Source organism: Camelus bactrianus, chromosome 35 (genome assembly GCF_048773025.1).
Source record: "Camelus bactrianus isolate YW-2024 breed Bactrian camel chromosome 35, ASM4877302v1, whole genome shotgun sequence".
NCBI lineage: Eukaryota > Metazoa > Chordata > Mammalia > Artiodactyla > Camelidae > Camelus > Camelus bactrianus.
The window spans coordinates 2,145,290-2,217,378 of NC_133573.1; the positions used below are offsets into that span (position 1 = coordinate 2,145,290).

The 72,089-nt window shown below is 47.9% G+C and overlaps 1 long non-coding RNA gene across 3 annotated transcripts; it reads right to left on the reverse strand.

Annotated features, from left to right (window-relative positions):
* Positions 1 to 21,371: 21,371 nt before the first annotated feature.
* LOC123616064 (uncharacterized) lies at positions 21,372 to 48,201 on the reverse strand. 3 transcript variants are annotated; one of them, XR_012504212.1, is made up of 4 exons: positions 46,350 to 48,201; positions 32,443 to 32,554; positions 25,206 to 25,382; positions 21,372 to 22,949 (listed from the first exon to the last, which is right to left on the reverse strand). It is a non-coding gene; the product is annotated as an uncharacterized LOC123616064 (long non-coding RNA). The 3 variants fall into 3 exon arrangements; XR_006723916.2 differs by having other exon boundaries at positions 25,202 to 25,382; XR_012504211.1 differs by lacking the exon at positions 32,443 to 32,554 and having other exon boundaries at positions 25,202 to 25,382.
* Between the last annotated feature and the right edge of the window lie 23,888 nt (positions 48,202 to 72,089).

Below are 72,089 nucleotides of genomic sequence, written 5' to 3' on the forward strand. Positions count from 1 at the left end.
TAAATAATTATAAATCATTAATTCCTGGGATTACAAGGTTTGCGCAGTGAAATGGAGAAACCGAAACAACCTGAGCGGGCCGAGTCGGGGCTCAGGCCACCCGGCCCCACACCCGGCCCTGTCGCTACAGCTGTGGCTCTGGGCAAGTCACTCCCCGCCCTTCCTCCGCTTCCTCCCTCGCTGTCCTCATCTGTGAGGGGTGTGGGGCGGTGTCAGGGACCTCAGCGACCTCACGGGGTCGCCTTGAGGATGCACACCGCAGGAAGAGCCACGTGGCCCCGGGTCCGGCCCTCGTCGGAGTGCGCTGCGTGTGCTCACTCCGTTCCCACTCAAGCCCTGGGGGGCCCCACTGTCCTCCCACTGAACAGATGACAGACTGAAGCCTTGGGGAAGTCGGCGCTGAGAGGACCAGCCAACCTCGGTTGCCGGCGCCGTCCCGGCCGTGAGTCACTGCGACTTTCTTGCAGGCTGGGCTTCAGAGGGGTCTGAGCACTTTGTGGCCCCTACAGTCCAGCCAGGGCAGCGGCCAAGCCAGGAAATGGAAGCCACTTTTTCTTTTAATCTCACCTGAAAAAAAGTCTGCAGCCCAAAGAAAACCACAAACAGCAATGCAAAGCCGAATGAAAGTAACACTGGCATTACCGGCTCCTTGGGATGGTCTCCACGCTGCTCCCTTTGCTGGTGGGAATAACAGAAAGTACAGGAGAAAACTTCTCCCCGCTCACCCGTGAGGATCACGAAGATTTCAGTATGTTCTTATAGGGCGATCATTCACGAAACACGTGACAGTCGCATACATTCCTTTTTTCCTGAAATGCTCTCGGGACTCTTGACAGCTCGTTAAGGACCCGCACAAGCCCCAGCTCCGCTCACACATGCCGGGCCGGCGCCCTCACCCCTGAGAATGTCGCTGCTGGGCGAGGACTGGCCAGTCCGGAGGGAGGGCGGGTCAGAGAGAGGCGCTGTTCAGCAGGGCTGCCTGCCCTCCCCGCCGCTTTTTATTTTGACATCTGGGGCTGTAACCCAGAGCACACACGGATTGGAGGTGCCATCTCGTGCCAGCTGTGAGACGGGGTACAACAGAACCTGAGTGCAGACACACCGTCATTTGTCTGTCGTGACACTTCCAGAGGGAAGATGCCGCGGCCAAATCAAACAGCCGCCTTTGCACAGAGGGCTTTCCTTTGCCCACTCAGGCTGTCAGCACCTCTGACTGGGGGGTTTCACAAGCTGCAAAACTTCACTTCTTGCAAGAGAACTAACCTGCTTTCCCACAAGTGGGTAAATGTGGCTCTGAGTGCAGGCTGTGACTTAGAAACTGTTGGAACCCCAGAAAAAGAAAGACACCAACTCCAAAGCAAAACCTGAGGCCGTCGGTTGCCAAATGGTGCCACCAGCCTCGGTTTAATTTAGTGGCTGTCACAATTTAATGTATTAAGTTGGAACATAGCAGTTATTTTAACTTTTCAAAGAATGACCAATTTCCAATAATTTACTCATATACCGATCACTTAAATGTATTGAGCACCTACTGTATGCCAGGGAGATGGCTCCCTACTTCACACGGTGTCTTGTTTAATCTCTAAAAAATAAGCCCACGAGGCTCGGAGGGCCGAAGTGCGCTGCCTGCGTCGCACAACAAGGACGCAGCAGAGCAGCATCCGGACGAGCGGCCACACCGTCCCGCCTGCCCACGCTCCCGGCACGGGGCACGCAGCTCCCGAGGGCTCTGCTCACAGCCCGGGGTGCCCGTCGTCGGGCGCGATGCGACTCAGTCTCACCGTGGCTGCCGAGAAGCAGCATTTTAAGTGTTTGAAATTTCAAAACACTGTATCAAATGCATTTCTGCAAAATTCCCACTTTTTAGTTCCAGCCAGTGTGAAATGCTTGTTCATCTGAAAGTTGGAAAAGTAAAAAGATTCTCTATGGAGAGAGTGGTCTGAAAAGCTGGCGGCTGATTGCACAGCTAAAGCTGGAGCAGACACACTGACACTTCTGAGTTCTTAGAAACTGGGTGGAGAACCACAAGTGTGAATTTAAAATAAGTGTTCTTCATTTTAATGCCTTTTATGACATGTCAGAAAATCACCCTGGGTCCCACACACCAACTTCTTAATTGAACAACAAAGTACATACTCACTGAGTGTAGTTCACATCTCACCGCAAGATGACCTTTGGTGACTCAAACCTTCTGAAAACCCTCAGGTTTGTGATTGCTGTGTCATCCCGCGCTTGGCATCTTTAAAGTGAAATAATTTTTAAAGTTTAGTTTCAAGTGAGAATAGGATTGGCAGGTAAAGATGACAAGTTTCAAGGGCAGGACAGTGTCTGGATCGGCCCCCTGGGAAGGGGCCACAGCGCACCTGAGAGCGTCCGCCCAGCGTGCGAGGAGCTTCCAAGCTGGTGCGGGACACAAGCCGTGTTACCGTGAAGGTGCAGCAGCGCCACAGCTCTATGAAACTGTCATTTTTGCAAAAATCATGGACATTTTGAAAGAAAATCAACAGGTTCTTTACAGCTAAACAAGAGAGGGTCTTGACTCTGTCAAAAAGCGTGCAAATCAAACAAAAATGTTTTCAGTGCTTGAGGCTTGTTTGATGACCAGGTTCACGATTACCCTGGAGGATGATGCTTACAAAATGAGAGAAAATTAGGGAACGTCTTATTCTTCAGATGTGAGAAAATGTCTCTTTTTGATGAAAAGGGACAGCACAACTGAAGAAGAAAAAAGTTACTCCCCTCAAATGACATTGCCAAGTAACGCAGTTTCAGGAGCCCAAACGCCATAACTGAATTGGTTGAGAGACTTTAGGTTCTTAGGTAATTAACTCACATTATATTTTAGATTTTTCACTATATTTATAGTGATTTTTCTCTGTGAAGATATGTTCATTGGAATGTTTATCATTTATCTGTTTTTAATTTTAACAAGAAGCATATTTATGGGAGTTATTTGTCAATCTAGATTTGCTTGATGGCAATATTGAAAAATATTGAAATGCTGAATACTGAAAACTGAAGCAGCACCACTGGCTGGAAGAGCCGGCAGGCGTCTGCGCGGAGAGGGAGCGGTCTGCAGGTGGCTGAGGCACGAGTCGTCGTGCACCGAGCCTGTGGAAACCCTGTCCTGCAGGAGCCACCGCGTCACCCAGCAAGAACAGCTCCGCAGAGCGCCACCCGTGACGCCGTGCAGCGCATCTGCTCAGGTGGTCAAAGCCCTGGATGTTCTAAAAGGCTAACGAGTTCTGGTCTCGCTGGATTTAAGTGGAAATGCACTCCGTAGACCTACTGTGGTGCAGTCGGGGGAGATGCCGACCAGAGGGCTGGCGCTCAGATGCCACTGATATTTTTCTTGATGAGAATGGGAAGGCAATGGGAAGGTGGTAAAAGGATGAGTCCTGGGCAAACAGCTGCGTTGACCCCGAGTTGGCTTGCTTGCTACCTGTGTTCTTAGGGCTGAATGTCCCAAGTCAAGGCAAACCTTACGGGCGCATTAACTTCCCATGAAGGCTGCTGCAGGGAACCACGGCTGGGTGAAAAATTTGACCTTGGAGACACTTAATTCGATGTGTGTTAAAGTATCTGTGGTGATTTTTTTTTTAAATCTTTCATCAAGAGAAAGAGTTTGAATGAGTATTTCCCAGTCTCTGAATTAGAATCTGATCCATGTGTCAGAGAGCCTCACACTGAAGACCCCTGGAGTCAACTGTGTGGCACGAGGGACCTGAGAGACACCTGAATGAATTTCCTCCGCAGCGGCTCCAAACACCAGGAGGCACAAACCTTACACGCCCTCAGGGTGACATAAATTAGTGAGCCTGAGGCCGGCGAGGGTGCCTGTCTGACGGCTTTTATTTTCCTTTTGTGGGGGAGGGGCTGGATTCTGTCCTCAGGTCACCGGTATGGGACCCCCTCCCGCTCCAATACGTCCCTAGCCGGGCAGGATTTGGGGCACTCCTCAGTCGTTATTCTGACGTTACTTAGAAGCTATCAGAAAATGACATTTACATGCCGATGATGTGAGTCGGGGTCCTCACAATGTGTGACGTCCAAATGGGACCAAATCTTATTACTCAAAATTATCTTTATGTGATGTGGGATAATTTTCTGAAATGACAAACAAGATTTAAGATTTACATTGAAATGCATTGTCTTTTCGGGGGGACGTTAATTAGGGTTACTTATTTATCTATTTTTCGAGGAGGTGCTGGGGATCGAACCTGGGAGCTTGTGTGTGCTGAGCATGGCTCCACCACTGAGCTGTACCCTCCCCTGCCCCGAAATGCACTGTCTTTTAAAATGGCATTTAAATAAATTTTAATTCAAATCAGCCATTGTTCACCCATTATCCAAGAAAAGAATTTGTTTTGTTTTAGTTTGAAGGTAAATAATGTGAAATGTTCTTACGGTGAAAGGGGGTCCTGTAATAAAACTCTGTGCCACTTCCTTTGAAGAATAAATCAAAGTGTATTTACTGTCAATCAACAGTAAAAGAACTCGTCACCTGGCCCCAAGAATTCTCTTCTGATGGGCTGCCACCGAGAATGACTTAAAGTCTAGAATCTGTACTGAAATCGTTCCTGATGGGTGCTTTATACAGGCTAATCTTACCTCACTGCATCATCGTGGACACAGACACATCTGGAATCAGATTTTAATCACACTCTTCTCAGTTACCCACTTTCTTTCCAACACCTTCATTCTTATGCCCTCTTGACTAAGTTAACATCAGCGTTAAAATACAATCCCAATTCCATTCAGCATAAACGTTTCAGTTGTTTTTCTTGCCTTATTTACTTACATGAAATTTTCATGACTACTTGATTGTTTTAAATTCCCACTTTGAATACCCAGTGCCTGTGTGTGTGTCACTGTCTGTCTGTGTCTGTGTGTCTGTCCGTCTGTGTCTGTGTGTCTGTATCTGTGTGTCTGTATCTGTGTCTGTGTGTCTGTCTGTGTGTGTGCACGTGATTTTCACTATCATACATCTGTCAAGTCAGTCCCAACTTTTATTTGACAAAAATGAAAGGGAGAAATCATTTAACAGTTTATATTATTTAGTTATTGGTCATTTTCATTTAAATCTTAAGTCGTAGGCAACATGATGCATGGTAAAAATGATGGTTTACTGAAATAACTGGGTCTATTTACCCAGACGCAGAGTCACTGCCTTCTGAATGCGATGTTTGATCAGGCAGATGGGTGGAAACCCTCCTGTTTGCAGAGGGGTTACTGCCTCGGGAGCTGGTCCTGCCGCCACCGCGCAGCTTTGTTCAGGAAGACCGGAAGTCTCGGTCAGACCTGCCTTCTCTTTAAAATAATAAACATATGATTTTATATTGATTACTCCCTTTTTAATTTAGGGGAATTATTGCATATATTTGCTGCCTAAAAAATACACTGTTTAGTTTCACCTAGTTTTGGGTTTCACAAAATGTCATCAAAGCGTATGTTGTTTTTGAGACTTGCTTTATTGATTCAACAGAATGACACTACTAATTATCCATGCTCTCGCTTGTCCCTGAAAGTATTCCGCTGTGAAAGGTACCACAATTTATATGCTGTCTGTCAATGACACCTGAGTGATTTCCAGTTTTGGGGTTTTTGTTTGTTTGTTTACAGTTAGTGCTGTTTTGTGCGTGTTTCGTGGCGCACATCTGGCAAAGTTTTCCTTGGGGAATTTGAGCTTCGGGGTGAAACTGATAGATTATCAAGAATGCAAAATTCAGCCCTGCATTGTTTTCCAAGTGGTTGCACCAGTTTATAAACTCCCACCACCAGTACTGAAGGAATTCTTGTCATGCATTCTGTCCCACATTTCACTTTGTCAGACAGTTCCATTTTTGTTACTCGGAAGTAAAATTGAGGCCTATAAATGACCAGTAGGCATATGAAAAAATGCTCAGTATCGCTAATTATCAGAGAAATGCAAATCAAAACTGCAATGAGTTATCACCTGACACCAGTCAGAATGGCCATCATTCAAAAATCCACAAACAGTAAATGCTGGTGAGGGTGTGGAGAAAAGGGAACCCTCCTACACTGCTGGTGGGAATGCAGTTTGGTGCAGCCATTGTGGAAAACAGTATGGAGATGTCTCAAAAAACTAAAAATAGACTTATCATATGATCTAGCAGTCCCACTCCTGGGTATCTATCCAGAGGGAACTCTAATGCAAAAAGCTACATGCACCCCAGTGTTCATAGCAGCACTATTTACAATAGCCAAGACATGGAAACAACCTAAATGTCCATCAATAGATGACTGGATAAAGAAACTGTGGTATATTTATACAATGGAATACTATTCAGCCATAAAAATGAATAAACTAATTCCACTTGCAGCAACATGGATGGATCTGGAGATCATCATTCTAGGTGAAGTAAGCCAGAAAGAGAAAGAAAAATACTATATGATATCACTCATATGTGGAATCTAAAAAAAAAGAAAAGAAAAAGAGGTCACTAATGAACTCATCTACAAATCAGATACTGACTTGCAGACACAGACAGTCTTATGGTTACTGAGAAAAGGGACTGGGAAAGGATATATTTGGGAGTTTGAGATTTGCAAATGTTAGCCACTATAAAAAAACAGATAAAAAACCAAATTTCTTCTGTACAGCACAGGGAACTATAGTTAATGTCTTGTAATAACCTTTAATGAAAAAGAACATGAAAATGAATGTATGTATATGAATGCATGACTGGGACCTGATGCCGGACACCAGGAACGGACACGTTGTAACTGACTGTACTTCAATTAAAAAACAACGCTGTCTCGTTTGCATTTCCGTCGTTGTCAGTGAGGCTGAGCAGCCCCGGGGTGTTTGGCCGCTGTGCTGCTCGTAGGGGAAATGCCTGCTTAGACCTTCCGCCTGTTTTCCTACTCACTCCGTTGTTGCTTGTTAGTCACAGTGGGCCCCTGAGCAGCACAGGTTTGAGCACGGTGGGCGCACTTACATGCGGATTTTCCCGCAATAAACACTGAAGTGCTACAGAATCCACAATTTTTTTTAATCTTTGGATGCTCTGTAGCTAAATAAATAAAAATCTCCTTTAGCTTAAGGGACGTGGACGTCATTCGTGACGGTGCTGAGAGTGTTGGGGCCAGGAGCTAGATTGGAAACGGTTCAGCTATAGTAGGTGTTGTGTGGGGGACTCGGTGATGCACCCAGACCCCCTTCAGCTATAAAGGACTTCTCACTCCAGCTGCTGGGAGGGCTGCCAGCACACGGCCCTCAGTTATCAATCCCCTTTGGAGTTTGCTTCAGCTGCAGAAAAAGCCACTTCGCCTGAGGCTATGTCCCTATTCCCATGTCAACCTGCATCCAATGACTGATCGATATAAAGTCCTGGTCCTCTGGAGCCAGCTGCTCACAGCTGTAAGGGTGTGGCGCATCCTCAGAACTCCTTCCAGGGTTGGCTGAGGTGGTCCTGAGACCGCACCGCGCTTAGCCCCCCCACTCCCGCGGCATCTGCTTCTGCCCCTTCCCTTCTGCAGGTGTGGATCCCAGGAGTGCCTGGTAATAAAGCAATGGCTTGCCAATTTCTCTGCAAGCATCTGCTTCCGACGCAGAAGTGGAAGACGGTCTCACTGCAGGTGAGCTCTGTTAATGGGAGAGAGCAAGGAAATTGAAATGATGGTCGAAGACGACTATTTCAAGATGTTTGGCCACGGAGGAAAGTAAGAGAACTTAAAGGGGTGGTGACAGAATTTCCTGCCTCTCTATTTTTATTTGAGACATGCTTACATTTCATTAAGCAGATACACAAAGAGACGCTTTCTCTAAGAAATACCTAAAAATGCTGGCGGGAAATTTGTTGAACATCTTCTGACACGACAAAGAGCAAAAAAGTGAAGAGAACTCTCGGAGGGTGAAAAACAACGGGGAAAAAACTTTAAGGACATAACGAGAAGGAGCAGCAGCAGCAGCAAGCTCCTGAACCGACAGTCACCCTGAGGGGCCTGCCAGCCCCTGGTGCTCCTAGACCTTTAGGGCTAATGGGCTTGAAGTGAAGACAGGAAAGCGTAGGACCTCCTTAAGAGGCAACATCTGATCGAGACTCCCGCACAAAGCCGGGACCACCAAAGAGGACTCTCACAGCGCAGTGGAACCCCCAGAAGGACAACAGCCACAGAGCCTGTCCCCAGAGCGGCAGAGGTGCAACCAGCTCAGCCCTGGTCTGGCTGTCGGGGGAGGAGCTGCAGCGTCTACTCACAGAGGTTTGAGGCCAGACTTTACACCAGCTCCGTAGCCCCCCCAGATTTCAGGCTAAGAACTTAATATACAAGTTCTTTGTGTAGCACTTGGCTGATACACACCCAAATTCTCTTTAACACCCTAAACCCTGGCCTTCAGATCTCACAAATACAATTGAAATGGTTAAATGCATTTTTAAAAATCACTTAATTCATTGAAAATACTATGAAAAAGAATCAGCAGAAACAACACAACGGTTCCAGAAATACTATAAATTCTTCACTGGTCAGTTATTAAATATGAAATAAGTATGTCTAACACTTTATAGAAAAATAAAGTAGTATATTGAAGGTGTGGCCAAAATTGAAAGATGGTTATCTTTATAAAGGATAAAATGGGTCTGAAAGTCTAGAAATGACACAGGAATTTCAAAAATGATGGCTATAATCACTGAAAATTTGAATTGCAATAGGTCGTTTAAAGAACAAAAGTCAGTGAAGGTTGAGTAAGTCAAAAGATTTAAGTGAAGAAACCAAAAGCCAGATAATGCGGAAACTAAGGAAGAAGAAAAATCTTCAAAGAAAAAATAACGATGACATTTTCCAAACAAACAAAAATGCTAATGTTTCTAAAACACAGATTCACAAAGGAAATTCTAAGGGATATTCTCCAGGAAGAGAGAGAAGCTAATATGTGTGGAAACCCAGTCAGACAATGGCTGTGGAGACAGCAAGCACCATGGTAAACGGCACGTTTTACAGAATCTAATAAAACAAGGCAGCGTTTAGAACGCTGCATGAAAGCGTGGGAGGGACATGATCCCACCGACGTGTCCGGCGCTGACGTCCCTAGAACACCCGTCAAATAAACGTGGCTAGCTGACAGACACCTCCTAACGAACAAACCGGAGTTCTCGGAGCCTAAGTGTCTCCTTGTCGCCCCTATGAGGCATTATTTTGTGCATTATGTATATAACGTATAAAGGTTTCTTTACCTCGCAATCAAAACATGTTTTTTTAAGTGAGTTCAACATTTTCACTAATTTTTTTAATTGATGCTTAACTTTCCCCCAGATTTGGCCAGACTTTTTCAACCTTCAAAATACAAGGCTATTCGCTTCAAATAGCCAGCGTCGGCGGCTCAAAGTGCCTGTGGAGAAGCTGACTCCTACGGAAGCTCATGGGTTTTGTCCAACTTGTTTAGGCACCTATAGATCGTAAAATCGGCTCAGGATTGATTTTGATTTGCCTAAGAAGCAGCTTGTGAACCTGGGGGGTCCTAAATCAGTGTCATTCTGTTGGAACAAAGGCAGTGAAGGTGGGAGCGGGGAGGGAGGGGCAGACCTTCTCAAACCTTTGATCAAGGTTTGCAAAGCTGATGATGAGGAATGGACCGGGACCAGCTCACTGCAGCGCGAGTCTGCAGGGCTGCCTGACGTGGGCCCCAGTCTGCTGTATTTGCGTCGGGAAGCTCTTGTTTTTCTTCCACAGGAAAACTGCTGCCAAGATGCCAGTGTCCCCACTGACTTATTTGGCAGCAAGTAGGTCTGTGGCTTCAGACGTGAATCCACGAGAGGGGCTCCCCGAGTTGGCAGGGCCCGCGTGTGCCTTCTGGGTCAGCTCCCTGACAGGCGCCACGGGTGTCTTCCCGGGGGAGTGCTGTCACACAGGACAGCACGACAGAACTTGGGGCTGGGGTGCCGTGGGACCCGAGCGCTGAGGCTAAATTCTACGTTGCTAAACGCGTAGGAGAGGCCACAGGATGGTTTCAGGAGCGGTTACGGCAACACCGCTTCTGTTTTCATCTGTGATACCGAAGCATTTATTGTCCGGCAAGCACAAAAGCTCAGGCCGGTACCGAGTACTGGGTTTCAAAGAACGGCCAGAACCATGGAGCAGACTGAAGAGCTTAGTACCAGTCGTTTAAAAACTACAAATCTGAAGCTTCCAGTGCAGATCAGGCTTTGTTTAGAGGGAGACTGGGAGGAGGGGTTCCGTGAAAGCAGAAAAGGACACTGGGCACCTTTCTTTTCCCCGCTGCCACCTCCGCCTTCTCCCCGGACCAGGGCCGGCAGCTGCCTGGAGCCCTGGGCGCAGGCCAGCTCTGCTCTCCCTGGAGAGCCCCCTCCAGGACCCCGGGGACAGGAGTGCAGGCTAAACGCGGCTCAGGTTTGTGCCTCTGAGCCAAATAATTGGTGAGTTTGGCCAAGATTCAAGTTCATTCTGAAGCATTAAATCAGTGTTGCAGGCTTGGTTCCAACATTAGAACAGCCCGAGCAGTGAACTGCGAAGCTGTCACCTTCCTCCTCCTGTCATCAATCTAACCTAGGTGACAGAAGCAGAGCAGTGCCAGGGCCTGGCCAGACGGCAGAAATCAGCCAGAGAATCAGAACAGTAAATTTCATTGTTCGCAACTCCTCTGAGCAAAGAGGAGGTGCTGAGGAAGGAACGGAATTCGCCCAACAAAGGAGACACTCGGAGGAGAAAGGAGTAGCCGTTTCAGTGCAAAATGAGAGAGCTGGGGCGAGAACAGAAACAGGAGGAATCTTAGCACACCCCAAATTAGTCTGGGCTGTCAGAGATGTTTCACAGAAGGGTCTGAATCTGAAAAAAAAAAAAAATTAACGAGGAAGAGGAAAAGGAAGAGAGACAGGAAACAATTGGGGCGAAGCGCGCTGCGGCCGGACGCCTGAAGAGACGCCCGCAGGAGGAGGAAGGGCCCCGGGGGAGGCGGGCGGCGCTGGAGGGGATGCGGGACGCGGGCTGCGCGCGGTGGCCCGAGGAGGAGCTCCGAGCCGGAGACACCGACACTTCAGGTTTTAAACACAAAAGCAATGACATTATTACTTGGAGAAAATGTCACTTGTTAAACAGGGAAATGGCTCTCACTTCACCAGAGATGACACTGGAGTGTTTCGAGGGGGGCTGACTGCGAATTACACCCTCCAGGTCCAGACGGTTGTGGGACACAGAATCTCGACCTCCAGCACGTCGCTCACAGGCCTAGGAGGACACGCAGCTGACTGAGAATGTGCATGGCTACAGGGCGCACGCGAGGAGGTGCGAGTGCTCAGGTGTTGCACCCCCTTTCTGCGAATCATAAGCCGGACTGCCTCGATCGTGGTGCCACCGGCCTCCACTTAGGCCCGCGTGTGAGAAGGTTTACTCCTGCTGACACTTGCTGCTGAATGGAAGTTGGCCTGAGGGACGGGGCGGGGGGGACGGCTGGAGACGCCTGGGGGGGCGGGAAGGAGGGGCACGAAGGCCCAGCACCCTTCCCTTCAAGCTGCCAGAAGCAAGATGAGCCGTGACACTGAAGTGAAGGCCAGCAACATGAAGCATGCGGCGTCCTCCGTGCCGTCGCTCTGTCTAACACGACACGGTTACACATTTTATCTTTATGGGATAATAAACATTAAATCAGGCCCTTCCCCTTTTCTCCATCTAAAAGTTCATATGATTTTATTATTTTTAATCGAATTATAGTCAGTTACAATGGGTCCATTTCTGGGGTCCAGCCTCATGTTTGAGTCACACATACACGTACACACACTCGTTTTCGTGTTCTTCTTCGTGACAGGTTTCTGCAAGGTACTGACCAGAGTTCCCTGCACTCGACAGAAGAAACTTGCTGTTCATCTCTTTCATAGATACTAGTTAACAAGGCTGGAACGTTTCATCCTTTTCATCTGACAGATTCTTCCAGCCTCCTTCTAGAAAAGAACCTGCCTCAGGACACTCCACAGCCTCCTCCCCAGACTCCAAGCAATCCTGACTCCGCAGAGTGTCTTCCAGCCGCCTGAGGGGCACCAAGCTCCTCCTAGAATATGGGGGTGGGGGCTTCTGACGCAGACTGAAGGCAGTTTTTCCCCAGCTCTCATGTGATTTTTAAGAGCCAGCCAGTCTGGAAAATGTTGGATTTGTTTGTAGGAAAGGTAAACACTGCCAAAATCAACAAGTTCCCTCCTTAGGGGGCTGTAGAGAAAATTGGTCTCCAGATTAAGACGGTTCAGACTTGTGCTGGGGGAGAAGGGAGCCCCCACCCCACCCCCCGTTAGCCCGGCACTGCGTCAGCGAGCTGAAAAATCTCTGGTGGAGGAGTGGCAAACTGTGTACTCAAGGGGTAAAGGAAATTAAAATTGATCTCTTCTATAAATAGCTGAGACAAAGCAGTTCTCCTAAATGAGCAAGCAGGCCACGAGGCTCAGTGAATCGGGTTAAACGGTGCAGCCACACTGGCTAGATTGCTGTACTCCGTCTCCACTGTGATCAGAGTGATATAAAACGGTTTCATAGGTGATTGGTTACAAGTCAGCAAAAACGCTTTGATTAAAATAGAGCAACTAAACATTTTCTGCGTGTCCTGTAATTAGGGCTGCCAAACAAAAAGCAGGACACCAGCTTCATTTGAATTTCAGATAAACAACAAATAATTTTCCAGTATAAGCATGTCCTAAATATTGCTTGCGACATACTTATGCTAAAAATTATTCTCTGTTTATCCAAAATTCAAATGTAGCTGTGCATTCTCTGTTTTTATTTGCTAAATCTGGCAAGTTTGCCTGTAATACAGGTAAAATAGGGTATGTGTTTTTCATGCGCCCACTCCCCAAAGCACACTGAATTCATATTTGAATGAGTATAGCCAATACCTATGTATAGAGCCGTGAAGATTAAGTGTTATTTATGAGATGAAAATCCAGGCAAGGTTTTCTAAGAAGTTAGTTAGAAGAGTTACTCCAGGGAATTGAATTTCCTGAGATTTCTTCGAGGTTGCATTTTATAACTATCTGGGGAGATTTAAAAATCCAAGCTGCAACTCAGAACAATTACACCAGAACCTCTGGGCGGGACGCTGCCACCTGCACTTTTTACTCCACAGTGAATCCTGTGCTCCAAGGTGAGAGTCACCGCTCTGGACTGATGGCAAAACCTGCCAGCCTGTGACGGCAGAAAACAAAAGACGCAAAGGGGCCAACACTTCCCGGCTGACTGTCATTCAGGCTGCCTCTGCCCCTTCCAGCTTTGGGATGCATAAGAGCGTTCACATTCAGCTACTGATGGGAGCTAAATGGAGAGCGGAGAAATAGCGAAGTTGAGAAGGATTTTTTAAAGTCTAATCTTCAAGTATGAACGGCCCGGCTGGGTTTTAGAGACGCAGCTGTTAAGGGAAGTTAAACACCCATAAATCTACGCTCTTATCAAGGGGCATACGTTTACATTCGCTGTGCAGACGGCAGTCGCAGTGTGTGTGTTTCAAGTCCCCGCTTCCCCATCGGTGTTTCTCCCCCAAACACCAACTGTCAATGTCAGCTGCAGAATTCTGAAATCTTACCAGGAGGCCCAGTCACCTCCTCTGCTTTTAATTCAGGGTGTGGTCTCCTTTCAGTTCCAGTGTGCTCTCAACCACTGAAGTGCCAAGATCTCTAAGGCTAGCTTCTCTGTCACTGTAACTGACAGCCGAGGCGCACGCGTAGCCTGAACACCGACACAGAGGCGTTCGCCGCGCGCTCGTCCTGGCGTCAGCTGGTGGGCCGGGGCAGCGCTGCCTGTCTGCAAGCCTTCCTTGTCAGAAAGGCCAGAGGACTGTTACGTTGTTAACCTCTGGTCCCGGCACTTTCCAGGAGCGGCCAAAGCGAGCCTCCACATCTCACCGTGTACCGCTGGCTGCGCAGGGCGTTCTGACACAGTGTGTTTACTTCCGACACCGAGGATTTCCCTTTGCTCGCCTCCTGTGCCCTGAGCTAGCCTGGATCTAAGAAGCCCATGCATACTTCTCAGCAAGCTGCTTTTGTCATTTCAACCCTGAAAGGGCTGAAGAGTTAACTACATCTTTCATTAAGAATGGAGGACCGATAGTCTCCATACACCCGCTGGTAGAATTTATGTATTTATTTTCAATTTTGTAAATTTAAAAAATTTTTTAATTTTTTAAAATATTTTTAATTGAAGTACAGTCAGTTACAGTGTGTCAGTTTCTGGTGTGCAGCATCATGCATATTTATACATATATTCATTTTCATACTTTTTCATTAAAGGTTATTACAAGATATTGAATATCGTTCCCTGTGCTCTATGAAAGAAGACTATTTTTGGTCTGTTTTTATTTATAGTGGTTAACGTTCACAAATGTCAAATTCTCAAATTTATTCCTTCCCACCCCCTTTCCCCAGTAACCGTAAGACTGTTTACTATGTCTGCAAGTCTGTATTTGTTTTGTAGATAAGTTCTTTAGTGTCCTCTTTATTCTTTTCCTTTTTTTAGATTCCACATATAAATGATATCATATGTATTTTTCTTTCTCTTTCTGGCTTATCTCACTTAGACTGCTCAGTATCACTAATTATCAGAGAAATGCAAATCAAAACTACAGTGAGGTGTCACCTCACACCAGTCAGAATGGCCACCATTCAAAAATCCACAAATGACAAATGCTGGAGAGGCTGCGGAGAAAGGGGAACCCTCCTACACTGCTGGTGGGAATGTGGTTTGGTGCAGCCACTGTGGAAAACAGGATGGAGATTCCTCAAAAAACTAAAAATAGACTTACCATATGATCTAGCAATCCCACTCTTGGGCATATACCTGGAGGGAATGCTAACTAAAAAAACAACTGCACTCCGGTGTTCATAGCAGCACTATTTCAATAGCCAAGACATGGAAGCAACCTAAGTGTCCATCAACAGATGACTGGATAAAGAAGTGGTGTATTTATACAATGGAATACTACTCAGTGATAAAAAAAAAAAAAAGAATAAAACGATGCCACATGCAGCAACATGGATGGACCTGGAGATTGTCATTCTAGGTGAAGTAAGCCAGAAAGAGAAAGAAAAATACCCACTGACAGAATTTTTATGTGAGTACAAGCACCCGGCACAAGAGAACAAGAAAGACTAGAAATCATACAATTATTTCAAGTTTTAGTTCACCTCCAGTCCACCGTGTATACTAAACGTCTACACTTCAAAGCAAAGTGTTTTCTTTTGATGGAATTGTGCCTTATACGTTAAGGAGTGCATACTGGTTAAGTGAACAGAGAAGTCATCTGTCAGCAGGTTGATCCCATGATGTACGTGACCCTCTTCTCTTCCCTCTCTGGGTGTTCCTCCAAGTCTTTAATTGTCCCGTATGAGTGAATTACCCTCAAATATGTATTTCCATCTCTAAATGCTCTTTTAATCTAAGTTACAATGTCATTTTTCCTGTGGTCCGTGGAATATATCTCAATTCTAGACACCCAAAATCTTGGAGAAGTTTGGCACATCACGCTTCCCGTAACCAGCAAGCCGGCTCACCCGCGCTTGTTTCCCGAGAGCCACCACGTGCGTTCTTCCGTGTACACATCCCGCTACCAGTTCCATGCCTCAGGCTCCGTCAACTCCCAACCAGACTGTTACTCTAACTTCCCAGTGGGGCTCCCTTCACCTACACCATTGTAGTCCTGATAATGACACTTCTGGGGGAAAAGGACTTTAAAATCTTAGGAAATGCTCATTTTCCACTGACTAAGAGCACCATGCTAAAGATACAGAAATTGGAGTCCGGGAACAACAGTGGAGAGGGATGCTAGCAAACGCTGCGGAATCTCAGTGGGAACTGTGGAAGTTTACACCCTCTGAGTGTGCACAGCCAGGGACAGTCCTAGCCGTACAGAAACCACAACCAGCCTTGAGTAAGTCCAGTCAGATTAACGCCACCTGAACCCTCTGTGTGGTTCTAACACCGACTAGAGTAAGCCTTCTTGGAAGACAAGGTTCCTTTCAAGCTCACCCACCCAATGACTGTCGTTTAATTAAAGTTACTAGGCATACCAGGACTCCTGGCCAGGCAGAAGCACTAGAAATAAACTCTTATTTAACCAAGGTATTGACGTCATCAAAGACGGACTTTGAAACAGCTATATTTAGTTTTTTTCAAAAAATGGATGCTAGAATAGAATGCTTTACTAAAGAATCGGAATCTATTAGTGAATAAATAAAAATTCTAGAGTTGAAAATGCAATAAACTGAAATTTAGACTTTGAAAGACGGGCTTAACAGGAGATCAGTACAGCACACGAAGGGACTGGCGAACTCGCCAGGAGGAAAATGAGAACAATTGCGTTTGCAGGATAAACTGCAGCGCAAAAGAAAGGGAACCACAGAAGCAGCTGTGTGTCTTCGCGCACCTCCGCGCCTCTCCTTCTGTGTATACGTCTACATGTTCACCTATCTGCGTCTATCTTTCTACATGACATGGATAAAAGCTACAATATATGTAAGGCTCAGAAGAGAAAGAGGGAAGAAAGGAAAAAATTTTGAATAGATAATGGATTTCCAAAAACTGACAAAAACCAAGATACAGATCTTAGAAAACCTGTGGACCTCAAGCAGGATAACCACACACACACACACACACACACACACACACACACACACAAATACCCACAGCTGGTCACATCAAAGAAAAATGACTGAACATTAGAGACAAAAGAAAATATTAAAAACACACAAGAAAAATAAGATCTTCAAAGGAGTAATAAAGACGCACAGCTGATGTCTCAACAGAATATGGACTCACAAAGATGGTGGAACATCTTTAAGGTGAGAGAAAGGAAACAAGGTAGAATTCTCTAGCTGCAAAACAGTCTTCCAAGCAGCTAAATAAAGGGAAATGACCCCAGGCTGTGACAGTGCAACACAACAAAAATGCAGGAAGAAATTTGAAACGACAGAACGCGTCTAAGTGACTGAAACGCAGTCTAATGGCTGAGTTCTGCGACCGAACGGGGAGGACGGCTGTCCTCTGCGCTGGGCGCTCCAGTGCCAGCCGCCTCGGCAGGAACTTCTCTCTAGTATCGCTAGTGACTATCATGGTGACTAGTGTAGTAAGAACTCAAGAAATGTTTGGCAATTGATTGACTAAATCAACAGTCTCAACAACTTTGCTCCGTATTTGAAAACCCAGGACAATAATGGCCATGACTTCCGCTACCCAGATACACTGTTAAGGAAATTATGGATTGCGAAGAAAATCTGGGCTTATTTGGGGGGAAAGAGAGAAGGGAGGAAGGGAAGAGGGAGAAATTCACCTACTATAGCGGAGCTGACACAGAGGGAGGTCAGGGTAAGGACGCAACGGTGTTGCACCCTCCAGTCTGGGCCTGCTGGAAGGAAGATTCCGCAGCCGTGACGCAGGAAAGGCAGGCAGGCATCCCTTTGGAAATGTTTAGCCGTTTACTATCTGTGGCATGTTTCTCTGAGAAAGGCCTCAGTAACAACGCTAAGCACATGACAGTAAGGCTAACAGTGCCCCCATGGCTTTATCTTCAAGAAAGGGGACGAAGCAGTGCACGTGTTAGCAGCTTTGTAACTGGGGAGACGCACGGCTCTCATCCCACAACGGCTGTTGCTGTGAGTGGATGTCGTGACTCCCTGCTACCGCCACCTCGGGCTGCCAACAGCATGGCACGGCTGCTGTCATTCCAGGGTGGTCACAGCTTTCCTATCTTCTCCGGCAAGTTCGGGGAAACACATGCCACTGTCACAACAGGGTAACAGTAGGCAGGTACCACAGGATGACACGGCAGGCGGAGAGAAAGGGGGCAGGCTCGGATCTTACAAAACTAACCACAGCCTCAGTTACAAGTTTCAGAAACAAGAGGTTGGTGCATAAGAGCTTAGACTTGTCAGATCCCTCATTTAATTGGGCCCCACATGCTTGTCCTAGTGTTTGGATAACGAGAAAGAGTGTGCAGAGGACGTGCTGCAGACCTGGGCAGAGAATGACCCCCCCCAGCAAGTGTGCCTTCCTTTAAGCCCCTGAAGTACCCGACAGTCTCGGTGCCGAGTGTCTAAACAATGCATCGGCTACGTGCCTGAAAGCAAACTCCTGCCTGCTGCTAGCGTTTACAGCTTACATTTGGGTTGTCTGAGAATTCCACACTAGTCTGGCATTAACTGAGCTCCAGGAGCGCTAGATTCTTTCTTTAAAAATCTATCATTTGCTCTTTAGTTCTGTGAACAATTTTGGGAAGAACACACGTGCCACACACATGCCATCCTGTGTGAAACCCCTCCCGGGGGGAGCTTCCTCCTGAGGAACTGGCTTCATGCTCTTCCTCAACCAGCGAGAGTGGTAGACCAGTCGTCTGAGACCCACTTCAGCCCTTGTTTACGTCACAAGGGTGTTGGAAGGATTAATTAGTTAACATGCAAAATCCTTTGAAGATGAAGAACGCTGTGAAATTGCTCAACAGAGCTAAAATTCCTCCACAGACACGTTTTTTCTTTCATATTTGTAGAATCTCACCCACCGCCTGTTAACTCTTTTTGCTAACATTATGTACTCAGACTGCTTTTTCAAAAATTGATTTATCTTTTCCTTCATGAGGCTCAAAATATTTATTTATCTCCATCCTCATTTCTCACCGTCTCAGTTTTTCCTACTAAGTATTAATTTTTTTCTTACTGAGCAATCCTGGTGTAATTTATGAAATGCTGCTTGCCAGTCATGTTCTCCTTCTTGCATTTGTGGCATTGACTGGAATTGTGGACTGGAACACCCACAGACCACCAGTGAGAGAAAGAGACGTCTCTGTTTCTAACTCTAGAGGCTCAGACCATGAGAATCGCCCACTTGGATCGAATGTCACGGTCCAGAGGGCAGGGGAGTCCACTTGTGCAATTCACTGGGCAAGAAAGAAGAAATTGCTTTTTCCCAAGATCTCAAGTTTTCATAATAAGGAGTTACTTAAATGTCGCTTATGAGGCTGAAATATATACTCAAGGAGCTCTGGTGAAGCCTCCCCACCCATCTTCCCCTGGCCGCAGCTGATGGAGTCTGCTGCCCACACGCCGGGCTCGGACTGTCCAAGCGGAGCTGCCCCGGCAGATCCATGTGTGATTAGAGGGCCCATTTCTGCTGAGCACCTGCACGCAGAGACCTTCACCTAGAGCACTGCAACTGTTCTACCTGCCTGCCTCTGTGAGACAGAAGCGGGAGCCTGGCGGTGCAGTCCTGGGGTTTGCTTCACAGCTCCGGCTGTGAAGAACCCAGCCGATCTCTCTCCACTACTTTTTTGACACTTTTCTATTTTGATTGATCTATTCGAGATGTTTAAATGTATCAAAGACATTCAGACAGATCAGCTTTTGAACAGAGGTGTTTTTCATATTATTCCTAAAGGATATTCTCCCCAAACAACAACGGTACTGACCAGTATCTTTATTATAAACAAAGATTACCAAACACAGCTGCCTGCCAATGCTTTTCACTTTGTATAATGAACTTAATTCTGCTCATATTTAAATATATGAAAATAATGTATTTTTTGTGCTCCCTGTCTTAAATAGAATGAGCAAAAACCTATTAAGTGGCCAGAAAATCAAATGGAAAACGACCTTAGCACAATATATTTACTATTATTATTACACACACACACCCTTAATTATAACGCTATTATAGGAAAGCATGTTTCAAAAGAAATTCCATTTCCTTTTATTTTTTGATAAAGAAAAATTTGTGCACAATTAATATACACAGTTTGACGAGTTTGGAGATGACACACACCACAGTCTACGCCACAGAGCCCTCCATCACCCCCAAAGTCTCCTCCCGCCCTCCTTTTCCCCTCCCCCACCTCCATTTCTTCCTCCTCCTCCTCTTCTTTCTTCTACTATCATTATCAACATCATTAGTATTAGCATTTTGTGATAAGAAGACATAACACAAGCTCTACCCACAGTAAGTTCTTGAGTGCACGACTCAGTGTTGTTAACTAGAGATGCTGCGCTGTGCAGAGCTCTGGGACTTACTCCTCTCGTATGAGTGAGATCTGGTGCTCCTTGACAAGGACGCCCCCTTTTCCCTCTCCTCGAGCCCCTGGCAAACACCATGCCAGGCTCCACTTTCGTGGATTTGATGACTTTAGGTTTGTCAGGGTGACATCAGTGTGATGCTGGCCTCGTAAAAAGAGTTTGAGAGTTTTCCCTCCTATTTTTGAGAGTTTAAGAGAGATTAGTATTTAATTCGTCTGTTAATGTTTGGGAGAGTTCATCCGGGAAGGCACGTGCTTCTGGGCTCTTTTAGGTTGGAAGATTTTCATCATGTATTCAATTTCCTTATTGGTTATTGATCTGTTAAGGTTTTCTATTTCTTTTTTATTCTGTGTTCATAGATTGAATCCATACGTTGCCAGGAGGGGGAAAGTGTGGGAAAGGATACAGTGGGAGCTTGAGATTTGCAGATCCTAACTACTATACGTAGAACAGATAAACAACAAGTGTATTCTGTATACCACAGGGAACTATATGCAATATCTTATAGTAACCTGTAATGAAAAAGAATATGGACATGAATATCTGTATGTGTGTGTATGACTGAAGCTTTGTGCTGTACACCGGAAACTGACACAACATTGTAAACTGGCTATACTTCAATTTAAAGAAATAAGAAATGCCTTTAATCCTGAAAAAAAAAGCAGTTGGAGCCTTCTCATAGTGATAGTGCGGTTGTAAACTGCCTTAACTGCTCGGCAGGGCCACTAGGATTGTCTGTCACAGCTGAAGGAGGAGGTTTTAGTCGATAATGACGCATCGGTTCCATTTCTAGGTGTAAATACTGTAAGATTCCTGTCTTTGCAGTCAAGGAGGCATGTACTAGAACTCTTGTAGCAATATTTTTATAGTTAACTTTTGAGTATAAACTAAATGCCAATCAGAGAAATGAGAATAAACACATTGTGTGTGTAGATCAATACAAGATGGGATATTTATGTAATGAAATGAACTTGTTAGAGCCACACGCGTTAGAAATCTCAAAACCCACTGACGGGGGGAAAGCAAGACTTACAAAATTGCATGCAGTATGATGCAATCATACAAAGTCAGAAACAGGTAATATCCTGCTGGGGGAGGTACACATGTGGAGGAAAACTGCACATGCTTCATGGGACTAGCAAATAACCCAGAATTTCATAGTGTGTTCCTCCAGTGGGCAGGGAAGGAAACGTGATCAAAAAACAGCATATCCATGGCTTCAGCGGTGTTTATAAGGTTTTACTTCTTAAATGGTGTGAGGGATACATGGATATTTGCTCCATTATTCTCAATACCTGAAACAGTCTGAATGCCTGAAGTTTTTTATGAAAGCTATAAAAGAAACAAAACATAATCAACTGGGTTTTTTAAAAGACACTTTAATTCTAAGACGAAAATCATAGACATCAGATATCATCACAGCCCACAAGCCCGGATGCATGCCTCAGCCTGGAACAATCTCCACCCAGTCACGACTGTAAACACTGAATGTTAATTTAAGCACAGTTTTCAACATAATGTACTTCTGCTGGGAAGATGGGGAATGGACATCCTCTTGCAGTGAAGAGTTTGTGTAGATCAGCTGATCATCTTCCATAACATGTATCCAGGAATACGAGGCCCAGGCAGAATCAGATGGACATGAAGACGGTTGTCTCTGGGAAGGAAGATTCTGGGGCTGGAAGGGGTGGACAGAAGACAGCTGTTTTGAAAGACAAGCTTTGAAGGACTGTTTGAGTTTTGAACAGTTTTCACTTTTTATTTTTTTCATTTTTAAAAATTTATTTATTGTAGTAAAGTCACAAGGTATTGATTTTTAAATGTGTTTTAAAATAGAAATTTTAAAATAAATGAGTATTATTTCAGTAAAGAGAAATTTTAATTAAAGCAATGAAGACTCTCCTCCGTACAGACCTGAACCTGTAACCTCAGTGGATACCGCAGCTGACACCGACCTGCCCTTCTGGGAGGTGCGTTCGCGCCCCTTCCCGTCTCCGGCTCACCGGCGTCAGCGCATCCACAGTGGGCCAGAAGGCTGATGCCACCTCTGCCACGTGAACCCTGAGCTGCAAAATCCCAAAGCATCCAAGCAAGATTTTTTTTTGAAAAAACTATCATTCTCACCCCCTGAGAAATCCGAACCAAACAGTAAGTATGATGTATATAAAAAAGATGGCGTCCGTAACCATGACGGTCATAGTACCAGCCGTTTGTGGAAAAGCAGAAAACGGAGGTGCAACAAGTCATTAGGCAACCTTGTTTCTCACAGGCTATATCCCCAGTGGGTGTTACAGCCTGTCTTGTTCTGGATGACTCAGGAAAGGGGGTCCCTCAGCCCTGCCACCCAGGGAAATCTGTCTGGTGTCAGCACGGAGCACCTGCAGGGACACCATCACACTCGGGCCAGACGGACTGAGAAACAGAAACGCCTCTTCGGGGAGAAAAGGGAGACGGAGAAACAAGGCTCCGGAAAAGTGTCCTTTGTCACCAGCACACCACGTAACTTCCCAGGCTAAACTGACTTCGACCCTCGAGGGAAACTGTTTTTTCCAATTCTAAAATCCCACCTCCGCTGAAGGCGGTCGTGGCACCATGGGGCTTAAGGAAAAGTCAGCGAGAGCCCTGCATCCAGAATCCCTTCTTGGGCGCAGAGGAAGGCGAGACAATGGTCTGGACTGTAAGAATCGAGAAAATGCTTTCATTCCACTCATCTGCCTGTGAGTGTGCAAGTGTGCGGGGCCGCAGCACAGAGCAGTCTGGTCCTAAACCATCATTTTTACCAAATCCTGCTTCTTCTGTCTCAGAATGACCCTTTTTCCAAGGTGCACATCCGTGGGTTCTTTTCATAGTGAAAGATGAATTCTTTTTTGTTGTTGTTGCTTTTTCTTCACCAACTTGAGACTTTCACACAGTTCACGGCTCATCTGTTGGGTCCTGAGCTGGGCTCTGCCAAAACACGTAAAAACATCACCACAGAGATGACGGCAGTTACCACCACTAATAGTACCTCACATTTCTGAGTACTTACTATATTCTAAGCATGAAACTTAAATTACCTCGGTCGGCACACTGAAAGTCACCTTTCCTGGCTGACTGACCTTGGGCATAAGGCCCTGGAACCTCAGTTTCCTAACCTACCAAAGAAAATGAGGATGACAGTAGTTAGATAACAGCCCTGACTCAGGCCATTGCTGTGAAGACCTGAGTCAGCCAGTGTGCGCGAGGCCCTCGCAGCCGCGCCTGGCCCGTGGAAGGGGCCCTGACGTGTCAGCGGTTGTTGTCACAGGCTGTACAATCCAGATTCACGGCTGTGGGCACCATCTACGCGCTCATAACGTCCAGACCTGGGTCACTGGTCCTCACTTCTCAGCAGAACTTCAAATCCCTCTTTCCAGTTGCTTGATTTCATCTTCACGTGGGTTTTCTAGGCTCTCGCCAGGTTATCATAGCCCACAGCGGGACTCTTGAATTCCTCCCTCCCCAGAGGAAAAGCCCAGCCCCCTGCTAGCAAAGGAGGGTCCACAGAGGACGGTGTTTACGCAGACAGATTGCACGGCCGAGCGGACTGGGTCATCACTTAACCAGCTGTGCGACCTTGGGCAAGCCATTCACTCCCTCAGCACGCCAGCGTCTGCATCTGTGAGGTCGAGAGGTAGTAACGCACCTGCGCAGAGGTGCACTGAGGACTCAACACAGCACGGGTACAGGTGCTTTCAACAGGGTCCGGCACACTCAGGCAACACCAAATGCCCGCCATGTACAATTACCACGATCATCGCGGACGTTCATCATACTCTTCTTACTTAAATCAAACAGCTAGGAGTTGTCTTTGATTCTCTCCCTTACCTTCACACTGACTCCGTCGGCAAATCTTGCTGGCTTTGTTCCAAAACACACCCCAAACCCAGTCACACATGCACTGCGACCATGGCCGTGCTGGGACCGGACCCCATGACCCCAAACCTGACTCCACCATTGCCTCCCAAGAAGTCCTTCTGCAGCCACACTTGTCTGCCTCCTTCCCCCGACCGTCCGTTTGCAGTGTAGGGCAGATCAAATGGCCCTCCTTTGTAAAGCCTTCCAGAACAACCCCTCCACACACCTCCGATGGAGTCCACGCTCGTGCCCTGAGGGTCTGCGGACGCGGCCCCATGCGCCCCGAGCCCAGCTGTGACACTCTGAGTCAGGGTCCCTCATCTTCACACGAACGGGGATGGGGCAAGTGCCCACTGCACAGGCTGCGAGGAAGATGACAGAAGTTCCTGGGGGCAAAATGCTTCGCCTGGTGTCAAACACACACCCCAGTGAGTGTCTGCATGGCGTCTCCTCCCTCTCCTCTTCCTGCCCTGTCACTCCCACCATCACCTGCTCTCTGCACACACTTCTGCTTCTCATCTGCTCTCCCCCAAGTTCACGCTGGCCTTGGGACTCGTAGACTAGTTGTTGCTCCCACCCCGAACGCTCTTCTAGATCCAGGTGCAGACCCTCACGCTCCTGGCTTCTTCGTGTCTCAATGGGCTTGAATGTGCCCACAGACCCCCTCCCCGACCACCCAGCCTGCAGTAGACCGCGCAGCGTGCGGCCTGCACGAGGCCAGGGGTTCCCTCCTCAGTCCGTAGAGGAGACGGTGTCGCTCCCCGTCAAGCAATCCAGTTTTAATTCTCTGGGCAGCGCTTACGACAGTCTAATTTTATACAAAAGACGTGCTCATCAGGTTACTAACCTCATACAGAGGGGGAGAGGGAGGGAGAGCGAGGAAGGAGCCCAAACTCCACAGAAGCCAAGACTCTGCCTGTCCTGTCTTGTCCCCCGATGCACCTTCAAATTCTAGACTAGTGCCTGTTGTGTGCTGAGTGCTTGATAGATCTTTATGTTCTTCTGGCAGCACTTTTTATTTAAGGATACCCTTAAATACTCATGTCAGTTAAGACTCTGCCATTGAATCTGATGTCTTTGGAAAGCTAACGCAACGACAGGGGTAACGACTGTACACATGGTGAAGGTGTTTCCTCGTGTTGCCCGGCGAAGGTGAACGCACCACACAGCGTCAGTGCCGCACACGCGTCATCCTTCTGCCTAGGTGCTTTGTAGAAAGCTTTGATTTAATCCATGAGCTGTATAAAACCTCTCTCTAAACATAGTGTCAACAGACTAATGGATGAACATGTAGCATACTGCTTTCGGGTGTCATTTCATACCTACTTCTCTCTCGGCGGTTCCGGGTCTGCCCCGTAGTCCCCGGGAGGCTGACAAGCCGGGGGGTTTGTGAGGCTGGATTCAGCTGCCAGTTGCTTTCTCTCCCTGCAGATGTGAACCAGCTGAGGTGTGAAGTCTCCCTCATACTTTGGCACGTTACTGAGGTGCTTGGTTGGACGATTACTAAAAAAAAAAATAAGCAGGGAATTAAACTCTGGGACAGCTTGCAGTGCAGCTGGAAACAGCGGTCTCTGATGAGCAAGCTGGACAAACACCGAAATTCAGCCAGGCTCTGAAGAGCGGCCCTGCTCCAGCGGTCCACGGCACTGCCCCTCTGATGTCCTCTCTGAGGTCAGGAGCCGGGACACACTCGAGTCACGTGAATACTGCCTGTCAAGACTGACAGGGAGCTGAGTTTAAAACCACATGCCTACTTGGAAAGGAAATTAAGAGACAGCCTGAAGTGCGTTACAGGAGATTATTATTAATTTGTAAGTGAAACTCCAGCCATTTCAGTCTCAGAATTGTCTTGAGCGATAAGCAGTGATGCTCTGAAGGTACCTGGCACACAGTAAGTGAAGTTTGTGTGTTAATACGAGACCAACAACTACATTGCAAGCATCTCAAAGGGTGCGTAGAAATCAAGACTTAATGGGCTTCTAACCAAAAACAGCTTCGTCTAGGAACGCTTTATAGATTTTTACAGAGATGTTAATGCTTTGTGAATCTCAAGATGGGCCCATACCTTCTGTAAAGGAGGCATTTCCCTACTTTCTATGAGATGGACATCTTTCTCCAACAAGATCCCCTTAGAAAACTTCTCAGCTCTTGGTAACTGCATTCAGAAACAGCCAACCAAAAGGTGCAGATTGCAAGGAAACTGGGTCACACGCACTCACATCCCGGGCACCAAAAGTAGTGAACACAGAACAAACAAAATGCAACCGACATGAGATTTTTAAAAATATATCAGAAACAAGGAGGGCCCTTTTCATCTTTCAGTCACACACGTGACAAGAGTGCGCGCATTTCAGAGTTTTATCAGAGTTAGGAAAGCCTTCTTGGTAAGCCCTTTTTAATTTTTCTTAAAACACTTCCACATGTAAAAATCAGTCTGAAAGCAAGAGTTGAGGACAGTGTGGAACATTCCTTGAATCCATAATACTTTTAAGTTATGAATTTTGACAAGTTTAAATATAAGCAAACACCTAAAAATGTATTGAATAATTTTGTTCCAATTATTTTTGCAGAACATCATTTGGATGATTATGTTTGAAGCTTATTAAAGACAAACTAATGGCACTTTTACTGTCTATACAAATGCAGTCTTCTTCTGAAACCAAAATTTCATAGTAATGCTTTGTCACAGACTTCGTTTCCGAGCTGAAGAGCGAAGATGCTGCTGAAGGGCAGGGAGACAGGTGTCTCCTGTGGACGAGAAGCACCTGCAGAGGTCTCAGATGTGCTGGTCCTGGTTCTCAGAAGCCGTTTCCTCCTCTTTCGAAATTAAGAATTCCTATGACCTGGTTAAGCAAATACCCCGTGGAAGGATAGTTTATATTTCATGAGGAAACGCAGGGGAAAATAATACGCACCTTGTCTTTCTATGACTAATGCAAAAATCTAATCATCGACTCCATTCCGCAGCCCACGCTGGGCTGAAACAGCGCGAGCCTGTCTGCCGGGCAGAAAGGCTTACTGTCCCTCCTGAGAAGCGATTAACTGCGAGGCAGACCCAGGTGAAGCGCAGTTCTGTCTTCTGTTCCCAGTGCAGCCATTTTTCTCCTCTAATCGTGCCCTTCCGCTCAAGCAGGATGAAACCTGGATCTTTGCCTTGAGCACAGGCCGCTTCCCAGACTCAAAGTCTGGGACCCCGTCTGACTGCAGGGGTGAGCTCCCCCCCAGCGGCCCCGAGAGCCGTCAGCCGCGCCGTCCAAGTGCGGGAGAGGGCGGCGGGGGTTTACCCCGCTCCCCAGGCTCCGGGTTGCTCCCTGAGCCGCCTCCTTTACTAACTCAACACACCCTCCTGGACTAGTCAACACTGAAAGTTAACGCGGCCCCGACAGCCCAGAGGCACCCGACCAGCCGGACTCAGAGTGTGGCACGCGCTCCCCCGGCCGGCACGGCCCCGGCTGCCGCTCCCGGGGGCCTGGAAGGAGCAGCTGAGAGCGGAAGGCCCCAGCCAGTTGACCAGAAGGAATCCTCTTCTGCCAAGATGTCTTTCTCTTCTGAAATGGTAACTGGGTTCTAAGAAGTAGAAACGTGTGTTTACTGAGCAGGATTATAGAAGTAAACCTGTTGGTTTTCAACAGGTGGTTCTGCAATAATTGTGCAAAAAAAAAAAAAAAAATCAAAAAACAAAAAAAACCTACACATAGATCTCATGCCTTTCGCAAAAATTAACTCCAGACGGATCATAGAGGTGGAAGACAATGCAGAACAGCAAAGCTTCGGGAAGAGAACATAGGAGAAAACGCAGGTGCCCGTGAGCTTGGCAGTGAGCTCGCTGTCGCACGCTGGGAGGAAAGAGCTGTAAAGCATGCATCTGACAAAGGGCTCGTGTCCAAAATATACAAAGAATCCACACAAAACCCTGCACATGATTGTTGCAGCAGCTTTCTTCCCAGTCACCAAAACCGGGAGCAACCAGGGTGTTCTTCAGCGGGTGAATGGATCAGCTAACTCTGGCCTCCGTGTAGGGAGCACGGCTCAGCTGTAGAGATAACTGAGGTCGCAAGTCATGAAAACACAGGGAGGAGTCTTAAACTCATATGGTGAACAAAAGAGGCCAGTCTGGAAAAGGAGCATGCCATGTTATTTCAATTCAACTGCATTTCAAAAAAGGCAAAACTACAGCAACGGTCAGAAGACCAGCAGGTGCCGTGAGTTGGAGGAAGAGGTGAAGGTCTGAGAAGGTGACCCCCCGGGAACACTCCAGGCCAGTGGAAGGGTTCTGTGTGATAATGTAATTCTAGAACGTGGTGCTTATCAAAGCCCATAGATGTTTACAGCACTAAGTGTGACCTTAATGCGTCTAATTTTTAAAAATTGCTCAGAAGTTTGGCAGATACCAGGATAGAATATGAAATGCGGGGGGGAAGAATCTAACAGTTACAAATGAATGAAACGACTTCAGTGAGGGGGCTGGGGGCAGAGGCACCGACCCCAGTGACTCTGGAAGCGCGCGGGCTGGGTGAGACGGGAGGCCGAGGGAGCGGCCCCTCAGCCCTGGGCTCTCATGGGGGTTTCCCACCGGGCCCGGCTCACAGCTGACACCACCACGCGTGTGCACTAGCGCTGAACGGTGAATCAGTGAGCGGTGGCGGTGGGAGCCAGTGCCCCCACAGGGCCGGAGTCTACAGGTGAGCTGAGGGAGGAGGTTGTAACGATCCACGTGGCAACAGCCCAGAGTCAGAGACATAGGAGTGAAGTCATATTTACCTGAATATAGACACACATGGCCCTGTACACGAATATTTGTAAGTACACGGGCACCAGCAGTTAGTACACAGACATGTTTCCTTCCTCTGTCACCTCGGGGCCCTGGAGCGACAGTGCACAGTGCAGTGAGCACACCTGGTACCCAGCCTGCTTCCGAGTACCATTTTCCGATAAAAGGAACCAGCGATACTTGCAGAAGTTTCTGGTTCTAGGACCGAGGCAGGAAACATAAGATGAGTCGAGTATCCTGAACTGCCATAAAGTAAGGGGCGTCCAGAGTAAACTCAGGGCCAGGGAACATCAAAGACGCAGGAAGCCAGCCTGCAGAGCTCCAACGGCCACAGCTCCCCAACCTGAGCAGAAGCTGTTCAGACTGTTCCCGCTTTTGGATTATAACTCAAAGTGTAAAATGAATATCTGAGTCCATTTTGATAGAAATACATGATTTAATAAATAAATGAGATAGAAGAAACATACCTCCCAGGCAGAATTCCAAGCAATTTACACGGACACCCTGCTCCGGAGGAGGCAGCGCGTCACATCCTGCTACTGAAGGCGCGTCGTGACTTCCCGCCAAAGGGGGAAAGAAAAGAAGAGGAACTCTGCGGCGGACGAACACGACAGACTTGACCTCAGCCAGGTGACGGAGGTCAACGTGACCGTGATTAGTCAGATTGACAGCATGCGCCAGGATGTGAGGTGGCGAAATGGCACCTTACCCTGTGACCGTCCTCCCAAGAGCTGTAACCCTGGGCTAATCATGAGAAAACTAACAGACAAACCCCATTTGAGAAGCAGCCTCCAAAATACCTGACCTGTGCTCCTCAAAACTGTCAAGATCATCTCAACAGGGAAAGTGAGAAACTGTCACAGCCAAGGGTTGCCTAAGGAGACACGACAACCTGGCGTGACGCGGCGTCCTGGATGGGATTCTGGGACAGAAAAAGAACATTAGATGAAAACTGAGAAAATCTGAATAAGATGGTCTTTAGATAACACTAATACATCAGTGTTGATTGGTTCATTGTAATAAATGCACCAAACTTAGGTAGGACATCATTACTAGAGGAAACTGGGTTCCAGGTGCCTGGGAGCCCTCTGTGCTAGCCTCACAGTTTTCCTGCAAATCTGAAACTGCTCTAAAAACAAGTCATTAAAAAATGCCTTGTCATCTACTTACATGTTACTCTAAATTTTATCCCAAGCATTCCATTGTAGTAATAACGATTACTATCCAAAATTCTATTTTGAAATATTATTTATTTTAAGGAGTCAATCATGCCAACTAGTTAATTCATCTTTCTCCCAATTTCTTTTAGGATATCATTTTTAAAAAATCATTTCAAAAGAAAATCTGAAAATGCCACTTATCTGAGGGGTTACCTGCCTCGTATAAATGGAAGAGAATTTCTCAGACCAGCCATATACAAAAGTAAATTTATTAGTGGTTCTCGCTGACTCTGTGTTTCCCATGCTCTAATGCTATCTAGTATTGTTTCACAAATTTAAATGCCAAAATAACATAAAATAGAATAAACTAAAGTACCAGAAGCCTGAGCAAATATTTGAGTTTACTGAATCGGCGCTGCCGTCAGACAAGACCACGTCTGAAGCAGGCCAGCAGACAGCGGCCTGCCCCGCCTCGTCCCGCCTCTGGAGAAGGCACTCCGACCCCTCCGCACGCAGTCAGCCCTCACTCAAGGTCCTGCTTCAAGTCTGAACTCAATCCTTTCTGCTGCTGCTCGGTTTCACTGCTTCCTTTTACTTTTTTCACATAAAGGCACAAAACAGTTACTGGCCATTTCCTGTGTGGCAACCATGCATATGTACATATGAAGATTGTCATTAAATAACCATTCTCTTAGGATTAAATGAGTCTAGTCTCTTTAATCTTTTCAGTTCAAGGCGAATCCCTTTGTCTTCTTGTGGGTGGTTATTATCTGCACATTCTTCTCATTCGCTGTAGTCTTGTCTTCAGTCCGGCACCAAAGATTTACACTTGACAGTGAAGACAACGCATCTGAAAACCCTTGTGTGATCTTGAAGGAAAAATGGTCTGTGAAAAGAATACGGTTACCTAATTTTATCACTGAGGAGGAATTTTACAGAAAGCATTTCCAGTTAGAATTTTAACCTCCCTTTTGCGCATTTGGATACAACAGAGAATGTAAAATCTGGTCAGATGTAACTTTTCAAAGAGCATCTCCTCCATGCGACTGAAGATACAGGCTATTTACTGGGACCCTAGTTCAATGGGTTGGTCGGCCAGTTTATTTCCATATAAAGAAGTCATGGAAAGGAATGCTTGATATCTCTCTCCAGTTGCAGGCACTGAGTTTCCTCGGCGTCTGCAGCCACGCAGCTTTCTGAGCCAGATCTACTGCTTTTGCCCAATGGGAGACACATCCGCCCAACCCTGGGCTCTGCAAGGGTCCTCCCCTTAGGAAGGCTTGCTCACTAGGCCTCCGGGAGGAGAATTAACTCACTGCTTTCCTCCGTGGTCACACACTCTTAGCACAGGCCTGGCATCCCCTATGGACTCAGAATAAACGCAAGTGCTTTTTGAAAAAGGAATTTGCAGGTCACAAATTTGAGGCCTTGGTACCATGGTAGAAGGAATTATTTTTTCATTCCATTTTGTAAATGAGGATTTTTTTTCTGACAGTTACTCTGCTTGTAATTTGGAATTTATTTTAACCGCCTGCAGGCCTTGTGTCCTGGGAGGGTCACCGGAAGTGAAGCTGAGCCTCCCAGGGTCGGCTCTGCATGGGGTCACACTTCGCCAGCTTGCAAAGCCACATTTTAACCTGGTAGTCAAGGCAGTCACTGCTCTAAGCTTTGCCCATCCCTTCCCCTCCCCCACACAAGGCCCGCTGACCCCACACTCCTACCTGCGAGCCCCCCAACCCCGCCAGAGGCCCTGCCTTCCCTCCTCTGCCCCCAGCTCCTCCCCTCCCTTCCTCTCAGCCCTGGAGCAGAGCCTCGGCCTCTCTCAGCAGAGCCTTAGCACCTCACCTTGCAACTGAACACGCCCCCACCTGGTCCACCACCTACTGAGACACCGACTGACACACCAGAGCCAGTGCGGCCGGTGCTGTGATGTGTGTGTGGCTGTTGTGAATGATAAGTATTGCAGCCACATCAGTGCATAAAGGACGCTGCGGCCATCAAGTCATCGCCGCTACTGCCGCCCCGGACGGTGAGCGGAGGGAACTCAGGATGCAGACCAGCAGGTGCCCCAGCATCTGCTGCCACCCCCAGCCATGACCCCTGCGGGGACTCAGGATGTGGAAGATAGGACACTGGCCCTAGAGAGCTCGGTGTGCATCAATGGCGTGATCTCAGTGGGCCCAGACTTGCCCATCCATAGAAGAGGGCTAAATTCCTTAACCTGAGATGTCTGGTTTTCTTCCATTAACAGTAATCTTTTGATGTTCTGACTACCTAGTCTTTGTTGCAAAAACTTCTATATATCCTGACTCCGCCCTTGCCTGGGCGGACAGTCTCTTAGTGGGATTTGAGAGGCTGCCTCCGGGGGCTCGAGTACTCAGAAAGTCTACTGAATAAAGTCTCAACTTTTAGGTTGTGCATCTTATTTCAGTTGACACTGTGAACAACAGAGAAGCAAGCACGGGGCAGGCGGACGTAACACCAAGGGCCCAGGAGCGTGCCTGACCCAACCCGTGAATTAAGGATGTCACCAGCCTCCTCCTGGGCTTGGTTAAAATGCCCAAAGACACGACCCACGTCACAAGGGCCCTGCGGGTCCTCTGAGCATGGCGTCTCCGAGGATGATAATTACCTTCTTCAGTTCTCAAAGGCTGCAGTCGGGGAGAAGCCAAGGAATCGTGTTGGGCCTGGGGAGGAAGTGCTTCAGAACAGCAGTCCCCGGGCCTCTGCTTACCAGCATTTACCTGTAAACCAGATGAAGCTGAGGTCATGTCTTCGGATCTACAAAATGCTCTTGCTAACTCATCAGAGGTAATGGAGATAAATTTGACATTTGTCACAGGAGACATCTGGACACCTAAACTTGTCATAAAGCCTCACCACAAACTTCCTCTTTCAAGAATGTTCCTTTTCGAGAATGATTACCTTTTTTAAAAAAATCGACTCTCCCTCAAATCCTTCCGCACTCGGACCCACTCAGACCAGGATGGGCGAGCCCACACCTCGGGTGAAGCACCAAGCCTGCCGTGAGGGTGCTTGTTAAACGATGTTCGGACTTTGTTAAAGGTATATTCAGGGTTCATCTTTGGATTTTCAGTATATTTGAATCCTCCTGATGGAAGGGACAGATCACCAGTCATGGCTTATTGACAAGATTCTCCATAAGGTGGCCCATGAAGGGAGTTATTGAAAGAAGAACAAACAGCTGTGGCGCCAGCAGCCCAGACCTCTGCTTCGGGGCTGGACTGCAGCTTCAATCTCACACCTCGAGAAGCCTGGTCAGCAGAAAGGAAGCCAGTGCGGCAGCTTGGTCACATCCCCGCTCTCAGGAGCTGCGTGTGGGACTGTGGCGCGCGTGGCAGGAGCCCTGCTTTAGAAATGCAGGCCACTTCTGTGCAGAGGACCAAAGTGGTAACAGGGAGCACCGCCCGAATCAGACTTACATCTTTTGACAAAGAGACTGCACTTTTCAAACTGTGCTAAGGCGTCCTCTTAAGGGCATCTAAACCACCTGTCTTCTGCTGCTCTGCTGCCTGTCACAGAGGGTCCTCTGACTCAATTTCCATTTTATAAATAGAAAGGGCATAACAAATATATTTTGCCTAAAGAAAAATATTAATGAGATAAATAACCCGAATTTTGGTAAAGTGTCAGCCCAGATTTGTTCATCACTGTCAGTTTGAGTCAGTCACGCAGGAATCTGAAGTTAGGAACAGCTTGAGGCTGTTGCTAAATTGGGGTCATAAAGGATGTGTTCCCACTCAGGGTCTATATTTCCAAGTAAAGAAGCAGGATGAATTCCTCTATGCTGTAGAAAAGAAAGGCTGAACATTACCTGGAGGAAGCTCCCCGTTTGTGCTTTGCTTTAGCTGCACCCACCGCCCCTCCCTCCCTGGCCTCCACTGCCTCCGGAAGTAACTACCCTGCTCCACAGACAGAAAGCCCCGTGGTGACCTCACCCTGAGCCCAGTCGCTCCGTCTGGAGTCCTGGATCTCCCAGGTGACTGTGAGACAGATAGCGAGTCGCTGAACTTCCCTGTGCCTCAGCTAGTGTTGCCTGTAAAATGGAGACAGTACTAACGACCTCAGCGCCTTTGTAAGAAACAGTGAAGTGTGCAGTGCTCAAGGGAACACCCAGCACGCGGGTCAGTAAAGGTGAGCGATGCTAATAGAAACACCCCAAGCATTTTCTCTAAGCCTCATTTACAGAACACAGCGCTCACACCCTGGGTTTCAGGTCTGACCATCTCAGACATTGTGAGGGACCATGTGGAGAGTGTCTTTAAAGCCATCCAGCCTTGTGCCTAAAATTACGTTTTTCATGAAACAAACCACCTCGCGTTTGCTCCTGGCAGTGAAAAGTCTTCATGGTAAGATTTTTCACAAATCTACAGAACCTGCCACATGTTTATGAAATACATGATTTATAATATATTTATTAACCTTTGTATCTAAAATATTTTAATAATATTTTTGTTTTACTATTTGGGAACATTGTCTCTTGATCAGTATATTCAACGTAAGTATCTTTTTTTTGCTTGAACTTTTTTAATATTTAATTCTATTTTCAGTATCTTTAAAAGATTTTTTATTATTGAAGAGTAGTCATTTCACAACGTGTCAATTTCTGTTGTACAGCATAATGTTTCAGTGATACATAAACATACGTATATTCCTTTTCACAGTCTTTTTCGTTATAGGTTACTACAAGGTCCTGAATATGGTTCCCTGTGTTACACAGTAGGACTTTGCTGTTTATCTATTTTATACACAGTAATTAGTATCTGCAGATTCCAAACTCAGTACCAGAACACTCAGCATATACATCTTTTAACGGTTACTAACACAACCCGATTTCTTGCTCACATGACCCATTTAAGGAAGCAATGGGATGGATGCCTGAGCACATGTATTCCCTGGTGATAAGGGGCGGTTTGGACCTGGAAAGATTTCTGCCATGGTGCTCTGGGGATCTTCTCCCAGAAGGCATCAGAACTGTGTAGGAGAAATCCCACACATCTCAGGAAATAGAATAATCCTTACTTGCACTATAAATAATTTTATCTTTGGGGAATAGGAGTTTACTTTTAATTTAGAGTGAATTAAGCAGCATAATACAGGCTAGCCTGCCATTGAAGGAACAAGATTCAGTGACAACTGTCAATTAGATTTGATTTTTAAAATTATCATCATCTTAGTTTACACTGTAGTTATATGAGTAATTGTGTTAATTCTCACTGATTTACTCTAAAGTTTCAGTTAGGTCACTGAATAATAATTTACCAGTATTCAGACGACTAAATATTATTTTTAACTTGGTTTAAAACTTATGGGGGGGGCAGGATTTTCTTTTTTTTTTTTTTCTTTTGGTTTTAACTCATTCTTCCCCTGAGTTCTCCCACATGTTTTCAGGCTCCGCTGATGAACAGCACTCTTCCTAGGAATGTGGCACTTTGCACACAGAGCAACCACAGTACTATCATCCATTCCTTCAGAGGAAACAGGACAAACACGAAACACAAGGGTAAACACTCAGATGTTTGGTTGGTATTCGACAGGTGTTAACAATGACTTCAAATGAGAGCCTTTTAATTAGCAAAACTCATTTTGTTGAGGGCAAGTTAGGCTTTTTATCAATTAAAAAATCCTTCTTTTTGAATAATAATGAAAATTTAGCCCAGTACTTGACTGTCCCCAAAGAGATGACAACAGGAAAAAACCCACTAACCCCAGAAAAGAAGAAACATAAGCCAATGTTTACACCCCTTCCACAATTCTCCCAAGAAGAACTCTAGTGTATTTCTTGCAGGGAGGTTGAAACTTAGAACTCTAAATAGAGTAGCAAAAATAGACAGGAAATATGGAAACTAAGATCGACCTGCGATTAAAAGGAGTTTGTGAAAAAGAAAATGCACGTACTGAGAACTTCTTTAAATTTTATTTTCAAGGTTAAACTTGCCACATGTTGTGGAATTGGTATCTGGTATTGATATATTGATATATTATTTCAGGTCATTTCCACCTTTTTCTATAATAAAACCGATCAAGAAATCAAGAAGGGAGAAATTCTCAGTTCTAAATGAGCTTTATATTTGCCAACATTAGCCACACTTAAATAATCAAAATAACTTAAGAAACAAAGAACGACTCCTGTTAGGGGTCAGCTGTCCTCGTCTGCCAGCTCGCATGGAGAAAACAGGTCAGGGCTGTGGGCAGATGCCCCAGGTGAGAGCTACTTAGTACAGGGTTTTGGTTTAGAAATAAACAAAAAGGAGAAATTACAGAGTTAAATTGCCACATACACTAAACATGTAACATTCTTCCTACGGATGATAAGATTAATTTCTAAAGCTGAGGTACTTCCTTCAGATGTACTCCTTCCTATTCCTCACAATCTGGAGGCAGGTAGGACCTCCTGGCTTTTTCGCACAGAGGGTTAGGGTGAACGGGACCCTGAGTTCTGGACTCTCACACTGATACTCACACACACTCCCGACCACACGGATATTTTGTCATATGCCTGGGATTTTGATTAGTATACTTTTAAAATACAAACCTGAAATTATATTATTTTTAGCTATCTCCAGTAAAAAGCCACCACAGAGTCAATACTAAAAGGAGAGGAGGCAGGCTCAGCTGCGTTAGCGCCCACTGGAGGCAAGAGCCCCAGGAAGGAAGGGATGGGTCCAGGCTCTTCATCTCCTGGACACGGTGAGTCTGAGCCTTGGGACCAGGCTCACCCTCCCAGGTCCTCCAGCTCTGAATCTGGACCCTTGGCCCATCGTCTGAGATCCTTCCTGCTCTCAACTGTCAGGATTATTTGAAACTAATCCTTATGGCTTCTGTAGTCAGGCCGAAAACCTAAGATTAAATGCCAAGGACAAGACCATCAAGAAACAAACTATTTAAACTCCCCTTTTGAGACTCTCGGGCTCTGACACCCCTAGGATATGCCCAGCCCATGGAGACAAGCCAGTTGCTATGGCTGAGTAGACACTTTTACAAGGTAACCATTAATTCATCCATAAAATATTTATTGAGATTCAGCCAAATATAAAACATGGTCGCAGATGCTAAGGCAGAGGAAGGTGTGAGCCGCAGTCCCTCCCAGGAGCTGCTGACGGCGCGCGCAGGGATCTGAGACAAGCACGCCTCGGAAGAGGAAGCGCAGCGTCGCACAATTAGGAGATACGACGAGCGGCGGTGGTACCGCGGCGGTCCCAGGCGTCCTGCTTCCCACCGGTTAATCATCCCACTGCACTATCTACAAATAACCATGCTGGACGTGCCCTTCAGGATGGTCACTTTTTTAAGAGACCGGGATGAAACCAATTAAACGGGCAGTGACTGAGAAATTCACAGTCCAGGGCTCCTGTAGACCAGCCTGCCCGAGCACGCACGGCAACCCGTGAGAAGGATACCGAGTGCTCCAGCTCCAGCTGAAAACGCACAGCTGTGCCTGTAGGAAGAGGAGGCACGAAACCAGGTCAGGAGTCAGAGCAGCACGTCACACACGAGCACCAGTCTTCCCTCCAGTCGCGAAGGCCCCTTTCCACGGAGCCGCCTGCTTCCAGACGGAACCTGTCCCAGTTGCAAACATGTCCTAAATGACCTGCGCAGCCCGACCTGATTAGACGAACAGGCAAGTTCTGTGGAAATGGAGGAGGAATATGTTTGCCAACGTTCTCGATTTCACTGCGTGTGGCCGCTAGCTCACGGAGTCGTCACCGAAATAGTGAAGCGTTCACCTTTATCCTCCTCTCCCCTCTGCCCTACCCCCAGCACGGACCTCGAGGGCCGGGGCAGAAGGCCAGCTCGCAGGAGACGAGGAGGCGGAGCACGGCTGGGAGGCAGAGGCAGGGCGAGCCTGGCCGCAGGGACTGCAGACGGATGTGGGACTTTGCCCCCTGGGACGCGGAGCTCCCAGGGGCCCGGGGAGAGGCTGTGGAGGCCGCCGGCGAGCGTCTGTCCAGCACCTCTCAGCCCCGGGGAGGACGCTCGCCTGGGGCAGGTCCACAGGGGACAAGGGGAGCAGCACGGTGGGGAGCCTGAACCTGGAGGGGACCCCAGGCAGGGAGCACAGAGCAGCTCAGAGCCACTTCAGAAGCAGACGGCACCGCAGGTGCGGGCTTGGGGGTTCCATGCCACGCCCCCTCCCTTCGCCCAGTCCCCTCTGAGGAAAGAGGCACCGCGCCGGTGTGGGAGGTGGCGGCCCCACCTTCCCGCCACTTAATGCCCTGAGCACCCAAATTCAGCTCGAGTGCACGATCGAGTCACTCTCGTATTTAATAGAAAGATTTTTTTAAAAGTCACAACAATACAGCCCTTTGTCTTCATCCGCTTCCACCGTGTCTGTTTCTCAGGAGGATTTGAAACTGAAATGTCAAAATATCCTGAGAAATAGGACGTCCCTTATGTTTCTGACCCCATGGGATCAAAAGTAAGAAATCCGAGAGTCATCATGTTTACAGACCAATTCTCAAAAAAAGGAGATTAAGTATTTGATGTTCTGAATCCCTTTTCAAACTGAGCCACATTACTTCCATTTTTGAAATCATAAACTTGGGAGGGTTTCCTAGTTATTGTTGGCACTATTCACGTGTTAAGTTGTACAACCAGCTCTCTTCGAGGGCTTTACGCCCGTTTGTTTTCCACGGTGACCAACCGCACTTCAAATAGGTTGGATTTTGACAAATACGCAAGTGTCTGGTGTAATGGTTTTAAGAAAGCCTGCGTTATCATCATTGCTCTATGTAATTAATCTTCCCGATTAAGTTTACATCCAGAAATATTTACTTCCACAGAGAATGTAAACAGTGCTAATAACTGAGTGTCAGGAGGAAGAGTTTTTGGTGGAATAGTTCTGGAAGACAACGACATTCTGCAGGCATAAATCCCTTGAAACTAACAACGCACAATAGATGTAAATTCTCGAAGTGTCAAAGAATTATCCTCCAATAACATCATGCTATGAGGCATAAATAGCAAAAGGGTGAGCAAATCCAATTTCCCTATAAAAATCTTAGGAGGTCATTTTCCACAGGCACTTTTTCATGATAAAGATTTGGAGTGGTTTACAAACACACACAAAGACCAAAACTACATTAAAGCTAGATTAAGAAGACAGCAAATAAGTAACATGGGGCACTCCCGGGATGGTCACAGCCGTCCTCGTCCGCTCTGGGGCCTGTGGAAGGCAGTCTCTGCAGCCCCTGGCTGAGTGCAGGCCACGGAAATGGCCCGAGCCCTTCCTGGTGGGGGCGAGGGACGTCCCACGTGGGATTCCTGGGGTCCTCTCCTCCCGGCCACAGCAGCTGCCAGCGACAAGGGGTGGAGACCACATCCCCTGGGACATAGGACAGAACAGGGCTACACAGGGGTTTTGTCTTTTCTGCTAAAGCCACGGAAATTTCAGGGATTTTGTTACAATATAACCTAGCCTATCTGAACAAATGCCATTGGTGACTAATTTGAAAAGAAAAAAAAACACAAACCCCCCCCCAAATTTTGTTCATCAAAAGGCATAGATAAGAGAGATTAACAATGACATCAAGCCTAAACTAAGTAATTATTAACAAAATGTTATGAAAATATTAGGTTGTATTTTTTGAGTGGTTGTATCTATTCACTGCTCTGCATGCACTGTCTCACTTAATCCAGATGTGGGATGTGGAGTTTAAAAGGATTAGATAATTTACACACTTTCTAAGAAACAGAGCGGGACTTAACTGAGTGAGCCTGGCCCCGGGCTGTGCTTGGGACTGAAATCCCGAAGGAGGATGTCTTCAGGGGCATCAGCTGGTAAAGCTACCATGACTCAGCAGGAGAAAGACATCTCTTCCTAGTTCTGAGTAGACTAGAATTTGGCACCTGAATCTTTAAATAAGGAACATAACAAACAATGTATTTGATTGTGAAAATTAATTTTAAAAACCCCATAGGCTATGGAATTTGATAGGTTTAGGTTTGGATCCTGGAACAACCACTCTTCCTGAGAGATATTTGGGAAAAAACAAAATGTTCCTCTTACTCAGGTGAATGTAGTGTCACATGGAATCCAGTGGTCCCTGGAGGTGCTTCTTCATCCGTTTGTTTTGTTTTGTTTTTTACTTTTTTTTTTTCCAAATAGCAGCTAACATATTTTAACTAATAGCACTCTGAAGTCATTTCAAACTTAAAGAGTTGAAAAATGCCATTCACTGAGATTTATCAATTGTTGACACATTGAGATTCATCAATTTTACCACATTGGCTTTCTCTCTCTCTCTGTCACTCCCCTCCCTCTATGAGTGCACTCAGAGTTGGGCCTCGCCCTTGCTGCCTACTCTGGTCTCCATCTCTACGTGCCTGTCTGAACCAGCTCCTGCCACTAAAGAGGCAGTAACAATGATGTGAAAACCTATAGCAGATTACAAAAGAGCATAAAGAGAAAGGACTCAAAGCATATCAGTACAGAAATCCATCAATTCATGAAGGAAGGCAGCAAGAGAAGAAGAAAGGAACCAAGAACTCCAAAACAGCCAGAAAACAGTAAGATGGCATTTGTAAGTCTTTACCTATCAATAACTACTCTAAATGTAAATGGATTAAATTCTCCAGTCAAGAGATGCAGAGTGACTGGATGGATTAAAAACCGAAAACCAACTGTATGCTGCCTACAAGGGACACACTTCAGCTTTAAGGACACACATGGACACAAAATGAGGGGACAGTAAAAGATACCCCATGCAAATGGAAACTAAAGGAGGATGGGGTAGCTATGCTTATATCAAAGCAGATTTAATCCAAAAAGTGTAATAAGAGACAAAGGAGGTCATTATATAATGAAAAGGGGTCCATTCATCATGAAGACATAGCAATCAAATATATAAGCACCCAACACCTTAGCTCTTAAATGTATTCAGCAAAAACTAACAGATCTGAAGGGGGAAATAGAAAGATATATATAACAGTAGGCGACTGCAAAACCCCACTTTGAGCAGCGCATAGACATTCAAACCGAAAATCAACGAGAAAAGACTGGACATGAATCATACTTTACACCAAACGGACCTAGCAGACGTACGCAGGACATTCCAAATAGCAACAGCAGAGTCCCCATCCTCTCAGGAGCACATGGAACGTTCTCCATGGCAGAGCATATGACAGGTCAAAAACCAGTCTTAGCAAATTTAAGAAGACTGAAGTCATACCAAGGGTCTTTTCCAACCACAATGGTATGAAACTAGAAATCAGTAACAGGAAGAAAGCTGGAAATTCACAAATTTGTGGAAATTAAGCAATTTTGCATTGCTTTGGGTTTTTCAGATAAGTGAAAGGAGCAGCAAGAGGTTATGAAAATCCCTAGTTAGTAGGGGAACCAGAAACCTGGGAGCTTTCAGATTTATCTTAAGGATCAGGTAAACTCAGTGTATGATAATTAGCCTTCAGCCATGAGCATGCCTGCAAGACACAGATCTCCTAACTAAAAACGGTGAGGAAAGTTTTTATGTTGGGGTCCATGGACACTTAGGAGCTTGGGGCGTTCCATCAGCGAGCCAGGAGTGCCCTCAAATTGCAGAAAAACATGTTTTGGGAGAAGCTCCACAGCATGTATTAAATTTGCAAAGTAGCCCAAGTTGAGTTAAATTTCAGTGATGTGGTGTGGCCAGAATCGTGTGGCCACAGGTGTGGCCAACCACTCCCCTCATTGACCATGACTGCTCCATTTTCACGTCTCTGACAGCTGACCTCTTCCACCTGCCAGGCTCTGTGTCACTCTGTCCCCAGGAAGTTCCTGGTCCCTGGCTGTTGTACACACGTCACCGTTACCTTGTCTTTGCCGGGGTTCTGGGCTCTGGAGGATTATCCGTCCGTGATCTAATTTCCCATTTCCTGCCCATCCAGACCTACATCCGACTGGCAAACCCTACCCTGCAGCAAGAAGATTCCTGTTCTGTGACTTGTTACAAATGTTTGTGGCAGTTTTGGTAACAGGCATCCTCAAGATCCCTAGAGACATTTTGAAGTACTTACAGAAAGCCTTGAAACATGTTTCACAAAAATATTAGACAAATGGCTGTAATTTAGTTTTAAATCTCTAAACAGATACATTAAAAATAAAGTTAATATGCTCTCTGTTATTAAGTGGGTAACTCCAAAATGAATGCACTCTTGGATCGTTTCCATAATTGACTGGGTCACATATCTATATACTTTTCAAATAATGGGGAAGTTGTCATTGTTTATGTATGGAATTTGCACGGATCAAGTACTGGAATGCTGAAGAGCAGAGCAAAGAAAATGACTTTGTTCTTCTTGAGTTTCTTTGCAATGACTAGTGTTTGATTAAATTAAAATGCCAAGCAAGAGAGCAGTGGAAATTCAAAGATTCACTGGGAGAAACGAAGCATTTTCCATGGGAGATCAAGAATTATGCAATATAATTAAAACACTTTATTAAGAAGAAGACACTCGTTCTAAGAACTTGCCTAGTAACACAATTATGACTGCAGGCTTCAGACACACTAACACTTGACTGGCTCGGTAACTGTTTTTGCTGGGGGCACAGTAAAAATCTTAATTTAATTTTCTCACTACTTTCAGGGTCAGATATCCCCAGCAGGCACGAGGGCATCTGCCCACTGACCTGCACTTTTCAGAGCAATCTGAAGGAGCTGATAACGAGAAATCCACCGAGCATTGATTCTGACCCTCCACACTCCCCCTGGCAGTGCATTTAAGTTCCAGCCATAAAAATCTGAACTTCTGTGAGGGGACTGACATCCTGAGAACTGTGCCAGCTGGAAGGAAGACAGAGTCAAGTTTGATGGAGGAAGGGTGGAGTGAAAAGCCGTGCGTAAACGGTCAGCCATTTGCAGACACTTCCAGTTTATGAGACATTTCGACGTAGATCACCCTGTTTGACACTCCCCGCCCGCGCTGTGACCAAAAGAGTCGAGGATCCTTAGCCTTTTCTTCAGATTAAATGTCTTCCCTAATTAGTGTATGAACGAGGAATGTCAGGGGTCGTGGTATACTGCAACTGCCCTGCCCAAAATGGGGCGACACCCCCAACTGCTGCTCTGGTGCCATTTCCACCGCTTCCAACAACTGCTTCCAACCATGAGCGGCAGCCAGTGGTGTTACCAGACGCCCCTGTTGACAATCTGAGCTTGGAAGTGCGGAGGCTTCTCGCGCGGCAGACAGCCTGCCCTGTAGCTGGTCCTCTGCTTTGCCGTCTCGGGGGAGGAACCTGTTTTTGGGGAAGCACCATGGACAGACCTCACCACTGAGGGTCCACGTGTGTCCTCACAGCTGTGCCAAGAGCCAAAGGAAGTGAGGGCACAGGAGCCGTTACAGGGGCTGCTCACGTTTACTTCTCTGGGTTGTGGCTTTCTTGTATTTAAAACAAGGAATGAGGACAAAATAAATCTCCAAGATCTATGCCAGCTCACATACAAAATGTTGACAGTTTGGTACAAATATCTGTAAGTCAATCAGTCTTACAAAACGTACTCCTGGGGCCACTGGAGAGTCTTTAGAAGTTCCCTGAATGTGGACTTTCACTGCCAAAGAACATTTCTCTCCAAACTCACATGTCCACCATCCCAGAGCCATTACCGCAGAATCAGAGCCCTACCTATAAATGACTCAGAAAAATGAGCAGCGTGTGCAAACGCCCCTTCCTTCCTTCGTCTCCTCACCTTTGGAACCCCTGGTGCTACAGCCAAAAAAGCCATTCCAGGTGGGCAGAAAGCTTTAGAGAAATTGGAAGTTCAGAAGTAAAGAAAGGAACGAGACTGTGAAAAAGGAAATGCCGTGTGGAGCTGACCAGGGACAGGTGCACAGAATGAGCTGACCTTCCCCGGCCCAAAAATATCTTTCCCCAACTGTGCGCGGAGTTTTGACTTCACTTTGGCTCGCTGGCTGAGATCGCCTCACTGAGACATGCTTTTTTGGATAATAAGCATTTTTTTTTTTTTAATGCAACTAACTCTAGGGGAGTTCAGAGACGGTCAAGCCCTTCATGCGTTGGTGTGAGTGGGTTCAATCGGGTTGCTTGCCTCCTGAGAGCCAGCTGAGAGCCAGCAGCCTGAGTTAACCGGAGTTCTGAGGGGCTGGAGAGGAAAGGCAGGTCATTTGGGAATGGCTAACTTCAGCGAATGTGGGTGGAGAAGTTTGGAAGTCTGTAAATTAGGGCACTGGAAAATGGAGCAGCTGCAGAAAGGTCCTGCTCGAGAAAGAGGGGCTGGACCCCCGGCAGCTGCGGCATGCTCCGGAGGGCGGCGGAGTGCTATCTCCTGTGCAGCAAGGAACCTGAGGCTCAGAGACGGAAGGGGATGTGCCGGGGGTCAGGCTGAGTTATTGCCACCATTTCATGCCCCGCTGTCCTCCTTCTTACCCTGCTTTCTGCTTTCTTACCCTTCCCCTCTTCACGGCCACCAGGACTTAAATGTATGTGGCAATGTAGAAAAAAAGTCCTTCAGCTGCAATTTCTGTGACCTAACGTGGAAGAAAATACGTTTGGGGTTCCACGTGGCTGACTGAGCTGTTGAGGTACAGTCGTTCTTAAGCTGAGTAATTCCCACGTTTTCCATTTTTCTTCCCCAGCGACATAAATAAATTGATGAGAACTGAAGAAATAGTTCCTTATTGGTAATCTCAATTGTTACATCTCATTATGGTTGGTGTTGGCTTGTGGTCCTGCTGGACTACAGACTCCTCAAGCAGAGACTCTCCTGCACCAGCCCTGCTAGGGATTCAGTAAATTTGTGAATGCATAGACGAACGTGAATGAATAAAACCTAATCAAATTAAACCTCCTCACTGATATATGTATGTGCTTAATTGTCAGACCAGACACCACAGGAGACCGCAGGCTGGCCCTGGCCCTGGCCCTGGCTCTGGCTGCCAATAAAGCTCAGTCAAAAGCAGCTGTGGGCACTGTAACTCACGAGGCTTAGGGTGGACAGTCTGGACCTGAATGTGTTTGACATCTCACTGGATTTGTATCTCCGGTCTTTTTGTTTTTTTGGTTTTTAGTCTTTGCTTTCCCAAGAGTTTCTTTTGACCATAGAGTTGAGAAGAATGGAATAATTCTGGGAACAAAAATGAAGAGTTAAACTTGGAATTTTAAGAACATAGATAATTTCAGATCAGAGAAACATGTAGAAGAAACATTGTATCATGAATTATGAATTAAAAAAAATGAAACAGTCACATTCAGCCAGGTAGCTGAGGTGCTGATGAAACAGTACAATTTGAGAATTTGGGGAACAAAAGCTTAAATCTTCTGTTTCCGTGATCGGCCTTTGGTCCGGTCTTTGCACCCCAGCCCCAGCGGGAGGAGGCTGACCGCAAGGTGATGGTAGCTCTTTTGTCAGCTGGCTTATCTGAAGCAGCAGCTCAGAAGCCTGACTTATTAATGAGGAAATGACTGCAGTGACATCGTATTTCCAGGGCGTGATTTACACGTGGGTTACAAGACAAAAGTGATTTAAACCACAACCCCCCAGCCTGAGGAAGGGGCAAAGGTGCAGCATCAGAACGCAGGAACTGGGGGCAGGTGAGGGGGCCCCAGAACCGGGCAGCGGCCTCCTCCCATCAGGATGACCCAGTGAGGCAGCATCGGGCAGAAGCAGTGACCCCGGGGGCGGGTGTGGGGCGGGCGGCTGTGCGCCCCTCAGAGCCAGGGCACAGGAGGAAGACAAGCGGGGGAGGTCGCGAAGTTCCCGGCGATCACTTCCCCGCTCACAGGCGGGGGTCTGAGCTGCGCCGCGGGTTGTTCAGGTGCCCGGCACCTACTAACCAGCGGTCGGACTTCCTCTGGAAATGTGGAGCCTTGGCCAAAGTTTGCCCACAGAATTGGCAACGTAAGCTTTTACTCCTAAAAAGTTCTAAGACGTATCACTTAAATCAACTCCTCAGCTAATGCTACTGCGATGACTGCCATGTGACTGGATTTTTTTAATTCATGATTTAAGATTCAATGCACCTGCTACAAGGTGTTCTGATTCTGAAATTTTCGATGCCCTTAAAATTCCAAATAAATCTCCCCCTTTGCCCCAGCAACGTCCTTCCCTGGAAGCACGCCGTCACGCGCACGTACATTTCACCTCCCGTCACAATCCGTTGCCCTTACAGTCACTCCCAAGGCGAATCTGCCATAACCTCGCTATGTATAACTCTCCCATCATCGTTTCAGCCCAGAAAATTCCGGTCACAGTTGCCTCTGCGGATCTAAATCAGGTTATGGCAATGTGACAGCTCATTCAATATCCTGTAACTCCCCAGCCTCTGGCCATCAACTCCCATTCACAAATTCATATTTTATAGAAAGCTTTAAGTGAAAGCTTAGATTAGGCAAAGATTGTACTTTGGTCCAGATACCTGCTGGGATTTAGATTCTCCGTGGAGGGAGCTGACTAAATTCTAAACAGCAATTAAACATACACACAGCTACTTAAAAGTTTGGATTTTTCAGGGAAGGCAGCCCGATTGAATACAAGGACAGTCAGTCTGGAACTTGAATCCGTGGATTTCAGCCTTCAGACTTACCTTCTAACAACACGGCTGTGGCCCAGTTCTTTGGGTCCAGGAATAAAATTTCCATGTCAAGACGTTGAGGTGGATCATACTTTTGAGAATCTTGGAATAGCCGGTCATTGAAGGGCAGCATGGGCGGACAGCTGAGCGGACACGCGACGTCTGAATCAATAGCTTTGCCTTTAAACCACTGAAAGGCCGTGTGACCTCGGGCCAGCCACTCTCTTAGTCCTCACCGTCCCCATCGTGAAGCAGGGGTTAGGAGAAGGGGGCCACTGGGTCCCAGCCCACAGTCCCGTGTTGAGGGACTTTTCCACGTGTGTTCAGTGGCCAAGTCCGGTGGGAAAGTCCTGAAGAGACAGGCTCTGCACTTAATTCCCCTTGAGAAGCCGGCTCACACCAGTCGTGGTTTATTTCTCCGTCTCTTTGGCAGTGTGTTTACAAGCTGCTATCCTTGCCTTCCTTATCTTAACACCAAATGGATACAAACTATTACAGTTTTTTCCCTTTTAGGGGAGGAACGAGGCAGGCTTCCAGTCTGGAAAGCACGTCTAGCCAGCCACGTGTGAACGCGACTTCCTAGATGTATCCAAAGGAAGCCCAAGTCGACAGAACTTCTTCTAAACTTTTAAAATCCTCACTTGTGAAATCAGTTTCCCCCAGGAAGACATCAAGCGAGGAAGACGCCGGTGTGGTGGGAGGAGCCCCACTAAACTGTCGACACTTGAGTTCCAGCCCCACCTCCTGGGTAAGAGGACTCGGGTCTGTGTCACTCGGCTTCCCAAGCAGAGGTGATCTTACATGTTCCTTCCTGCTCGAAGATTCTGTTGCTCTGGAAAATAAACTCCCCCTCATTTCCGCCTTGATTCTTAGTCAACTCACGCGGTAAAAATGGGTGTCAGGTACACAGAAAGCTGTCCACAAGGACCTGTTGAATACGGAATAAGTGGGGCGGACTTGCCCGCTGGTCTCTCCGGCGCTCAGCCTCCTCGTGGCCACTGGGGAAGAGCAGCAGATTTCAGCAGGAAAGTGTGCGGTTGCTCTTCCTGGTGACTCCCCACCGAGGCACCTACGAGCTCACATTTTAGGAGCATATCCGCCTCCACGAGTTCCGGCGCCGGCCGTGTTGCCAGCTGGACAGAACACCTTTTGGAAAATTGCGCTACGTCTGTTGCACCAGCAGAGGATGTGCTCTGCGGCTCTGCCCTCCTGCTGAGAGATTCCAGGAAGCTAGTACTGTCCAGGGCTGTCCAAGAAAAACTGTCCAAACCAGGACAGAAGCCAAAGAAATCTCAGCTCTCAGAAGCGGTGCTCTCCATGATCCGGCGAGAAGGCGATCTCTCAAGGGGCCAGCAGCCGCTGCTCTATCTGGGGAGAGCTGCTGACCGGCTGTATGAGCTTGGGCAAGTCGCTTCGTTTCTTATTTGTAACATCAGGAGCTTAAACCAGGCCCCTTTCCAGCTCTAAAACTCTGCAGCTCGGAGTCTAAGGACTCATGCCTTCTTGGAGATGAAGTTTAATCCTGTCGTAGACTGGCTTGTTATTACGATACAGTCCGTTCACATATAACCCAAACAAAACCCGGTCTCCCACAGCCCAAAACAATGTCAAGAACCAGCGTGATTTACATGGGAATGAGACCTTGCCTTGGGCTTCAGCACCCCCGCGCGTCCCCCCGGAGCGCCCTGGCGTGTCCTCCACCCTGTGCGCCTGAGCAGTAAATCTTCAGGATGTGAGATCAGTGCCTGGTCAGATAAATAAATGAATCAACGTTCGGCAAATGCCGTAAATCGTCAGCTTCCCTCTCCTCAGTCTCCCTTCCTCAGCCAAATTCCTATGGAAACAAACAAACAGAAAAGCCAAAAGAGAGAGGAAGGCAGAAAGTATTTTCAGCTCACGACGTGACCTGTTGGAGCAGGCCGCCCTACATTTCATCAGCATGGCGTCCACCTGCCCTCCCACCCAGCAGAGCTATTTTCAGCACACAGGGCACCGCTTATTCTGTGGCTGCGTTAGGCCGCGTCCCCGGTCAGGCAGCTTTTGTTAAGGAAGTTGCTCCTTAAGCCCCTCCAGCTGCTTTCTCAAGTGCACCTTTAGGAATAAGCGGACGGGAAGCCCGGGAAGCCGTCGCGGGCTCAGCCCTGCCCTGCCCCGCGAGCCAGGAAACGCGTGTCAGAGGAGCGCACCTCGCTAACAGCAGCCCTGCAGCAGCTCCCCGTGTGAGGGGCCGTCATCCCGCTCCTGCGCTGGGCCGTCGTCAGCCCCGGGTAATTACTTCTCCCGTTCTAATTTAATTTGCATTAAGCCCGGTGTGTTTAGGTTTTGAGACCTAACGCTCCGATCGGGCCTGTGGTTAGGAACGCAAGACTCCTGGGAAAACATCTGGTCTTATCCTGAGTAAATGCCGGAACCCCCTTCGTGCTGCTCAAATCCCTCTCTGAATGTCCTTCCTCACGAAGTGTACGCTGCACACACACGATTTAAAAATGAAAATAGGTCCACAGGTGGCCACTGAGAGGACGGTGCCTTGGAGAACGTTCGACGGCTCACCACGAACTAGTCACTAAAATGACCCCTCGAATCCCCTCGTGTTTTGGAAGATCCGCCGCCAACACAAGGCCTTGTGATTCGACAAACGAGTCTTGAGTGGACTGCAGCCGTGTCAGCTCCTCCCTTTACTCGCACAGTCGCCCGTGACTTGCTGGAGGCAGAGTGCAAAGTGCTGGACAGCCTTCCTTCTTCTTTCTTTCTTTTTTTTAATGACGTACAGTCAGTTGCAGCGTGTCTGTGTCTGGTGGCCAGCACCACGTTCCAGTCATGCGTGAACACACACACGTTTGTTTTCATACTTTTTCACTACAGGTTTCTACGAGGCATTGAATACAGTTCCCTGTGCTGTGCAGGAGGTCCGTGTTGTTTATCTTTTTTATACACAGTAGTAATATTTGCAAGTCTCAAACCCCCAATTGTGAATAGCCTTTCTCTATACAGTACCTGTCCTGTGGGTCCTGAAGAAACATAATGGACAAGGCCATGGGGATATTTAGCTGTCCAGTAAGTACCAGTCACTTAACAGATGCTGTTGGCCTTTGCTAACACACAGACACGCACACGTATGTCCAGGCACGTGTGTGTGTGTGCACGCGTAGGGGCAGGTGTGTGTCTGCACATACTGGACGGTGAGTGGGGAGCGCGCCCACCTCGGTCTGTGGGCTGTCTGAGGAGAACCCGTCTCTCTAAACAGACACCGACGCGTCCCTCCCACAGCCGGAAGAGCACCCGTCTGCCTCCCCTATTGTGCAGTTAAAACCGCCAAGAAAACACTTTTTTCAACTTTTGAAGTTATTTGTTTATTTATTTGTTGGTTTTTTTATTGTTCAAATTTCCCTTTCACAGTAACACTACCGCGGTGGCAGCCACACCCCACCTCCTCCCCCGTGGCAGCATCACCACCCCATTCCCTGGAAGGAGCAATTAGAAAACTCAGGAAGGAGCTGGAACTGAGGCTCCAGGGAGAGGACCTGGCCTCTGGTGGACAAAGCAACCGCCCTGCCGGTGGCTGGGGGGGCCGCCGCGGTGCCCAGGGGCAGCTCTGACCTAACGGAAGTGAGTGGGGGGAACTGAGATGACTCCAGCCATGCACAGAGGGCGGGAGGAGGTGTCGGCCATCGCTGTGGGAGGAGTGGCTGTGTCGGGGGCCACTGCAGCTGGACCAGCCAGCAGGCCACCACTCTGGTCACAAGCAGGGGCTGTGCTGCCTTTGAACGGAGGACGTGTGCCGTCCGGGTATGGGGACAACGCGTGGGTTCTCGGGGTGGTCCGGTCGAGTAACAGAGACAATCTTGGGGAGGAGGAAGGAAAGAGCAAGACAGAGGGCTCGCCTTCGCTCAGGCTGGAAAGCTGAGCGACTGCGCGAAAGCTGAGGAGACGCCCCTGATGCATCCACGCGCGAGGACAGGTGCTCCTGGGAGCTGCTGAGAGCTGGACCGAGGTACTGACGTGGGCAGAGGACGGGCATTTTATTTTATTTCACTTTTGCAATATGTAAACAGAGTAATTTTGTTTCACTCCATCGCATTTTTTCAGTGACTCTTCACAGCACGCATTTCCGTGGAATACTGCCATGGTCTACGTGATGGTCTCCTTTTCCAGCCCTCCTGGAAATATTTAAAATTTGTAAAAAGTTACATAAAAAGATCTTATTAACAGAGATCCAAGATACCACCATCTTGTAATATTCAGTGTGGACTCAAAACAAGCTCTGAGAACTCCTGGGTGACATGAGCTCACAAAAGGCACCCACCCAGCACGCATGTGGTCCTGCGGACACGAGCCTCAGTTTCCTCATCTTCCCAGACTCGCCTGGGTTCCCGGAGGCTGGCCCCTTCGCAAGGCGCACGGAGCAGCGCGGTCCTTCCCCTCCCTCACCCGGGCCTCCCACACCCAGGGGCCCCCCAGAACACCCACTCCGTGGGACATGCCTGTGCCCTCTTTGACCTTGTGTTTCTACTGCGGCCATTTCGATGCCAGGCTCTTTGAGAGGACCACAGGGCCCTCCCGTCCTCAACGTCCTGACACAAGCTGAAGGGATATAGTACTCCAAGCTTTCGCGTCAGTGGCGTACGTGCAAAGCCACCGGGCGCTCGGCTTCCTTACCCGTCTCAGACCTTCAGCCTGTAAAGAGGGCCTCGGCACACAGGTGCGGGTCGAGGACAGACCAGAGGCGGTCGGAGGGCGGGCGGACCCACGCCTCAGCCCCAGGGCGGGGCGCCCGCCGCTCGCCCCCAACTGCCTCCTCTTCCTCTGCAGGGCTGTTACGGCGTGAAAGCCACACATCACCACTTCTCGGACTTCCCCCTCCTGTTCAGGAACAGTTAAGTGGAGGGAACGACCTCGGGCCACACGCCACTCAGCTGCACAAGAAGGCGGCAGTGCCACCTCTCCCAGCAGCACAGCCCACCCGCGAAGCGGCTCTGGCTCTGGCTCAGGCGGGCAGGACTCACCGCCCGTCGGGGGGCAGATCCACTTTAAAAATGAGGCTCCACTTCTGGCGGGACAGCGTGCGGCCCACTCCCCAGATCAGTAACTGCCAAAACCAGTAACTGCACCTTACATTGGTTACTTGTTACGTTTCTTTATATGGACGTGTCATACCAGTTATTGACATACGTAATTCTACACGTGTGTGTCGCACACCGCGTCCCGGTCGCCCTTGTCTCAGCTGGAAAGAGGGAGGCTCCACTCAGAGAGGATCCAGCGAGGCACGAGTCTCCGGCCCCGCTGCCCAGAGCCTGGGTCACCCAGAGGGAGGCCCAGCCTTGGCCTCGGCCCCGAATTGTCGCTCAGCGACTTTGCCTGGGGGGAGAAGAGGCCCTGGAACGGCTTCTAATCTCTTCCCAGAGAGCTGACTTCCTCTGAAACAGGTGCAGACAAGTCCACGCCTCAGGCCACTCTCACAAGCAGTGGAAGCTGCAGTGACGAGTGGCGGGGAGGAGGCTGCTGCATTCATTTGCCATCGAGGTTAAACCGCAGACTAAGCAGTTTGCGGGAGTGGCTTTGGGTAAAAAAAGCTGTGGGGAGGAGGCTTCATGTAGCCAGAGTGTGTCTCAAATACTGGCCAGAGAGCAGGATGTGGACATCACAGGAGACAGAGAGCCCTGCCCAAAACACTGCCAGCCCTGCATGACGCGGACACGCCTGGGCTGAGCCCCGGGGCTTCACACTGAAGGGGAGGCACAGACGTCGCCACAACGAACACAAGTCAATAAAATGAACACGACCCAAAGCCCCATGGGGGCGGCGGTGGTTAGCCAGTACCAAGAATGCCTACAGTGTCATATCGAGAATGCCAAAAATGTGCCCATGGGCAAAGAAACGGGTAAGTGTGACCTCTGGACGGGGAGAAACCAAATGCCGTAGCGACTGACAAAGACTCAAAGCAGCCGTCACAGCGATGCTCAAAGAATTAAAGGAGACCACGAGGAAAGAGGTAAAGGCGTGTCTGGTGACAGCAGGGGAGAAAATATTTGCAAACTCTATATCTGGTCAGGGATTTACATCTAAAACGAATCAAGAACTCCTACAACTCAGTCATAAGAAGACGAATAACTCACGTAAAAATGGGCAAAGTACCTGAACACAAATGTCTCCAAAAAAGACACACAAATGACCAGCAGGCACAGGAAAGAAGGCTCAACAGCACCAGCCACGAGAGGAGCAAATCAGAGCAGCAGCAACACGGCCGTGTCCTCACGAGGCGCGGCAGCCAAAACACCGATGGTGGAGCGTCGCAGAGGACGCGGAGGAAGCCCTCTCCCGCCGCGGCGGGAGCTCAGAACAGGGGCCGCACCGGAAAGCAGCCTGGGGGCCGCTCAGACGGGCAAACACGGGGTCAACGTGCAGCCTAACGACCTCACTCCTACGTGTACCCAAGAGAAATAAAACCACGTCCACACAGAAACGTGCACGCTCGTGGTCGTGGCGCATCGCTCCCAGCAGCCAGCAGCTGGGAACAACCCAGACGTCCATCAGCCTACCAGTGTTTGAACGGCGTGTGGCCCACCCGGACAGACGTGCTGCGCTGTCTGACTACGAAGTCGTGCCGTACCGGCATGTGCTGTAACACGGATGAATCCTGGAAACATTGTTTGACTGCGAGAAGCCAGTTACGGAAAACCACACATTATATAATTCCATTCATATGAAATGTCCAGAACAGGCAAACCTGGAGAGAGAAACCTTGGACTTGTGGCTGCGCAGAGCTGCGGGGCTGAAGGCTGGAGAAAGGGGCTGGCGGATAAGGGCTGTCTTCCCAGGGTGAGGACGATGTTCTAGAACCGGTGGCAGCAACAGCCGCGCACACCGCGAACACACCTAAACCGCTGAACGGGCGTGCTGGGAGGGTGAGCTGCGTGCTACATGAAACGCCTTCATAACAGCGCTATAGTCGATAAACTCTAAAAACACATTTTGTGTTGTTATTGGAAAAGACAGTAGTATTTTAGTCATCTTTTTTGGATAATTGTGGATACTCGCCTTTGATTCTCAGCACAACCAGCAAGCAGGCGCGTCCTGAAAAGCGGCTGAAATGCAGAATCTGGAACCGCCTCAGGGAGCGTCTCGTTCTCTCTGAAGTCTGCTGCCTGCTTTGCGCTTTTCAGTGGAACTGTAATCATGAATGAGTTTGTGCTCACACACTGTGACGCACTGGTCATTTGGAAAATACCCATTTACTCACTTATGCAGATCTTCCATATCTGGTCACAGTTTATCATACAATATCAAAATTCATCGCTTTTTAATGCCACCACTGGTATGTTCAGCATGGGTCTGAGGTGCGAAACCAACTTAACTCGTCCCAGCTGAGAAACAGTCAGTGGCATGTTTCTGGGTTTGGGTTAAAAAAAATCTTTATTGTCTTTTCTGAATATGTTATTATATTATGATCGTGTTACTAATTCATAGTGGTAAAAATAATGATAGTTTTAAATATCTTTAAAATTAATAAAATGTGCTTAAACTAAAAGAAACAAAACAGTAGTTGGAACAATACAGAAATGAATAAACAGTCCCCACGGTCTTGGTGGGTGGGGGGAGACTGAAGGCTATAACTTTAAAGCATGACTTTCCTCTTTGACAGGGTCATTTTCATACAGTTAAGTCAGAACTGATTGTTTAAACAGCCTTGTCGAAATGCCCCGCATTGCTATGGCACTGCCCTCTTTGCTGCAATCAGTTCACCTCCCCAGTTTTTGATCTGCTAACGGCTATTGTCACCACCTCCCGAGAATCCGTGACCCAGTCTTTCACTGCAGGGCAGTGCAGCCGCGTTGGAAACCCATGATTCAGCACCATTAAATCTCTGCTGGTTTTACTGAGGAAAGAGAGGAGTTAATTGTCTTATGCTGATGCTGGCCGTTCTCTCTGCTCCTTCTCCTTCGGCTTTGCTGCCCAAAGACTCACATCCTGTTTGCTTTGCGTTTTGGGGGTTTTTTTCCTTTTCTTTCTTAGCCAGTCCTCCAGGGTGTTCTGCTCATATTTTTCCAATTCTGTTTCTCTCTATTGCAAATATTTACCTACGTATTTTAAAATAAAATAATAAAATTTTAACATCTTAATTAAATAATTGCACTCATATTTATATAAAGTTGTTATATAATTCTATTTAGCAGTAACAGTGCACTTTTTCACAGTGTGTTATATTAAAATAGAACCCTAGACTAAGGGGAAAGGCTAGATTAAAGGAGATGGAAAAAAAGAAAAAGAGTATAAATCCAAAAGGTCACAGAGTTTGTCTTTTTATAAACCGGGGAAAGAGCTCATTTGGATTTAGCTTCGAAACTTGACACGCAGCACCGCTGTCTGCAAGGCAGACTTCTGCTGTCTTTGGACATTTACAAAGACTTTTTCAACAAGCCAGTGGGAAGTGTGTCCTCAGCTACTGAGAGGGTTGCCTCAGGTTTGTTCTTGGCTTTATTTGGTTTTAGGTTTTTCTATATATATTATCAGAAATGCATCCATTGCTCAACTCCTAGGTATAAATGCTACTAAGCTTGCTTCTGCTCTGATGACATTAGCATGACTCTAAAAGAGATGTGACAAGAGCTGCTCTGACTAAAATTGTAGCAGGGAAGCCAACTGTGAATTATTGGCTCTCCCGAGCCAAATCTAAGAGAAAGCTGCCAACCAGGGCTCCCAGGGAGTGAACCCTGTCGGTCCACACGGGGAGAAGTCCAGGATGGAGAGTTTGTCTGCGAGGGCAACTGTAGACTGAGCCCCCCAGGAGCTAGGAAGAAGGCGCCAGGAAGCGCGGGAGACTCCCCTGCACCAGCACCCCAGAGCCAGGCGTCTCTGCCCCCGGCTTCCGGCGGGTGTGCACACCGCTGCGTGCAGCCTCATTGCCCTTCGGTGTTGGTGTCTCCGCATGACTCCGCCTCTGGTGAAGGACCTTTATTTCACGGCCGTCCTCTGTTACCTAACGATGCATCCTGGGAAGGCAGTCAGAAAGTGAAACAGACAAATTCGCTTCCTTTCATGGGGTCTGGGCGGAAGCCAGGTAGCTGGATTACTGGTCAGGAGGTCCCAGCTCACCCTTTTTTCTTGAGGCTGCTGCCTGCGCAGGGAATCATTCTCTCTGGCACCCTTGTCCATCTAGCCGCCAAAGGCAGAGCTACAGGGCAGCACCTTGTAATCGTGGTAACAACTAAGGCCTCATCGTTGGGTGCTGCCAGAGCCACCACAGGTAGACTCAAGTCTCTGTCGTGCCCACGGGCTTGACGTGGGGTGAGTGCTGTGAACTACATCATGCTGTTGTCTGTCACACGACATCAGTGTCGGTGCGCCTGGAGGCCAGGGTCACTGCAGAAAGAGGATTCCACTCCAATGACTCAGCTGAAGAGATTTTCATGAGACAATTCCAGAGGTGTGTGCAGGGTTAAGGGTCCCAGGACACTGAGGCACCCAGAAAGGTCTACCTGTGGGAAGCTGTTAGCGGCCTCAGGGCAGAAGGGGCAGAGGTGGGTGGTGGTGACGGGACCAGACCCCTGGGGCTGGAGCTCTGGCCAGGCACAGGCAGGAGCTGCCACCACGAAGGAGCCCAGCTGCTTCCAAACAGGAGGCAGGACCAGCTGGCTCCTGTGTCCCCACCTCCGGCTGGCTCTCTCCCGTAGCTCCTCTCAGCTGGGGCAGAGATGCCAGGCAGTGCGGTCCTCCGGGGCAGCCTGCCCGGTACGAGCAAGGCAGAGGAGAGCAGGCTGGGGGAGGAGGGTGTCAAAGGGACGCAGCCAGCACAGCATCACTAAGGCTCCTGTATAACAGGGAAAACACTGGAGGTCGAGATTCGGTGCTGATTTTTGTTTTAGGGAAAGCATTGTCAGCTTACAATGCTGTGTTTACTTGTGGTGCACAGTGACTCAGTCACACATACATACTGTTCTTCTTGTTCTTTGTCATCATGGGCTATGGCAAGGTGTTGAATGTAGTTCCCTGTGCTGCACAGCAGGACCTTGCTGTTCATCTATTTTATGTACAGTAGTGTGTATCTGCTGATCCCAAACTCCCAATTTATCCCTCCACCTCCCCTTCACCCCCATAGTAGCCATAAGTTTGTTTTCTGTGTCCATGACACTATTTCTGTTTTGTAAATAAGTTCACTTGTCTCATTTTTCTTACATATAAGTGATATCATACGGTATTTTTCTTTCGCTTTCTGGCTTACTTCATTTAGAATGATGATCTCCAGTTCTATCCATGTTGCTGCAAATGTCATTATTTTGTTCTTTTTTATGGCTGAGTAGTATTCCATTGTATAAATATACCACAACTTCTTTATCCAGTCATCTGTTGATGGACATTTAGGCTGTTCCCATGTCTTGGCTGTTGTAAATAGTGCTGCTGTGAACATTGGGGTGCAGGTGTCTTCTCAAATTAAAGTTCCCTCTGGATGTATGCTCAGGACTGGGATTGCTGGATCAGATGGTAAGTCTTTTTTTATTTTTTGAGGAACCTCCATACTGCTTTCCACAGTGGCTGCACCAAACTGCATTCCCACCAGCAGTGTAGGAGGGTTCCCTTTTCTCCACAGCCTCTCCAGCACTTATTGTTTGTGGACTTTTTAACGATGGCCATTCTAACTGGTGTGAGGTGATACCTCATTGTAGTTTTGATCTATATTTCTCTGATAACTAGTGATACTGAGCATTTTCCATGTGCCTGTTGGCCATTTGTATGTCTCTTCGGACAAATGCTTGTTTAAGCCTTCTGCCCATTTTTGGATTGGGTTGTTTGCTTTTTTGTTATTAAGTCATATGAGCTGTTTCTATATTCTGGAAATTGAGCTTAAAGCCTAGATTTGAATCCTTTTCAGGGGACTCATTACTGAAGTGCCAAAGATCCTGCTGGTCATTTTAAAATGCCTAGTCAAAACTGAAAACAGCGTCAGTGTTTCCATTTTAGAGCTGACCGCGTGGTTCAGGCACAGAAATGCCAGTGCAGTGCGCTCTGCGGAATTTGCTGTATTAAATACATGCATGTTGTAGATCTTCCATTTCTGTCTTATCAGGAGCCTCCTCCAAAAATGCTTGGGAAGTAACTCAACTTTATTCCCTAAACCGACTTTGGAAAGAGTAGAGTTGTTAATTATGGAAAGCCCTTCGAATAAAAATTGAGTACCGTTATTTAGCATCAAAGCCCAGAGGCTGGGGACTGGCCATGTCACCTTTTTCTCCTGCTTAGTATGCGTGAAGGCTCGTGCCTAGTTCCCATTCCAGCTTCATTGCCTCTATCACAGCACAAACAGTGCGCTCAATTTCAGAATGTCCCTGTGGTCAAGTGTGTTGTTTTTCTAAATTTTGTATTTTAACTGCTTTTTCATTTTATAACATGAAGCGCAGAATTGGTCATAGACTCCCAACATAAACCATATTAGTCAATTGTAAGAAGAAACACCTCTGTGCAAATGAAAATTTCACCTAATAGTTTCGTTGAACTGCAGCCCTTCTAAGGACAGCAGTTCAGTCTCCAGACACAGCTGTTGCCACGCCTGGGGCTCTCCTGCTGCTGGAGCTGCGCCTAATGAAGGCGCCTCTTCCTTTGACACCATTTGAAGCAAGTTATTTACACAATTGTGGCTCTAATGACTCCTGAGACTTTTCGTTTGTTGGTATTTTTATTAACAATGTAACTTCTAGGACTAAAAGTAAAATATATTTTACATTTTAAATATTTACTTGGATCTTTTATGATTGGTAATTTTATAATCTCTTGTGCCTTCAGAGAGAAAAAAAAAAGTTTAAGTAATTTAAACATATCTTTTCTTGAAACACAATGAAACTTTGTAAATGGCTTCTACTTCAAGACAGATCCACATTCACCTTTCAACTCTTCCTGAACCCCGTTGACTGGTACCTCTCATGTGCGTGCACGCACACACGCACACACGCACACGCACACACACACGCACACGCACGCACACACGCACGCACACGCACACGCACGCGCACACGCATGCCCACACACACACGCACACACGCACACACACACGCACACACGCACGCACGCACGCACGCACACACGCACCCGCACACACACACACACGCACACACACACGCACGCACACACGCACGCACACACACGCGCACACACACACGCACACGCACGCACGCACACGCACACCCACGCACGCACGCACACGCACACGCACGCACGCACGCACATTACAGCACTAGAAAACATACATGGAGCAAGACCATATTGATGACCCAGAAACTGTATAATTTCTATAAAATGAAAACAAAAGGATCATATTGCAGAACCCCTAGTTACAGACGAGCGGCTTAACACCCAATTCAGGTCAGAGGGGACCTCTGGATAAGTTAAATAAATGCATTTTCTGCTCAATATCACTAACTATCAGAGAAATGCAAATCAAAACTACAACGAGGTATCACCTCACACCAGTCAGAATGGCCATCCTTCAAAAGTCCACAAATGACAAATGCTGGAGAGGCTGTGGAGAAAAGGGGACCCTCCTACACTGTGGTGGGAATGCAGTTTGGGGCAGCCACTGTGGAAAACAGTGTGGAGATTCCTCAAAAGACTAGGAATAGACTTACCATGTGACCCAGCAATCCCGCTCCTGGGCATATTTCCAGGAGGAAACTTAATTCAAAAAGACACCCCAATGTTCACAGCAGCACTATTTACAGTAGTCAAGACATGGAAACAGCCTAAATGTCCATTGACAGATGACTGGATAAAGAAGTTGTGGTATATTTATACAATGGAATACTACTCAGCCATAAAGATGATAAAATAACGCCATTTGCAGCAACATAGATGGGCCTGAAGATTGTCATCCTAAGTGAAATAAGTCAGAAAGAGAAAGAAAAATACTGTATGATATCACTTATATGTGGAATCTAAAAAAAAAAAAGACAAACAAACTAATTTACAAAACAGAAACAGACTCACAGACACAGAAGACAAACTTATGGTTACGGGGAGGAAGGAGGGGAGGGATAAATTGAGAGTTTGAGATTTGCAAATACTGACTGGTATGTATAAAATAGATAAATATGTTTATATTTTATAGTACACAGAAATATATTCAATATCTTGTAGTAGCTTACGGTAAAAAAGAATATGAAAATGAATGTATGTACATCCATGTATGACTGAAGAATTGTGCTGTACACCAGAAATTAACACAACATTGTAAACTGACTATACCTCAAAAAAAGTAATAAATAAATGCGTTTTCTTAACTAAACTCCAGCAACACTCCCTGCTTTGAGGCTTTGAGGAACATTCTGCAGCCTTAGGGGCTGGCTGTGCTCTGCTATACTCTGTGCACCCAGGGAGCAGCCGTGGCATGTGTTGTGTGTCTACTGGCAAAAGAGCTCCTCTCAGTGAAGTGATGCCTGTCACAGTGGACCCCTAGCATGGATGCAGGAGCCAGTCCTGCGCTTACCTTGAGGCTTTTCCAACACCTGCCCCCAGTGAGCAGTAAGCTGCCAGAGACGGCAAACACATCTCCCACACGGTCCTCCTGCAGGGGCGCTTCCTTCTGCTGCCTCGCCAGAGGGGTCCCGCTGTCAGTGCACTGCCCCCCAGCACCCTGGGCACAGACGCACCGCCCTCCCGGTCCAGGAAGCCCCTGCAGGCACACAGCCGGCACTTCTCCGGCTGCACGGCCGTTTCTGGTGAGCTCACAGCTCTGAATACTGCTGTACGCCCATGACTCTCAGGCTGGCATCTTTACCCTGGGTGTCTCCCGCCCTCACACGTACGTACCCAAACGCCTTGGCGGCATCTGTATTTGGATGCCAAGCAAATATTCCAAATATAACGTGTGCGAAATGGAACTCCTGGTTTCTCCCGAAAACCTGCTACACCCCAGCATTCCTGTCTCAGTCATAGCTCTCCCCCGTTCAGGCTCTCCGGCCTGAAATCTGGTGTCACCCTCTGCTGCCGTCTTTCTCCCACACCCCACGCGTAATACACCCCAACCCCCAGGGTCCCCAAGCACGTGAGGAGGTGGAGGTCCACTGCCCCCTCGTCTCCTCATGGCTGCTGCTGCCCCGGTCATCGCCACAGCCTCCGGCTGCTGTCCCGGCCCCGCACCTGCCGTCCTGCTGTTATTCTCAACGTTGCAGCCGGTGGGATCCTCTTCAACTTAACCAGATCAGTCCACGGTTTCACTCAAAACCTTCTGATGGCTCAGACTAAAAACCAAGGCCCACAAGATCCCAAATGGTTCAGACCTGAGTCATTTCCACCCACAAGTCTCCTCCCTCACTAACATCACTGCAGGCACAGCCCTCCTTGCTGCTCCTGGGACATCCCAGACACGGTTCGGCATCCATCTCGTCATTCCTGTTGTTCCCTGATACCTTCCTGGCTGCTGCCGCCCCTGCTCCAGGTGGGGTTCCTGCTCAGGCGTCGTCCCCTCAGTGAGCCCCATGCTGACCCCTGTGTTCAGTTACAGTCCAGCCTCCCTTCCCTGCCCACACCTCCAGCCCTCCCTACTCTGCTCCGTTCTTCCCTAGTGCTTATCCCCTGTAATACATCACAGAATTTATTTATTATTTGTTTTGTCTCAGTCCCCCCACTAGAATATCCTTCCCCCTTGGCAGGGATTATTGTCTATTGTTTAAACCACCACTTCCCAAGTCCACAGAACAGTCCTTAGTTCGCAGTAGCTCACAGATTTATCATATGCAAGAAATATTTGTTGAATGAATGAAATGCAGGTCCCCAAAGTCAACCTCCATCTTCAAGGGAAATTCAATGGTGCCGTGCACAACTCCCAGTGGCCCCTGGTACTGATCAGCCTAACCGCTGATTGATAAATGTGGGCAAACCAGACCCCTGTGGTCATTTGTGGAAAATCAGCCGCGTGAAAGAGAATAAGCAAACTAGACAAGCAATTAAAATGACCCCTAAAAACAAGCAAATAAAAACAGACAATATAGACACAGGATGTAACATTTAAAAGAAAAAAAAGTGAAACTTGACTTCAGGGACTATCACATCCAAAAAAGAAGAGCAGGCTGCAAAAGGAGCCGTTCAGAACCAGAAAGGCCCCTTGGAATCTAGAAATGTACTTGCTAAACTTAAAAGTCAATAAACGGATGACACTGAGTAGCAGACGCTCCAAGTAACTGCACTGGTAACTTGAAATTACATCTTTTATTATTTTTAAATTTTTTTTATTAAAAACTTTTTTTTACTGACATAGGGTTGGTTTACGATGTTGTGTTAATCTCTGGTGTACAGCGTAGTGATTCAGCATAAACAACCCAATCCAAAAATGGGCAGAAGACCTAAACAAGCAATTCTCCAATGAAGACGTACAGATGGCCAAGAGGCACAAGAAAAAGTGCTCCATATCACTAATTATCAGAGAAATGCAAATAAAACTACAATGAGGTATCACCTCACACCAGTCAGAATGGCCGTCATTCAAAAATCCACAAATGACAAATGCTGGAGAGGCTGTGGAGAAAGGGGAACCCTCCTACACTGCTGGTGGGAATGCAGTTTGGTGCAGCCACTACGGAAAACAGTGTGGAGATTCCTCAAAAAACTAAAATTAGACTTACCACGTGAACCAGGAATCCCACTCCAGTGGAACGTCATCTTGAGCAACTCTTCCCTGACTTAAAAAGAAAACAGGGTAGAAAGTGTGGCAAAGGGCTTAAGACAGAAGAAATACAGATCCAGAAGGTGCAGTGTAGGTGTCAGAGGTATCAGGAGGAGAGAATGGAGAGAAATCATCAGAAAAAGAAAAAGAAAATCTCTTAAACTGAAGACAGACTTGAGTTACTAGGACGAAAGGGTTCACCAAGTGCCACAAAGGGGAAGAGTGTTAAAATGACGGAGATTTCACGGTCAAAGAAACAAGGGAAATTTTCCTTGAGCTAAAGATGGACTTAAATCACTAAGGAAAAAGTACACCCCAGTTTCCTGGATAAGATTATTAAAAGAAAACACATATATAGCTATCTCCTAGTCAAAACTCTGTAAGTAGAAGAATCTAATTTTCTAGAAACTAAACTGGTTCCCTAGCTGAGAAGGAGATTCAGACTAACACCAGACTTCCCGACTATAATCGTGACCACTAAGGGAAAAGTCAAACAGTTCATCAGAGTCCTGGAGAAGACGTGTCTACAACCGGCAGGCGAAATGCATGCTTCTTTGCGCTGGCAGGAAAGCAGCTGGCTAAATGATTATCTCATGTTTATGTGAAACATGGTTTCCAATTGCCTTTTCTCATAAACATATTAAACTGAGTTAAAGGAAATCTTCCAGAAAGTGACTGTGATTTCTCTCCTCTTGAGTAAAATTTCTTAATCATTTTAGACTTTCTGTGGACTAGAGCACCGTAATAAAATGTATTAGGAAGAGACTGCAAAAGCACACTGAAATACATAACTAGGTCTTAGAGCAGAAATAAGCACACTGCAGTGTGTTCACGCGCTCAGCTGTAGCAAGACTGGCTCACGGTTGCTGTCAGACCTTGCACATTAATTTGAAGCAAGATCTACGTCTATGTGTTTAATAAACGGAACCTGATTGATAGTGACCATCACGTGGGACAGAATGAAGTATACGTTTATATACATAAACCCTAACAGTTCCCGGAAGCTTCCCTTACATGTTTCACTCCTCTAATCATCCCGGGGAGTCATCCCCACTGTCCTTTATCCGTTAGTGACAAACAAAAGACGTGGTTAACGGGCAGTTGTGTTCCCTGGGACTTTTGCTTTTGCAGCTGGTGTATTTGCCCCAGTTTTACATCCCCCAAATCATAAAAAGTTCTCAGACATATTACTCATCAATTACTTCCACCCACCTATGGCTTTAGTGAAGGGCCTGTTCTTAGGCCGTTAGGAGACTACACCACTTCAGAATGTTTATTTTACATCACGTATGTTGCCATCGCACTAGAAATAGTGTGGGTGGAAAAGTCGCTTGTGCCACTGTGGACACCAGCACAAAGCAAGTAAGAAAAATCACTCATGTTACACAAATTTTAAATGTTCAAGTCAAATGACTTACTCTCTTTCCTACAATGACAGTTGCCCTACTGAGTAAAACACAGTTCACATCCCACGATACACTGTAAAATCAGCACCAAATCGCTGGGGAAGACAACGCGCCAAGCGGTTGTTCATCTCTGTCTCCCCCGTGATCACTTTGGGTGCACACCCTGACATCAGTGCAGGCGTCCGTCTCTCCTGTGTTGCTAAGAGTTTCCCGATGTTTTGAACTTCCTTGAACCAATGTCCAGGTAAGACCCTCGTGCTTCTCGAGGGTTTTGTCTGATCATCGAACACCCACTGAGCACGGCCTTTGTGGTCTTTCCACCCAAAAGTCAGTCTAACGCCCGCACTCAGTGGCGGCCGCGGTCCTGCTCACCGCCTTCCGAGGGAGGGAGAGGTCAGCAGGTGCGCATCTCCTGTTCGCCGCTGTTTCACAACTTCCCTTGCTTGTAACAAACACCTTCGTATCTTTCAGCTTCTCTGGAGGTGTCTGTGGAGGAGGTGTCCTCAGATTACAGTCAGCTCTTCCACTGTCTTGACTGCAAGAAGGGAAAGGAATTAGGCGGGGATGCCATCGAGTTTGGCTAAAAATATCGCCCGTTGCTGCTGGAGTGGTGCGGGCTATCTGTGCTCAGCCCGGCAGACGCTGCGGGCTCTGCCCCCGACGCCAGCAGCTCAAAGCAAAGAGCCCGCAAGCCAAGTCCCGCTGAGTTACGACAGATTGAGGTGGAATGTGCGCAAATTACAAAGACAATCAGAACACACCACCCTTCTTCTGTTCTCCTTGAATAAACACTTAGAAACACACTCTGTATTTTGAAAACTAACTCATTCCCCCGAAGCACAGGTTCCAAATGCTTCACCCACGATGTTTGGAGCAATGGCGAGGCCACCCCCTGAGGGGGGCCTGGGGATGGAATAAGCTGGGACACTGTAGCTGCTGCAACATCTTCCGTTCACCCAGCGTGGCCAGATACCGTCCGTGTACGAGAGAAGCAGACAAAGCGACATGGAAGAGGGGCTGCTTTCACAGACAGCCAATATCAATCCTCTCACCCTGCCTTCCTGCATCTTGAAGTTTTCCCGGACACACGTGTCTCTTTCCACAAAGCATGGCCGGGCAGCTACTCTGTCGGACAGCACACGTCCCACAGGAAGCATACTTTCCTCTGCTCGCGTAGTGCTGGTGAGGCTGGTTCACCAGGGGAGCTGTCAGTGCCACACACTCAAAATGCACACGCAGACACGCCAGACACGGCGCTGTTTAATACAGACCAAGCAGTCCAACATCTAAGCGTCTACCAGTTGTAGTAAGACTTTAACCACGCTGTGCTTTGTTTGAGGCTTCAGAATTTTTAATTCATTTACTATAACCTTATATATATTTATGATTATGTATTTTTATATTTTTAAATGTTTTTATATTTATTTATATATAACCTTGTATATATTTATATCTTTAATTTGCATTCTTTTTTGATGGACGTGTGATCAGTTTACAGGGTGGTGTCAATTTCTGGTGTACAGCATAAAGCTTCGATCACACAGATACATGCCTATGTCTGTTTTTACATAATGTTATATTATTTTTAACATTTATAATGAGGAAGTTTTTACCTTTCTATCAGAAATGTATTTAAAAACTAAACAATGAATCAAGATAAGGGAAATAAAGGGGGAAAGTATGCAAAATAGCACTGTTCCTGGAAGGGTGTTCACCAAACTGCTGACTGACAGGTGTTCATATGTTTTAATTATATAAACGTCACAGTGTGTAAGTTATTATTAACCATATGTACTGTCTTTTCTAATCCACGGCCAAGTTTGGAAGCCAGTGGTTTACAGGACAAAGTCCTCACTTACCCATCTCTGTGGACGTTGCTGCAGTGCAGAGATAGTCACTTGTTGGATAAATATAAATACATACAAATAAACGAATGAAGTTTTGAACAGCATCATACAACTATCATACATTTTCTTTGGAGAAAAAGAAGCTAACAGCAGTCATGGTGCCCAGGAGGCGCCGACATGAGCATTGCGGGCCAGGAGCCCCTTCGAGCCGAGAGGGAGAGCCAGACCAACCCACTTCTTGAGTAAAGTTTAGAAATGGGTGGAGGCGTGTCTCCCGACCCCCACCCCACCCAGCCGCAGCTCGACTTCGCATCCAGGCACCCAGGGCTCTGCTGTTCTCTCCCACTTCGAACAAAACCTGCTTTCAGCAGAGTCCTAGCTCCCTGTCCTGTCCGCATCGGCATGAGTCCCGCTCGTGTCCCCGTCCGGTGTGTGGGGGGGTCCTGGGACGATGTCCTCCTGCTTTGCAGTCGGGCTCTTTGGACGCCAAAGCCATGCCCGGGGGCCTGGGAGGGAACGCCCGAGGGGGCGACTGCGAGATCACAGCAGCTGGTGCGCAAATGCGGTCTTTGAAATGGACGTGGGTGCTGGCTGTCAGCTACGCGTTTTAAAAGAGTGGGTGGCTTACGGCCACAGAAGCAGCTCAGACACCCCAGACGTGGAAAAATGGCTCCGGAACCACGCATGTGGGCCCTGCAGATGGCGCTGGGCGATCCCACCCCGACACCCGGCCGCTCTCACCAGGGGTGAGCCAGGCGGGAAAGACGGCGGCATCTGGAGGCCAGTCTGAGACCACGGGGCCTGCCGCTGGCCCAGCTGTTCGCGTCCTTGCCGAGCCTGCCCTGGGCCTTGCCTCTCAGCCGCTGGGCCTCCCGGGCCCTCTCCTGCCTCGGTTTCCCCCGCAGCTCTCCTCGGTGTGTGGTCTCCTGTGCATTTCTCATGTGTCTTTTTTATGGTCTGTTCACCTTCACTGAAGCGTAAGACCCATCAGGGCAGGAATTTTTGTGGTTTTGTTTACTGCTGTGACCTCAGTGCCTAAGACCGTCTGGCACACACTAGGTGCTCAGTAAGTGCACGTTAACTAGACAAACTATTGTACAAAGGTTCCATAATTGCAGTAAATGGTGATTGGCTTGGTGTTTTATGATGGACGAAGTTCTGTCCGCCAGGAAGGGCAGAAAGCTTGGCGGAGTGTGAGCGCTGAGGGTGGGGGATTGGCCGGAGTCAGCCGGGCGAGGGGGCGGCACACATCAGGCCAAGTGCCAGCACAGTGAGGCCAGAAGTCTGTGCTCTGAGACCCCAAGAAGGTGGTTACTGCCGGAGAAACGAACAGAGAGGGCGGTCCAGACCTGGATGGACAGTGGGCAGGAGCTCAGACCTGGAGGCCACCGTGCCCTGCAGGCATTTTGGAGTTTGTCCTGCGAGAGTGAGGGGCCATGTAATCACTTTAAGCAGGGAAGTGGTGTGATTAGACCAGCAGTTCAGAACTTGGACTGCGGGACGGAGAACACCTGGAGGAGGGTTGGGCCAGGAGAGAGGCCCCTGCTCTGGCAAAGTGTGTGCCCCAACGAGAGACAGAACGTGAACTGTCACATTGTGCATTTCAACTCAAAGAACTTATTGTTTTCCACATTTTAAAATTCCTGAAGTGAGGATAGGTTATAACCAACAGTGCCTTAAACCTGAACGACATGATAAGACGCACCGGAGAGGTGCTGTGATGAGGGAGACGTCATGGCGCAGCAGGGAGGGCACGGAAGGCCTTTGGGCCGAGTGGTCAGATTCAACTGTTAGTGGGAGCAAAATTTGGTGCAGCCACTTTGGAAAATTGTATGGAGATTCCTTAAAAAACTAAAAATAGACTTAGCATGTGATCCAGCAACCCCACTCCTGCGCATAGATCTGAGGGAACCCTAATACGCATTCCCCAGTCTGTCGCCTGTGGCAGGCACCTGTCTTCCTGATCAGCTCACACCTGTGCCCAGGTGTGGCCCAGGCCGGCCCGGGGGGAGGTCAGGGACAAGCCCAGGGGCCGTCAGGATTCCCTCCAGGGAAGTCTCCTGTCTTCCCCAGAGTGCGTGGTCGTTTTCTCCTGCCAATTCACCTCTCTTTTCCCTGAATTTTTACCTAATTCATACATAGGACACATTCTCTTTTTTTCTCTCTCACACTCTGTCTCCTGTACCTGCCTTCCACACCCACGCACACACACGTACACACACACACCCGTGCCCAAACACCCACCCACCCACGCACAGACACACACGTGCACACACTCGCACACATGCGCGTGCACACACATGCACACACACCACACAAGACACACGCACACACACGCACGCACACACAACAAGATGCACGCACTGTTAGGGAAAGACCTGTTTCTATCCGCCTGCTTTGGGCACAGCATCTACTGATTCTGGAAAGAAGGTCTTTTCTGGAGAATGCCGACGAGCGACCGCCGACTCCCACAGAAAGGCCGCTCTGCGCCGTCCTCTCCCAAGGGCTGGATAAACACTAACCCGCTCTACCTCCGCCCGCCCCCACCCCCCCCCCCCCCGGTGAGGAAGGGACCTCTACTGCCCGCATTGTATAAATACAGAACCAAGGAACAGCGAGCGTGTGCAGAGCTTCTGTCACAGAACCAGGGGCGGCAAAAGCCAGGGTGCGGACCCACTGGCAGGGCCTCTGCCCCATGGCGCCTCTGGCTGGCGCAGGGGAGACGCGCTCCGAGTGTGAAAGGGGCTGAGCTTGGTCTCCGGGGGGCGGGGTGCTTTTCCACTTCCAGCTCCACATTTCAGGAAGCCCGTGTGCCTATCACCACGCAGCTCATTATTCCATGGATTTGAACAGAACTCGGATCCAATCAAACCCCTCAGCTCACAGCTGTGCACTAGCCGGTGGAGTCTGGCTTGTGCGGGGCAGGTAGTTTTGCCACTGCACTTGGCGCTGTGACATCTGACACTTGTGTTTTACATCAGAGCTAAAGAAGCAACTTGACCTGAGCGACTGTCCTGTGAAACACGTTGGGGGTTCCTGCCCTGCCACTTACAAGGTGCTCGCCCCTGTGCCTCAGCTTTCACGTCTGTAAAATGGGCATAATAGTGACACTTATTTTGTAGGGTTGAGGATGAAAGGAGTCCATACATGGTAAGCTACTGGGACAGTGCCTGACACATCACAGGCTCTTAAAAGCGTTAGCGACTGCTTCACCCGAGCGGGCGCGATTCTAACCCCACTGTTTAGAAAAGACTGGGGCCGGAGAAAGTGGTGACTTGCGCCAGGTCACACAGCAGGTGGTTGGAGCAATGTCTGCTCCAAACCAAGTGCTCTCCTCACAGCCCGCAGTCTTTCAGAGAGGTCAGCAGGGCACAGCTGCATCTTACGGTTTGCGCTGACCTCTCACCGCGTCCCTCGTCCTCTCTTCTCCGCCCCCAAAGACGCACGTTACGGTGTCCTTTCACCCGCAGCACGACCCAGACGAAGGCAGCGAAGTTGTTGGTTCACCACATGCCCGTTTTGGAATTGCCAAACGATGCTAACGTTCAATGTTTCTTAAGAATATGAGCACCCCCAGACTGAGGTGTAACATCCTAAATTATTCAGTGTTCCACAGTGACTTCCTTACTTCTCCAACGCCATGTTTAGAAATTCTGCTGAGTGGCAGCCTGTCATTGGAGGCGGCCGTGGGATAAGAAGCAGAGAGAGGCAGCCCAGCCGTGGGGAGCTGACCTTCTGCCCTGGCCTGTGGCTGCACGGGGGCACTCTCCAGAGAGTCGAGGCAGGGCCAGCCCGTGGCAGGGAAGGTCACGCCCTGCCAGAGCTGCAAGCGCACACAGTCAGCGGACAGACCCCAAAGGAGGCGCCGCCCCCCTCCCGACCTCTCTCAGGCAATCCAGTGAGACTCATCGCCCCTCCAAGGTGCTCACGCCTGGACTCCTGTTCTCACCTGTGTGCACACAGGAGGCACTGGAGTGGGGGAAGGGACGGGAAAATCATCGCTGCTGAGGACAGCCCTGCACGAGTCGTGGGCTTCTGAACATGCCACGCTCAATGGGCACAGGAGGGGAAGCACTGGAAATTCTCCCCACTTCATCTTAGAACTCACAGCGCGCGAGAGGCAGTGAGGCCACATCCAGTTTCCGCTGGAATGGGATCAAAAAGAAGCTAAGTTCATGTGGGCACAGGACGGTGTTTTGTAGAGGACGGACCCTGAAATATGACCTTGATTTTGAGGAAGGAGTGGGTAGCAGAAGGCTGACTGTTCTTGTACTGTAAGAATGGTTGTGGGGACAGAGTGGGGCCTGAGGGGTGACGTGCTTGGGGGCCGAGGGCTGTTTAGTGGTGTGGGCGTCACAGCTGGGACGCAAACCTGCGGAGGTCGCGGGAAGACGACGGGACGAATACTCAACCAAAAGACAATCCACCTGATGCCCTCGACACTAAAAGTCCCCAGATGCTAAGCTGAGACTCCAAAGATGCCTCTTTCCTTCAGAACAGCTCTACGATACGAGGGGCGCCCAGGACGTGCTAGTATCCTGCACCCGAGAGAATGGCGATTGTAAGTCTGTAGAGATAGCGCCCAATTCCACATTCCACCTTGGCTAATAGAGAAAATGATATCTTCATTCATCATATAACTTGAACAGTGGGTAATCAAACATTCACTGGCGTGAGTTTCAGCGATATGTATTAATTCAAAGAGAGGGGATTAGCATCTTTCTATTTTTTATTTGTTTCTCAAAAGCCTTCTTGTGACAGGATACCTTTAAACCTATCTGGGCATGTTTCATACAGCTTTTCCTAGAGACTGGTCAGAAGATTACCTCTGAAAGTCACCTGGGAGGAGCATGGTGCTCGCTAGACCATAAAACAGAAAGCACAATGTCACAATGTAAATAACAGTGTACAAAATAGAAACTGGTGTGAAAAGCTGGATTTTACCAAGAGACGGATACTCCACAAATTCCACCGTGATATGATTCATAAACCTCACAGTAATACGTTTTTCATTTTAATATAGTTTGATTATGTTGTAATATTTTTTCAAAATAAAAGTAGAATGTGGCTCAGAAGTAAGTGTGCTTTATATATGCATAGATTCTTATTTAATCTCGGGGGAAAGATCTACTGGGGACTACAGAAGTTGGAAAAGCAATATAGAATGCACAAGCTAACGTTCAATTCAGGTACCCGTTAAAAGAACAAATTTGTACATAAAGTCCCTTGACTTCAAGAATGGTCATAAATGGGTTCTTAGTACCACTTTGTCTTAAAACTACACCTGACACACACACACACACACACACACACACACACACACACACACACACACACACACACACACACAGACTCAAAGTCAAGCGGATAATTAACTTGACCATCCAGTGCAGACGGGCATCTCTTCTCAAACCCTCATTCTCTCCTCAGCTCGTCATTGACTTCATTTTTAGGATATTTGAGGCAAAAGAAGAAGGCTTTTTGGCTAGCTCCTCGGAGACAACAGGCTCGTGTCCCCTCCCTCACGCTGACACAGCCCCCGGTGGCTCGGGCAGGGAAGTGGCGGCTCCTCCGTCTCCTTCCCGATGCAATGATCCCCCCGCCCACTTAGCTGCTTCCTCCTGAAGCCTGTGGTGCTTTGCCTCAGGCTGTCTCTCTTCTTAAGGGAAATTGGACACAGCTCAAGGAGTTGAGGATTCTGACTTCCATGGTCCGTTAAGACAGCACCACAGCTGCCAGCCCAGGGACCCCAGGAGAGCCCAGATGCTGCACCACGGTGAGCCGCCACTTCCGGGCGTCTGCGTTTCCCGGACGGGCCGTGGACCACACTGCCCAGGGGCCGACAGCACACGCAGCAGCCTTGTTGGTCTGATAGAAGACAGATGGCCCCATTTCTGTTCAAATCTGGTAATTAATTCCTCTTCCCACACCCCCTGGTCCCTTCTCATGCCATGTCAGACCAATGGTCAAAAAAGAAAAAGAAAAACAAAGGCAGAAGGCTGTGTGCACAGGGCTAATGGGCAAGGCAAGCAGCTCCCTGCCTCCAGTATCTTAGCAGCAAAGCTTCTCCTCGGCGTGACCAGCTGGCAGGTGTGATGGGCCAGGAGCCCAAGAGCGTCACCTGCTCGCCAAGGCCTGTCCTCACTCTCCTCTCCCACCACGATCTTCTGACAGTTCTTGCAAAAAAATGCTTTTTGAAAAGAGAGCGAAGGGGCCTAGTACACCATCTGAGTTCAAAGCTTCAGGTAAGACACTGACCGAGCCACAGTCCTCTCCTCTGCTCATGACTCTCCACTGGTGGGTTCACTCCACCTCTCTCCCAAGACGGCACCTCAGCTCCCAGGAACAGGACTGTGGCCAGCGCTCAGCGGCCTCCCGCCCCCGCCACACTGACCGCACAGGAAGTCATCGCCCCGGTGAGGCGGACTCACCAGTGGCAGAATCAGCCCCCAGCTGCTCTGGGAAGAACTCAGATTACTCACAACTCCAGCCTGCAGAGAGGCCAGCTTCAGCCTCTGCCAGAAAGATCCAAGCCCCTGGCCAGGCCTGCCCTCCTGCTAACGTGTTCAGATGATCACTCAGTATCTTGGAGAGAAAAGGGAACAATACCGCTCAGTCTGTGAAACTAGGCGCTGTCTGTACAGAAACAAGATACTCTGATTTTTTTTTTCTGGAATTCCGGACTTAAGGAGAATCCCAGACCAGGATGCAGGAAGGTCTCCTGGATGACCTTCTGCCTGTTTCCTGCCAAAGGCGGAGTGGGCTCCCGAGACCATCCAGCAGGTCGGGAGGAAGTCGGGGCTGCCGCGCTCCAGAAATCTCAGGGCTGCACAAGCTTTCCCCACGAGGTAAGATC